This window comes from Meriones unguiculatus, chromosome 7, assembly GCF_030254825.1.
Source record: "Meriones unguiculatus strain TT.TT164.6M chromosome 7, Bangor_MerUng_6.1, whole genome shotgun sequence".
Lineage (NCBI taxonomy): Eukaryota > Metazoa > Chordata > Mammalia > Rodentia > Muridae > Meriones > Meriones unguiculatus.
This window is the reverse complement of record NC_083355.1, coordinates 21,730,285-21,789,162: the sequence shown is the minus strand read 5'-3', so window position 1 is coordinate 21,789,162 and position 58,878 is coordinate 21,730,285. Positions and strand designations below refer to the sequence as shown.

Here is a 58,878-nt window from a genome sequence, read left to right as displayed (position 1 = left end):
TTGTTTTAGAGAAAGGTAACTGTATAACCATGGGCCCTTCAATTTTTTTTTTAAATTTTATTTTTAGTAGATGAAAGAATTAAAACAGTAAGAAGAGAAAGCCTTGCTTTGTATCGTCTTTTGAGACAGTGGTGAAGGGTCCAGAGCCTGCCTGGCCACATGAAAACACACACACACACACACACATAATGTTATCTGCCCAGCCTTATTACGCAGATTCACTTCCCGGTGAGAGTCTTCCCACCTGCGCATCAGTGGCCCCTCTGTTTTGCTGATGATAAACTGTCAACCACAGCTCAGGCTTTAGGCTGTCTCTTTTCCTTTCTGTTTTTTCTTTAGCTTTGCTTTTCTGTTCCTTCAGTTTCACTTTCTTCCCTTTTTACAAAAACAAAAAAAAAATCACCTTGATCTGAGGCAGACAAGTAGAAAGGATTGTGTTCTCATTCTGTTATTAACCCACTTGAACTTCCTGGTCTCAGTGGTATCATATGGAATGGGACACTAATACAGTCATCATCATCATTTACAGGGTTGTTGGGGAAGGAGTGGATGCGTTAATGTACAGAGGTGCTTTGTAATATGTACGGTGTGTGTGTGTGTGTATGAAGCGAACACACACATGAGCTTTGTAGATTGCTGTGCACAAATTCAAACAGACGATGACGACGCTGTCGCTGCTGCTGATTTTAAACATCTCAGTCTTAGCCTGCAGTCATGATCTCACACGCCTGAACAGGACGGAAACCAATGGGTTGTTATGAAGTTATGAGGGCTAGATTAAAAATCCTAGTATAGAGGCATAGGCCCATCTCCAAGTGAATTCGAAGGGAAGGATTACACTTCAGGTTTACACTTTATAAACAGAGGCATGTGAGGATCCACCCAGATGGGGATGGTTGCCCTGGTGACCAGCCTTTCCTGACCCCTCTATTCCAGCCCCTTCTCAGCTTTGAACACCAGTTCCCACAGCTTTGAACTGAACTGAGATGATAACCTTGATGTGGGAAATCAAACTGGATGACATACACAACACTGGACAAAAGTGTGCACAGTAGTACTATTAAAACACATAAATGGCCAGGCTTGGTGATACACACCTTTAATCCCAGCTTTTGGGAGGCAGAGGCAGGCGGATCTCTGTGAGTTCGAGGCCAGCCTGGCCTGCATATCGAGCTCCAGACAAACTAAGGCCGCACAGTAAGATACTGGTCAAGTAGGGTAGTATATATCCGAGGAAAGTGAAAAGACAATGGCTTGAAGCCTCCATAAAGAAGCAGCAGTGAGGCAGGCATTCTGGCAGCTCTGTTTGGCCATCACGCGTGACACACAAGATGCTGAAATGTTGCACAGTATCCCAAAACACGCACTGTGATTGTGTGATGATTAGGAAGAAAAGGTCTATTTTTTCCATTCTGCTTTCTTTCTTTTTGTATGTGTGATGTATGCATGTCACACGTTCCACGTTCGTGTGTGTGTGTGTGTGTGTGTGTGTGTGTGTGTGTGTGTAAGTCAGAAGCTGATGTTGGATGCCTTTGTCAGTAACTCTCCACCTTAGTTTCTTGAGACAAAGACAGTCCCCGGATCTGGACCTCCCACTCCAGTAGGCTGGTCGGCAAGATAGTTTCAGGGGTCTGTCTACCTGTCTCCTCACTGACCCCCACCACACTGGGAGTGCAGACGTGTGTCTGACTTTTTCACGGGTGCCTGTGATCCAGAATCACTAGCGTCCCCTCCCCAGCCTCCCCTGTTCTGCTTTGAATATTGTTTACTGGGAAAAAATATTTTTCATCGTATGCTTTAAAGAGAATTCATCTCAAGGACCTTGGTGCCTTTTGGGTTCTCTCTCTCTCTCTCTCTCTCTCTCTCTCTCTCTCTCTCTCTCTCATGTAGGTATCTTAAATTCAGCCCCCAATTTCGTTATTTTGATGTGTTTTATTCTCACCTTTACTATGCTACCTGTTGAGAACTATTTATATTTCGGGATCAGCATATCTTGCCTCTCTGAGAAGGTCACCAGAACATTCTCTGTGCTATGTTATTACAACATTTAGGGCTTGGGGCAGGGAGGTGCATGATAAACCTGCCTTACAGCTCTTCCTTAGGAACCTGGATTTTCCATATGTCTTTTGAGCAAGAGACAGACATTCCCGCATGGCTTTGTTTGATCAACACTTTCCCTCTCACCTCCCGTCTTTGCTCTTCCTAAATGGCCATGGCATTTTCCTTGCTTTCTCTCTAAGAATTGTAAGGGAGGTCAGAGGATAGCAGCTAAACCTGATCATGGGATATGCTCCTAGCAGCTAGCGGAAGTTCTTCTTTTGCCCCAAGAGTATAACCAGTCCACTAGAGAATCAACTATCTCAAAGTATACATTGTGACCTAAAAGGAAGAGGCAGTTTATTCACAATGCTTGAAAGTGAGAACCTGGGAGTCCCACAGTCCTGGGATTGGATCTTAGCTCTGCTTCTGTCTGAATGACTCTGATGAGTTATGAGCCTCTGCTATCTCATGCTCTTTGTAAGTCAAAGGAGTAGTTGTTAGAAAAAAAAGCACACAGAAAACACCTGACCTTTTGGCACATTGTAAATGCTCAATAAATGTTAATTGTTGTTGTTGTATAAATGCTATAAAAAGGTGACCTCTGAAGACTATGGAAGATGTTTACACCTGCAAACTATTAGTTATGATGTAGCCTTAAACATGTTTTACCCTTGTATTAGCCGTGTTCCCTGAGGCTTGAGGGACTGCACGGAAATTTGATTGGTCAGAGGGTTTAATCACACATGTCTTTATCACTGTACATATTAGTATTCAGTTTGTGTGCTGGTGTTTTAGAGATATAACAGCAGGGTCTGAGCTTCCCTTCTCTTTTCTTCCCTTCCCCTCTCTCCCCTCCCTTCTCCTCCCCTTCCCTCCTATTCTCTCTCCCCCTCCTTTCCCTTCCTTTCCCTTTCCTTCCCAACACTCCCCTCCCCTCCCCTCTCCTTCCTTTCCCTCTCTCCTCTTTTTCCCTCCTTTCTTCTACTCTCTTCCTCTTTCCCTTCCCCTCACTTGGTTTATTATAGTGTGAGTACCCTAATACTATCCACTCCAGATATCTCCATTATGATGCCCAGAACCTGTGAATAGGATGCATTATGTAGCAAAGGGGAGATAGTGTTTTAGATAGAATTAAGGTTCTTAATCAACTGGCCTTAGAGTCCGGACATTATCCTCAGTTGTTTAGGTGGGCCCAATGCCATCTCTAAGGTTGAAGCAGGAAAGGAAGTGTTGGAGAAGGAGATGAGCAGAAGGCAGTGTTCAGAGTGAAGCATTCCCTCACTTCCACAGCAGAAGGAGATCACCAGCCAAAGATGGCACACAACACCTAGAAGATGGAAAAGGTAAGAAACCCGATTCTCCTTTGGGTCCTTCAAGAAGGAACATAGCTCTGCTGATACCTTGTCTTAGCGCCTGGAGGTCCATGCTGGGCTTAAAGCAGACAGCGGTAAGATAACAAGTCCGTGTGGATTTGAACCACTTAAATCCATGGTAACTTGTTACAGTCTCAGCAGAGAATATGGTAAGTGTGTGTGTGTGTGTGTTCATGAACACATATAAAAGGAACTCTAGTGATTATTTTTTCTGAAGATTCAACTAAAACGATTAGAATATTTTCAGTGTTATTTATAAAAGCTTCAACACGCGTCTTTAGCATGAAGCCTTATTGGCGCAACATCCCAGATGATCCTAATCGCCTTACCTTCCAAATCCCAAGTTATCCAAATTATAGGCATTTAAAAAATTAGAACAAGCATTTCTATAAGCCCCCACACAGCTGGAGAATTTCAAATCACATTCAAGTAATTCTTACAAGAAACATTGAAACTACACAGAATCGGGCCTCACAATTAGAATTTAAGTGACTACGTTATCTCTCCATTATGGCTCATTTTAATAGATTTCATAAGACTAGAACTTTACATCACATTTTTTAATATATTAATTACAGTTTATTCATTTTGTATCCCAGATGTAGCTCCCTTCTTCATTCCCTCCCCATCCCATTCTCCCTCCCTCATCTCCTTCCATGCCCTTCTCCAAGTCAACTGATAGGGACTCCCCTTCCATCTGACCCTAGCTTATCAGGTCTGATCAGGACTGGGTGCATTGTCTTCCTCTGTGGCCTGGGAAGGCTGCTCCCTGCTCAGGAGGAGATGATCAAAGAGCCAGCCACAGAGTTCATGTCAGAGACAGTCTCTGTTCCCCTTACTAGGACACCCACTTGCCACTTGGATACTGAGCTGCCATGGGCTACATCTGAACAGGGGTTCTAGGTAATATCCACGAATGGTCCTTGGTTGGAGTATGAGTCTCAGAAAAGACCCCTGTGTCCAGATTTCTTGGTTCTGTTGCTCTCCTTGTGGAGCTCCTGTCCTCTCCAGGTCTTACTATCTCCCACTTCCTTCATAAGATTCCCTGTGCTCTGCCCAAAGTTTGGTTATGAGTCTCAGCATCTATATTGATAATGGATACATTGCTGGGTAGAGTCTTTCAGAGGCCTTCTGTGGTAGGCTCCTGTCCTGTTTCCTGTTTTCTCCTTCTTCCAATGTCCACCCTGTTTGTATTTGAGTGAGGATTGATCATCTTACCCAGGGTCCTCCTTCTTGCTTAGCTTCTTTAGGTGTACAGATTTTAGTATGTTTATCCTGTACCTTTCTTAAAGAGATCCTGGGAATAGATGTTGAATATGCCATCCTATTGCCCTGTCTTCTGTCACTTGTAAAGTAGGTTAGAACCAGCAAGGCCTCTGTAGTTCTGACAACCCACAGTTGCTGCTGAAAACACAGGTTGAGTGTTGGAAATAGGATGTCTGGAAGCTACCGTTTTAACACTGCGCTTTTCCTGAACGAGATTGGAAACGAGGCTTCCCTTTCCTTCTTGTTTCACCAATTAAGATCTCTCAGCTTTGCAGCTAGTGGGGCAGAACCAGTATCCAAGCAATAAACTTAGGTGAGCCCAGCAATCTGGCCTCTATATTGAGAATGAGGCGGAGCACTAGTCTCCAGGGCACAGCCCTTTGTTTGGTTTACAGTACCTGTATCTGTTTTCAGATTGATGAGGTTGGAGTACTATTTATACTAGAGCCCAAGGACCAAAGGGATTCTCAAGTACCAACTCACAATAGCATCCTTTAAATGCCACAGAATCGAGAATGGAACTTACCAACACCCAGAGGCAAAGCGTCTGCCACTAATAGTTTCCGTCAGAAGCTCGGAGCACCTCCACTGAGAGTAGGTACGTTAATTGGCAGAGATGAAACCATAAAAGCGGTCCCAGATCTTAAGGGATGAGCTCTGAAGCACCTGGCTCAACTCTGTGTGTTTCAGCATTCTTGCTCAGCCCCACCCCTTTCTGGACTGAACCATAGACCACTAATGTTGAGCTGTGTCTGTACAGCTCACTGTTTTTTTTTTTTTTTTTTTTAATTTTTAGAATTTCATGGAAAACATTTCTGGGACCTTCATGTCTTTGGTTAATCTGCAGATATTACAGTTGCAAGCTTGACTAGTCATGGAAGCTATTTGATGCTATGGACTGTGCAGCTTTGAGACCGACCTGACTAATGCAATGGGGAAATGAAGATAAGACAGACACAGATATAGAAAAGCTGGGGTCGAGTTGGCTGTGCGCTCTGATTCAGGACTTCATTCACTCCCTACAACTGGATATTTGGATCATAGAAGGCGTGAATTTCTTTACATTTTGCCTTTACGATGTATTAATTGCAAGACATTAAGAAGGCCAGTGGCCTTCTCTAAGCCTTTGTTCAGTTGGTAATTGTGCAAATAATGATAGCATTACAGGGTAATTATGAGAATTAAGTAAGATAGTTCATGGAAAGTTTTGCACAATTCTTCCTTCTGATTTTCCTATAACCCTATAACCCATTTTCAGGGAACACCGAGAGCATGAAGAACAAGGACGTGAGATACTGTGCTGGGCGAAAGACAGGCTGACAGACCCATATGAACTGCTCTGCTATTTCTCATTTTCATGATACTGGTCATGTATGTACAGGGTTAACTTCAAGCTTGTCTCCCTCTTTTGGGCGGCATCTTCCTGTTGATTGACAGGAAGCATGAAGGTTCGTTATTATGGAGGAAGACCTTTCCAATTGAATTCCATAACATTCTGGAAGAGTGGGACCTGTGCTCCATTTTTCTTTGGGCCATTCCATGGTTCCACTTCCTAGCGGAAGGAAGTTGTTAGGATGGCTTTGGACGATTGTTCTGTTGTCAATTAGCTTTAGTGAAATAACTTGTTAGTACTAGTGTGTTTTTCTTACCGATGGAATGTAAGTTCCTCAAATTACCATAAGGACACCTTACTAACAATGTTATGGGGTGTCTGACATGCTCTAAGGGCTTTTCATACACCAATTAATGTCATCCTCCTGACACTATGAAGCACAGGCTATTAATAGCCCCATTATACAGACAAGGAAGTGGAGATGTTAAGTTGCTCCCACAGGCTCTCCCAGCTGGGGAATGAGACCCAACTTGTCTGGATTCAAGTATTGCTTCTGTTTGTTGTTTGGGTTTTGAGACAGGGTCTCACTATATCTACCAGACTGGTCTTGAATTCACAGAGATCCATCTGCCTCTTCCTCCTGAGTGTTGGGCTCAAAGGCGTACGCCACCATGAAGACAGGACTCTTGGACTTTTGCATACAGTTGGAGAGAGATAGTTCTCTATGCCCAAGCACACAGCTTCAGAGAAATGCAGTCTCTTCCCGAAGTTTCTGGGCCAATTCATTAAGTGGCTTCTCCAAAGGCCTCAGATACCAAATATAGTAAAGCCATCTCCAGGGTGACTCAGACACCTACTGGTCCCCTGGAGTCACCATAAGAAGCTATGATATTAGACTTTTGGCCTCTGGTTTAGGAGGAAGGTCTTCATAGTTTGTTTTTTCTTCTGAGAAGGACACAGGGGAAGGAGCTTAGATGATTTCTTCAGGTAATACCAGTATATCTCCTCTGCTGTTGCATCATGTCAGACAGAGAAGGAGGAGAAGGTCAGGGATCTGAGAAGATGGAGAGGGAAAAGGAAAGGGAACAGAGTCAGAGAAAGGACAATAGAGAAAACTTGCTTAGAAGTCTTAGTTCTGTGACACCATTACTGAGATGTTTAGAAAGCTGGCATTTTTTCTATGTTCTTATGTGCCTGGGAATGGTAACCTATAGCTTAAAGGCATTGCCTAAGAAAAACCCTCCAAACATGATGCTTAGCCTGAAAGGATCATTCCAATTAAAACAAACCTTCTCAATGCTGCCAAACCGGGTTGCTCCCCTTTGACTGCATGCGTGGGCTGTTCCCACGAAGCTGTGAATTCTGCATGAAGACACTGACCAGGTATTTCCAGCCAGCCAAATAGGTGAAGGATTCATTTCCTATAAAAGTGACTTGATTACAGTGTTGAGACAGGGAGCACATTCCGGACTTGCCTGTGCTGATGCTGACCCAGGGCTCTGTGTGGTGGGTGCCGATTGTCCCTAGCCTATGGATTATGCCCAAAATGAGTGTGTGTTGTGTGTGTGGCACACTTTCCTTTGTTTCTGAGGTTTATTCTCCCTTTCGTTCCCTCTCATCGGAAGAGGACATTTGCTTTCAAAATGCTTCTATATTAGAAACAAAAAAATCTTTATCTTTAAACAAAGTGGGCAGATCAGGATAAACTTATCCAAGAAATGGGCTCATTTCTGCCTTGAGTGAGATGCGTTTCCCATTGTTAGCTACATGGGAATCGTCGGAGTTAATACTAAGACACTGCAGTGTCTAGTTGGCTGAAATAGAGGTCACCGACACCATTTATAACCTGTAAAAGATATTTGGAGGAGGGGCTTGAGGATGTTATTTGTGGCACCATGTCCCTTTTATAGATATAAACGACTAGACACAACAGTGTGAGTCACATGACATCAGTGTTTATAAGAGAAGCCAATGACGTAAGATTTGAGGAGTCTGTGATGAGCACTCAAGAACAAACAGAGAGAAGGCAAATGGTGCCTCTGGGACTGAACGAGAGGTCAATGTCTTGTACTTGGCTCACGGTTGAGTCGCTGTTTGTCTTTTACTGCTGGCCAATGCAGATGTGTTGGGATGTGAAATGGAAGAAAGAGTTGGATATTTTTCATTGTCCAATCGCCTTTCCTCCTGGGCCCTGGATTCTCTTTCTGTGATATGAAGAAGGCAGCTGACTGCCATCAATACACCTTTCTAATGTTAAAGCTCACCCAGCCCACGAGTTTGGATAAACTAGGACGGTTGATGCTAATGACACAAGGGTCCTAAATAGCTTCTCATTAGAGACAGCAAATGGGACTGGAACTCTGAAGAACTGTAAACAAACAAACAAACAAACAAACAAAAAAACACAACAACAACAAAAACCATCAATGCTATTATGGGTTTCTGCTAGGGGAGACTACACAATAAATCACACAACAGGGGAATTTAAAATCTCATCGTTGTGGGGTGCTGAGTGCTAATGTGTATAGCCAGTGGTTTCCTCAAGGATTACACGAGATTATTGGTAGTAACTGCTTGGTGGTGGCTGAGTGAGCATCAAAGGAGCTCAAAAAATGAGTTCAAAAGCTTGCTAACATATTGATTATTGATGGTTCACCCCATTTTAGAGTCAGGTAGACTGACTCTGTTACCAAATGGTTTTCCAGTTTTTGTTGACAGTATCTGCCTGGCCCAGCGCTGAGTCAGGCCAAAAGGAAACCACCACGGAAATGACATGTCCAGTGTCTACAAAGAGGAGCTGTCAGTGAGTGGTCATGCATATGGCCAATGTCAGAGTCTAAAAGAGAGGGCCACGAAGGGGGTGAGGTGGATGGAGATGATCCCCGCATGCCGCCTGTGTGTGTAGCTAGGTCACATCGGATCCTCGTTAATGCACGATTCCTGCTGTTAACTTAAAATGATGAAGAGAAGTCATAGAGTTCGTGTGTGTGTGTGTGTGTGTGTGTGTGTAAGTGTGTGTTCTTGTATGTGCGCTAGGGCAAGGAAAGAGCAGTGGTTGATATCAGATGTCTTCTTTTATTGCTCTATTTCATTTCTTAAAGACAGACAGTGTCCCTTACTGAACCTATAGCTCACTGATTGGCTAGACTGGGTACCCAGCAAGCTCCAGCGACCCTCCTCTCTGCCTCTCCAGCATCTGCACTAGCTTTGTATGTTGGTTCTGTGGATCCAAACTCAGGTTGTCATACTGTTGACCAGTTGCTGAAGTGTGTAAAAAACAAACAACGGACAAACAAACAAGTCCTCTCCCTCTCCCCTGTGGCTGCATAGGATACTTCTTCAGCCTTCTAGAAAAATCTAGACTTCATACTGCTTTTAATTATTTTATTGTTTTGGACCTAAGTAAACAAACTCATCAAGATGGTTTTATGTGCTTTTATGCAAAGGAGACAATTAAGGATTATAGGTCTTTGAGGTGCCAGATCCTCTCTTTATGATGCAGGTCATCATATTTTATTTTTAGCATGGGTGGCATGGCGGATATCTTGCTTGGAGCAGGAGAAAGATGTCTTCTTTTGGGGCATGAACAGAGAATGGCATTGTTGCATCAGCCCAAGGTTAGAGGTTCCTAAGCCCTAGATTCAGAAGGAATCAAAACAGCAAGGTGCACAGTTCTCACCTGTTATCAAATGGTTTTCCAGTTAGGATCTCCCTGGCTTAGTACTGAGTCAAACCAAAACCCTGGATGGAAAGGACATGTCCAGTGTCTAATTTAGGGACTAAGAACTTACTTCTGCCCAGCACTATGCATCATTTACCAAGCCTGCTCACCATCATTAGCCTGTTGAACCCTTCTATTATCTGCCAGGCAGGGCCAATGCTGTTAAATCACTTTTACTCAAGGTCACACACAGACTGGGGTGGAGGCTGTTCATGGTTTCTGAGCACCAGTTTTCTATGCTTTCTACACTTCCATCTTGCAGGCTGAGATAATGCCAAGCGGGATGCTGACAGGTGCAACTCTGCAGATCTTGCTGAGGAATTAATGACAGAAGAGGTTCTTCTGAGAGTTCTGCTTTCCGCCTGCTTTGTGGGAGCCGCTGCTCTTCTTCAGGAAGTACGTGGCCGAGCCGTGAGTTCAGCACAGCAGGTGTCTTTGATGTGAGCATCAACGTGCACCTGACACACACGCTAAGAATTTAAATATGCTTTATTTAGTGTAATTGTGGGTATGATCAGAGGACATGTTCGTTTTTTTTGTAGGCCCGTCCAACACTGAACATTGTTCAGACTCCCAAATCATGACTGGATAAGCTAAATTCACAGAGAAAGAATTTTAAAATGAGGGAACACAATGAAAGAAAATTAGGCCCAGGCTGTAGCTAATTGCAAAAAAAAAAAAAAAAAAAAACCATGCACAGTGATCAGGTGCAGAATGGGGCTCATGGTATCTTCACAACAGCCCTGTGAAGCAGGCATAATCCTCAGTGAACAAATCAGGGAATCGGTTTGAGGAACGCTGGGTGTTTTGTGCAGGATTGTGGCAGGAAATTGGCGCATATAGGACATCAGGTCTTTGGAGTCTACAGCTTGTGTTTCATTCAGTTTTTTTTTTTTGTTTGTTTGCTTTTGTTTTTTCGTTTTTTGCTAACACCTCTAACAAGGTCTAATAGTTTTTTTTTTCCCCCCAAAGAATGACTTCCCTACTTCTGTGGGCCTGCTTTAAAAGTTGTGATAATGGCTGGTATAGAATGGTAGCATCTGGCATTTGGAGTGGCCTCTTGCTTGAAAGCAGAAATTACTCACTAATGCTCTTTTGGAACATTTGGGGATTTTAATTCCATCTCTCTCCTGATGGATAGACTGAAGCAGGAATCTAAGCTATTTTGTCATTGTCACCCATCGAGTCTTATGTCTTGAGAAATCCAGCTCTATGCCCCTTGTCAAACAAGCAGATCAAACTCCCATACCCTAAGGGATAGAAACAGAAACAGCCAACATTTAATGAAAGGATTCAGGCTACTGCTTCAATATGACTCCAAAGAGAGAGCCCTAAATGCATCCCACACAACTAATCCTGATTCTTAAAGGAAACATTTGGAGAAGAACCTTGCGGTTCCCCAAATTTCAGAGACTGTGGATATCTGCCATATGTAATGGGATAGGCCTATAATCCCAAATACTCAGGAGGCTGAGGCAGGAGGATAACAAATTTAAGACTCAGCTGAGATACAGAATGAGTTCAGGGTAAGCCTTGGAAATTCAGTAAGACCCAGCCTGAAAATAAAACATGAAAATAAGGGTAGATGGGGGGGGGGGGGAGAATACAGAGCATGGAGAAAGTTCCCACAATTGTTTTTTGATGAAGGGAAAATATACTGGTATAGATATATAATTGGTTGAGGTAGCAAAGGTCAGGAGGATCCAGGCTTGTCATTGCTTCATCCCTGGGAACTAGGCATCTGAGTCTTCCTTATTTATTTTGTTCCCGTGCTGGCTTTATTCTATATCCAAAGAAGGCATTCAGAAGGCAAGGCTGTGGCTTTTTGCCTTCACGTGCCGATTGCCAAAATCAATCCCAGAACTTGTCTGACTGGCTCTATGGAGGAGATAAACAAGGCTTGAGCAAACACGAGGGAAACCTGCTTGTCCTTCATCTGGCTTAGCAAGCAACGTAGGCACTCGCTAATCAGCACCCATCCTTGTGACAATACAGAATGTCCTTCCAGAGAAATGTGACATTATTGTGTTGGTAGCAGTAACTAAGGGGAGGAGAAGAATAAAAGATGGGGCCCCACTGTAGTAGTAAGAAACTGGGTACCTTAAGGGACTGGGGGGTTCCTTAAACCTTTCTGGCTGGAGCATACACTGGCCTCTCTTTCATGAATGTGGGTCATTCTCATCACCTTGGGAGGCTAGACTCTGGCAGGTCTGGTGATGTAGCAAGGCTGCACATGCTCATAAGAAGAAATGACCTTCCCGTCCTTGATCTCCTTGGTGATGGTGCATATTTTAACCAGTATCCAGGATGGGGGTTCAGAGGCACGGCAGGGCTTGGGAACCCCAGGCAGTGATGTAGATGTACAAACCGGGGCCAAACACTCCACAGCTCTGGCCTGGCAGGATGACTCCCGTTTGGTGGCACACGGGTTACAGGGAAGTCTAGGTAGAAACAACAGCAGCAACAACACAGCAGCAACAACAACAACAGAATTTTAGCTGTGATTGAGGAAGGGCAATGAACTCTATGGAGAAGACAGGAGTGGCTAGGTTTTTGCTCCTTGTCACTCAAAGTAAGCATCCCTCAGTGCTTATTCATCTATTTTTGTGCTCTGGTTAGGAGAAGAACGAGAGTTAGAGCAGGTCCATTGGAAGACAGCCTCCTGGCTTGAGAAGGATTGCCAGCGTTAAACTTCGGCTCTAGCTCTATGGAAACCACACTGCAGCAGCAGTCATGGCCAGGGCCCAGCTCTCTTGTCTGCTGGTGGGCGACCACCAGCCCTCCTGAGCTTTAGTTTTGCGTGAGCAGACGGGACACGATTGGGGCTAACCTCACACACCAACAAGGGGATGCAGCAAATGGAGGGGCTTTCCCTCTAGAGAATGAAGACGAGTTACGTCGTTTCCTTGTGTGTGCAGGGTTCCTCATACAATTAGAGATGGTCTGAACTGCACTTATGGAGGCGTCTTTAGCTTTGGGTGTTTTCTGTTTGTTTGTTTGTGTTTTATTTTAGAAAACTGGAGTAGTCGATAGTTTGCAGTAAGTGTTCTTTTCTGCAACACATGATTTTTATTGGGCAAATGCTGGCCCCTGGTACACTGTAGTTCTTTAAAGAAACAGCACCTGTTAACGCCGCACTTGTGCTGTGCGCACAGGCCAGTAAAGAGAATGCAGTGAATGGAGGGGACTGATAACTTTGGGGAAGTTGATGTCCTTCGCCATATTAACGGAGCTTTTGCAGGGGATAGTTTGGCCTGAGTTGCTTTAAAGAACTCATGCTTGGCTGAGTTCTTTATGGTTTGCTTGGCTTATTATCAGTTAAAAAAAAAAAAAAACAAACCTTATTTGTAAAAGAAAGGATCTAGAAACACAACATGTCAGCATGCTGCTGTTGGGTCAAGTATAATATCTAGACAGGGTTGGGGGTTTCAGCCTGAGCACTGTGTTTCTCTACGGAACCAGGGTGGTCCTTTCTCATTTTGAAAACAGGCCCATGCTTGTCTTAGGCCAGTGGCTCTCAACCTTCCTAATGCTGTGACCCTTTTGTACAGTCCCTCATGTTGTGCTGATCCCACCCCCAGCAAGAAAATTCTTTTTTCGTTGCTGCTTCATAGCTGTAGTTTTGATGGCTATGAGTTGTAAGGTAAATATTTGATGTTCCCAATGGTCTTTGGTAACCCCTGTGGAAGGATCGCTTGAGTTCAAAGGGGTCACTACCCACAGGTTGAGAACCTACAAGGTTGCAACCTACAAGGGACTAATTTGACATGTGGCCTTTCAAAGCAATTCAGTTCCACCTGCTAGCCAAACCTCGAACTGGCACTACATTACAATTGTAGGCCTTTAGAGAATGTTTGATCACTGCCAAGAAGATCAAAGCATTGGTCTCTGATGCCCCTTCCTCCCACCCCATGTGTGTGTGAGTGTGTGTGTATCTCTGTGTGTGTGTCTGTGTGTCTATATCTTTCTCTTGTACGTTGTTTTAATTTTACATACCTGCCATCCAAGCTCTCCAAAAGGCTGCGGTAGGTGACAATCTCAGACTCCAGGCGGGACTTGATGTCCAGCAGCACTTCATATTCCTGGTTCTGTCTTTCCAGGGCAGCCCGGATGTCTGCCACCTGAGCCTCCAGGTTATGGATCAGATTCTGGATCTGGGCCAGCAGGGTGCTGTAGCGGGCCCCCGTCTCTGCTAGGATGCACTCCTGGGAGTCTCTCTGTGGAAGATCAGGAAAACAGATTCTAATGATGACTCCCTCAAAGTCCCCTAAAGGTCACTGTTAAAGCCATTTTAAGCTATAGTTTCTTTGCACTAATGGCTCTCCAACACCTTTATTACTTCCTAACAAATAAATCCAAAACAAAAATTATAAATTTGCTTTCCTTTGTGCCCTCTCTCTCTCTCTCTCTTTTAATCTTTCTGGCTTATTTCCCTTTGTTCTTTTTTGTTTCCCACTTAATCTCTTACCCTCTGGCTCATGAGAGAAAGAGAGAGAGAGAGAGAGAGAGAGAGAGAGAGAGAGAGAGAGAATTCTACCTTATTTTATTGAAGGCTGAGGCATTAGAATCGTACCAGAATACCTCATTCAGCCAGCGTTTGAGCCTTTCAAGGGAAGTGAGCAATGTTTAACTAGAGGCATTCCCCCTCAGCGGGTCAACTCCTTTATAAGTAAAACACGAGTGTTGAAATGTGAATGTGTCAAGTTCTTTCTTGTTCTATCATTTTGTAGGTCTACGGGATTTTAGGTTTTAATAACCCTGGTTATTCACATGGCCATCTCCACTTTTATAGAGGAGAAAAATGAGGTTCGGTGAGTTGCCCAATATTCCATGACTAGCAGGTGATGAAACCCGGGGCGAGGTTTTCCTAATGTCCTTTTCCTTGCAGGACATTTGAGTACTGTCTTATTTCTGAGACTCAGTCTCAGGAAGCAGAGGTGGTACTGGCTCTGGGAGCCGATCCTGGCACATTTCTTTGGTGACTCGTGGCTTTGGGACCTCAGTGTCTCCATCTGTGAACTAGCTGTGATGGCTGTTAGTGTGCATCTGGCTTGGAAAAACCATCCTGGTTTTCAGAACCTCACCAGTCAAGTCAGTTAATGGTTTCCATCACCGCCTTCAGAACCTTGTTTCATAATCCCAATTTGGTAGTTTACAATAATGCTTTGCATAAGAGAGCCCGAATGCTCTCCTGGCGTTTCTAAAAGTGTTTTCCATGGGTCACAGTTGCTGTAGGGGGCAGAAAGAATGTCCATAATCAAAGAAGTTTTGGAATCTTGAGTGCTGCACCCCTCCTTGGAGATCCATGGCATTTATCAATTTGTACACTAGCTTGCAGAAAGGCTAACTCTTGTGCAATCCAACATTTCCAAGACTTAACTTGACCATGAAGTTCCTTTCTCATCACAGACCCTTTAGACAGAGACACAGTCTTGGAAACAGTGTAACGCCTGGACATCAGGGACTGTTGACACCAGCAAGTGTCCCATATCAGAGTTTCAGAAATTTTAAGATCATTTACAGGGATTAAAAAAATGGAGGCAGTCTCATGGAGGTGGGTTTTTTCTGGAAAGACCACCATTTCTATGACGGTGGTAAGTAAATAAGGAAGGAAGGAAAGAAGGAAGGAAAAAAGGAAAGGAGGAAGGAAGGATACCATTCGGTGCTGAGCCTGCAGCTCAATCTTGAGGGTACTCATGGTGCGCCTCAGTTCTACGATGTCCTTCTGGCAGCATTGCTGCTGTTGAGAGCTGCTTATTACTTGTTGATTCAGTTCCTCCATCTGAAACACAGTGATTCCAGGTCTTTTGCTAGGAAGCATGACACAAAAGGGGTCCTAGAAATATGTAGCTTATTGCTTTTTTTTTTTTTTTAATTTGTCTGCTCTCCCTACCTGTGTATTGAACCATTGTTCTACATCTTTACGGTTTGTCTCCATGATAGACTCATACTGACATCTCATTTCTTGTAGAATTTGATTTAGGTCAACAGAAGGGGCAGCCGTTACTTCAATGTTGATTCTGTCCCCGAGTTGGCACTGTAAGGAATTGATTTCCTGTGGAAAGAAAAGGAATGTGAAGTTATTTAGTGAAGAGATGACCATTCCCTGCTGTGTTCTTGTTTCAGTTAAAAGAAATGATTTAGTTTAATTGGGTCTGTAATAAATAATTGTGAGACCAGCCCATAAAAAGGGGTACATGACTTATAGGCGTAATTGATATGATCTTACAGTAATTGAAGGTGAGTTCAGGTATGACTGTGCTTGAACATGTGCAAAAGAAGGAGGAGGAGGAGATGAAGAAGAAGAAGAAGAAGAAGAAGAAGAAGAAGAAGAAGAAGAAGAAGAAGAAGAAGAAGAAGAAACTGACTAACAATATCTGAGTTCCAGAAAATTTAAGGTCATTTGTAGGGATAAAAAGGAAGTATTTTGGAGGTGGTTTTTTTCTGGAAAGACCACCATCTCTGTGATGCTCATATGAGCTTGTGCCAGAATTGGCTTTTTCCATTAGGATGTGGTAGAATTCTGTTCAAGGATGTCTGCAAAAACCAGTGAAGATGAGAAAATTGGGGCAATGGAGAATCCTACCCACATGGCATTAGATGTAATAAATAGTAAGCTTTTTAGCCGGTGGCATGGGTGGCAGCAGTATGATGGGGCTGGCAAATGGAGATATGTCTAGGGGATACACTTTGCTATGTACAACTCAAAGGAATGGATGCTAACTTTAAGGGTTCAGTTTGTACTGACTCTTGGTCCTTTCCTCACCTCCTCATGGTTCTTCTTGAGGCACAGAAGTTCCTCCGTCAGAGATCGGACTTGCACCTCCAGGTCAGCCTTGCTCAGAGTCAGCCCATCCAGGATCTGCTTCAGGCCATTGGTGTCGGCTTCCACGAGCTGGCGTAGGGATAGCTCAGCTTCATAGCTTTAAAATCCAGAAAGGGGGGAAAAGGCATTAGAACGTAGACGCACGAGGCAAGCTCAGCAGAACTTCCTGCTTCATTCTCCTCTGAGCCTCTCCCTGAGTGTGTTTCTGGGGAAGAACTTTATTCTTTGCAGCGGTGAAACCATTTGATCCGTGTCATGACTTAGCTGTGATGCTTAAGTTCGTCTGCCAGAGTGACACCACCTTGCTGTCTGTCGAGGTGAGGCAGTTCATTTTCCGTCCCTTGCTCTTACAGGCAACACAGTGTAAGAAAACCATTGAGTTTGGGCTCAGGAGGCTTTGGGTCTATCTTTCGTCTCTGTCTGTGTATAAATGTACACACTTTTATGTAAGTTCCTTTCTCATTATACCAAGGTTTTCTTGCCAGGAGCCAGGTTATGAGCGATCGGCCCTATCCACCTCACTGTGTATCTGTATCTCATCACCACAGGTGCTGCGTGCATGTGAGGGTGTTTAATTTTAATCACACTGAGTCTTTTCTGGGGTAGTGCTGGCAGGCTATGACGTGGGAGGCTCAGTGGGTGTGGAGACAGTCTCGCTGGGAATGTTTAAGGCTGAATCCTATCACCAGTGGCAGCGCTGGGCAGGCTTACTTGGCTCTCAAGTCATCTGCGGCCAGTTTGGTGTTGTCAATTTGTGAGACCAGTCTGGAATTCTCAGCCTTGGTACACAAGATCTAGAATTAAGAGATTGCACACACGCATGAGACAAACACCAGTATTCCCTACTTTAAGAACTAAAGGGCCGTATGTTCCAGGTTCCCTAGTTAAAAGACTAGTTAGAATTTTCCTGACTCTTCAGCACGATGCCTAAGAAACAGGGGCAACATTGGAGAATCAGAGTTCTTATTTTACTAAGAGGGTAGCAAAAAGCATTTAAATAAAATCCTCTGTGCACGTTTTTCTATTAAAATATAGTATATGTTTTTTTTTAATCTCTCCCCAATTTACCGTGACATAATAGAATGCAAATCCTGAGGCCAGCTTATTTTCTCAGAGTCTAGAATGGTGGCTTGAACGTTTTTGTTGGTGCTCAGTAAATATTTGTTGAAAAAAATATTAAGTAAACCCAGATGTGTACCAGTAGATCTCTGAACAGGAAACTGAGGTTTGGTATAGAGTATACTACTTCAATACTGTCAAGATGACAACAGGGTCATTAAAGGTATGAGCGATTGTAACATGGATGAAAACTAAAACTATTTAGAGATTAAAAAAAAAAAAACAAAAACAAAATATAGTTTCTCAGGGCCCTGTTCTCTTATTTTTATTTAAGATGTGGTAGCACCAGATTAGGTTTCAGACCTGATTTGCTTGGTTATAAAAAGGCAGAACACACTCCCAATAAATAAAGAGAAATATAAAATTTTGTGTATTGTCTCAAGATGAATTTCACCCCAGAATTTCTTATTCAGCATAGAAGGTTCTAGAGAGAATAAAATTGAACCAATAACCATGGTTTAGAGACCATTGATTTGCGGTTTGATTCAGCTCTTGGCTGAGTTCTTACCTTCTGCTGCAGCTCCTCAATGGTGGTGTAGTAGGACAGGTAGTCTGCACACAGGACAGGGAGGGCCTTGTTGTGCTCCTCCTGGATTTTACCCTCCAGCTCCGCGTTCTCTCTTTCCAGCCTCTGCACCTTTTCCAGGTAGTTCGCAAGGCGTTGGTTCAGAATCTGCATGGTCTCTTTCTCATGGCTGTTGATGCCTTCACTGCACCAGCTGCAGTCATCCAGACAGGGATGGAAGTTGTAGGTTCTTAACACGTAGTGAGGGGTGCGATAAAGGCAAGGGCTGGGTCGACAGCCCTGGCCCTGGGGAGTTCGTAGAGCGTGGCCAGTTGATTGACCATCATGACAACAGCTAATGTTAGAAGTGTTGGCCTTCATATTTGTATTCCCAGAGCAGTTTTGGGGTGGGGTTGAAGAAGACATAGTCACTGTAGAGCCCTTGGTATCCACTGTGTATGTCCAGCTTCAGAGTCTGTGGTCACCACCCGAAGCACCCTCAACTGAGCGTCAATGCCAAGCCAGTGGCTTTTCTTCTTTGAAGTGCTTATATAGCCTTCCTTCCAGGTGGTGACACAAGAGGCGGGGTGTTTTCCTTTCTAATGTTTATATCGAATCCCACAGGAACATCTCATTAATCTGCTCTTTACTTGCTGGAGAGGAGTTACTTGTCCCATAAAAATCTGCATTTAGGTGGTTACTAAGTTATTACCCATCGCAACTACTACTTGTCATCGGGTCCACAGCTTCACACTGGGCCTTCAAAAGGAGCACCCGTCACCCTCTTAACAGCATCCATCATTATGCAGGTGTGAGTGTGCTACGACCTTTAAATCCTTGCTGGCCTTTCCGGCTGACATTCAGCTTGACCCGGCATGAGTCCAACCTTCTTTTCCTTTCTTCTCTAAAAAAAAAAAAAAAAAAGGGAAACTATTAATACCTGATAATTGTCAGCGAACTTAGAAACCAGCATTTCATTTTGGCTTTGATCTGACCAACTCATTTCCCCACTCTTCATCCCTCAGACACAGTGAATATGGATGAGAAAGCTTAAACAGGGCCTTTACAAATCCAATTGCTGGGATCATGTTTCAGCTTTCCTGCTAACCAAGACGATTCTTAGGAAAGAAACTGATTACTTTTTGATTGCCCAAAGGCTCTTTTTATAGCATTCTTATCGCCCAGTGTTTGTGTTACACGATCCTGCTGGGCTTGTTGTGATGTTGAAAGGCAGGCGTGTTATTTCTGAGGAAAAGAGCATTTCACCTTTTTTTTTTTTTTTAAGTTACTTGAGTCTGATTCCTCATGGAGGCCCCAAGAGAGAATGATTTCCCCACATTTCTCAGCTTCTAAAGGTGACCCACACTTGCTATGCTTGCATAAATGTCACTTAAAGCTCCGTGTGTCATTGGAGGTCAGCAGGAAGTTAGAAGAACATGTCTGTGAAGGGGATATTGGGACCCCAGTGCCTTCCTCTCCATCCTAGTTTTCTTCCTATTGCTGTGGTAAACACCTCAGCCTTAAGCAAGTTGAAGGAGAAAAGGTTCATCTCATATCTTGTAGTCCATCATGAGGCGAAGTCATGGCAGTCACTCAAGAGGCAGGAACCGAAACAGAGGCCACAGAGAAACACTGCTTACTTAGGTTTGTTCTCTGGGCTCACATTCAGCTACTTTTCTTATATCTCCCAGAACTCCCTGCCCAGAAAGAGGCACTGCCCATAGAAGGGTGGACCCTCCCCTATTAATCACTAATCAAGAAAGTGCTTCACAGACACACCTACAGGCCAATCTGAGAGAGGTACTTTCCCAGTTGAGGTTCTCTCTTTCTGGATGACAATAGCTTTTAGGTTGGTACAAGCTCACCAGCACGCTCTGTGCTTCCTGGCTGCTGTGGAGTAAGCAATTTCCTCCACCACACACTTCCACCATGGTGTGCTGTCATGGCGAAGACAATGGAGACCACTCACCATGGATGACGGCCTCTGCAAGGATGAGCCAAAATAAACGGTTCCTCCTTCTAAGTGGTCCATGGAGGTATCTTCCCCCCACAGTGATGGAAACCTGATGAATATAACATCATTGGTTTGTGATCCTTTTACATCTTCAAAACCATAAAAGACCCCTTGTTTTGCTAATATCATACCACTCATACACAACTTCTGCCTCTCTGGCCCATTTAAGGACCTCTGCGCTGACCCTGAGACCACACAAATAATTCAGCATATTCAGAAAATTAGTAACTAGAATAAACAGAAAGGTATGCTGTGTTCTTGATTGGGAACACAGTTTACGTCATTAAATAAAAATCTCAATTGAATCTGTGTTAATTTGATTTACGACTCAATGATGTATTGAGATCCTTCCAAAAATCAATGTTCTACTTCAGCTGGGTAAGATATTTTGACGTTTTATGGGAGAAATCAGTCAGGAAAACAGAAACAGCCCTTTCAAAATATTATAGCAAAAATGCAAATCTTTAGTGATTAGAATGGTATGCTAGTGGGTTGTGTGGACAGTCACACCGATACAATAGACTGAGTTTCTCACAGAGAGAGTCCTAAACAGATCTGGATGTTATGTACGATAAACAGGATGCTTAAAACCGATGGGGAAAATGTAGAGTGCCAGCTGCCCTCTGGGACAATTCTGCATCACCGTGTGGAGGTGAAGAGAACAGTCTCCCTCAGAGCAGATGCACGGATGAGGGAAGATGGCGACAGCTCCAAACAATAAAATTGTTCATTCAGTGGATGCCAGGAGGTGGTGGCGCACGCCTTCAATCCCAGCACTCGAGAGGCAGAGGCAGGCAGATCTCTGGGTTCAAGGCCAGCCTGATCTGAAGAGTTCCAGGACAGCTAGGGCTACATGGAGAAGCCCTGTCTTGAACAACAACAACAACAACAACAAAGAAAAAAAAAACACCCAACCAAACAAAAAAGTGCAGTGGAGGGGCCAGGCACAGGGCAGGGCTCAGGGTATAGCTTGGGTACAATGAAGAGGAGTTACAGGACAAAGCTGGCCAGGTCCAGGCTGCGCAGAATCACTGCCAGGCAACTAAGAACTTCAACTTGTTCCATAGGGTTCATGAAACAGTTTTGCACACTAAACTAATATATTCAGTGGCTCTCTCAAGGTTCCTATACATTTTATGTTTGTTGACTATCTCGAGACGGCTAAAGAAACACGTCAAGATAGGCTATGCAGAACAGCCATGGCGTAGCCAGCATGCTGAAAGCGAGCTGCTGGTGGGAAAACGGCAGTGACAGATCACCACTGTCCTATCACAATGGAAAGAGGGCAGACGTCATAAAGGAAGAGCCTCACAGCTACAGGGAAGAGGGATTTTATGGACGGGAAGCAAACACGCTTACGGGGAAAGGAAAATTGACCACATAGTAAATAAGAAGACATGGGAGAGGCCAGAACAAGAAGTTAATGGATGGACCATGGCTTTGCAGGAATCAAAGGGGAGTCAGTTCAATAGTACAAAATAAGGAAGTGAGTCATGGGTAAAGCATCTGACAAAGAGGGAAGCAGAAAGATGAAGAGAAACGCTGATTTCCAGGCTTGCCATTCTTGGCCCTGAAAGCAATACAATCAATTTGTGAACTGTATATATATATAAAAAAAAACACTGCAAAAAGATAGTTATCAGGGAGAGCCACAAATCACAAGAGAACGCTATTGTCAGCACAGTTATCTGTCTCCTTCCCGCCTTCTCTATACAGCTTTGAGATTAGGAATGGTCTCAAATGTTATAGTCAAGCTTATCAGGAGTTTATAGATTCTTAAGTTTTGAGCGGCTGTTGCAAAGACGCTCCACATTCTGGGGTTTTAAGTGAATCCTGCATTTTTGTTTCAGCATGTCTGTGATTTACGTTTTACACGTGAAAGCTTGGTCTATTTGGAATATGTGACGAAAGTGAAGGTTCATGGGTACAGTTGCAGCCCATCTTAATTTCTAAGTTTAACTGTGTTTTCTTAGAGTTTAATTTACACTGAGATGCATCAATGGAAAAATATACAGCCTGCAGAGATTTGAAAACCACACACACACACACACACACACACACACACACACACACACACCACCCAGATCAAGAGAATAGAACATCAAACACCAGCCTTGTACATTTTTTCATGTTCTTTTCAGCTGGATTCCCCACCCTGTTCCACCCCTCGTAGTGGCCGCCACTACAGATACACAACACTGTCAAGCCTTGCTTGTTCCAGAAGCTTACATAAATATAAATCATATTGTTTATGTTCCTTGTTCCTGACTCCTTCATCTCATCACATATCTGAGATTCATCCATGCGCAGATAACTACTATCTCATTATTGCCACCCTGTACTATTCCATTACACATTATGGCTCATCTTACTGATATATGCACACATGTGTGTATGCCTAGTGCCCACAGAGGACAGAAGAGGGCATCAGATCCCCTGGAACCAGAGCCATCCTGTGGGTCCCGGGAGCCAAGCCCCACCCCCAGCCCTGTCCTTGGCAAGAGCCGAGTGTTCCTAACTACTGAGGCATCTCTCCAGACTTGAAGACTTTGATTTCTGACTCAAGATTAGGCGGATAAGGAATGCATCTGAGGTGCTGAAGTTCCAAGTGTTGGGCTTGTATCTACTCTCTCTTCTTTTGGTGGTGAAAATTTGGGATTACCGAGTGGCAAAAGTTTAACTTCAACTTCTCTCCTATAAGAGCAAATCTGAGACAGGCATTATTCTCGCAGCAGAGACTTCTGGGCATGGGGCTGTGCAGGACAGTGGAAGGTGGGTTAGCAGCCAGTCTGGGGTGAGTAGCTGAGGGCGAGGCAGGGCCTACTTCCCCTCTGTAGCTCCAGGAAAGGGTTCATAACATATCGGAACTTAAAAACCCCCATTACTCAGGGACACCGAGGCCACTGTGATGTTCTGCGAAGCATTTGTGCAGATGCTGGTGCAAACTCATGGTGCTACCAGCCCCATACACTCAGCACACGCCATCATGCGTAGGATATGGTAACAAACTATTCACTGGTTCATAGACTCGCTGGGCTGCACCTTTAATGATCATCTTCGAGCACATTCTTTCTATTCATAAAGCAGCTTGCTGTAAGACATTATGCTCACCAGGAATGATGCGCATGTTTGTAATTCCGTCTCGTGGGTGGCTAAGGTGGGAGGATTGTGAGTCTGAGGAGTGGCTGGGCTACCCAGCTATACCCTGTTTCGAAGGCAAAACAAATGCAAAACTCCAACAAAGTACTATGTTGTGTTTTACCAGAGGAACCACATGAAGCTTGTGTTTTCCATAATTCTTTATTGCATCAAGGGGTCTGAATGGTCACTATCACCTAAGGTTGCATAACTACACCCTGACATTCACAAAATGAAAGATATTGCCTGCAACATATTATTCCAACATACTTGTGTTATGAAGTAAGACCCAACTGTTCTAAATATGTACCGTGAGGAGCAGGAGGCCCACAGGTCATGAATACTTCTTGCAGGTGAGGTTCAAGGCCACTGTTGTTTTTATTTTTTCTTCCCAGAGTTCTTCTGGAGTGCTGTCTACAGACCGTGGAATGCTAGTCTCTCTCTCTCTCTCTCTCTCTCTCTCTCTCTCTCTGCTTTCTCTCACTCACTCTCTCTTCTCTCCCTCCCTCTGTGTGTGCTAGCGCTTATAAAGAGAGGTCACTGTAATTTTTATGTAACATCAAGTGTTAAAATTACAGACATTCTGTTAAGCGAATTCCTAATGCAATGACAACATCATATTCTTAAACCCCAAGTCAGGACCCTTCTACATTTGACTGGGTGAATTTTACTATTCAGTCCAGAAGCAGATTGCCGTTTAAATGCTCGACGATCCAGAAGAATACCTGCTGTAGGTGTGCTCGGGCCCAGCGTTGAGGCGAATGTGGAGAATGGCCTATCAGCACTGTTTTTGAGATGCCAAGCGTCCCTTGGCTGACGCCCCTACCCTGTGTATATAATTTGCTCTTGGTTTATCATTGTCATTATCATCATCATCATCATCATCATCAGTAGCAGCAACATCAGCATCGCTGGCATCAATTTGTTGCGGGGTGTTGGGTGAACTGTAGGGCACATAGTGATCTAGATTCCTGTCAGTCATAACGTTGGCTTGTAATTTTCCAGTCTTAAAAAAGAAAAGCGTATTTGAGTCTCTATACAAACGTGACCACACTGCTGTGAGGTAAGAAAAGGAAATCTACCTGGTGGCCTTACAGTTTTAGAGCTTTTAAATTATTGTTGGAAGATAGGAAGGAATGGTTATTTGGTCCATGAAAGTGGACTATAGTAAAAAAAAGAAAAATCTTGATTTTCTAACCTTAGCACCATTGAGAGCAGGGTGGGTAATTGAAGAGCAGGTTAGATCTGGGTTTAGCCTGTACCATCAGAATAATGTCAGTTCAATACTATGCAAAGAGCTGTGTGGGGCTATAGGGGTCCCCCAAGTGGCCTCCAATGATGAAGATTTTCCTTCTTTGATTTTACAGGAGCCCAGGCTGCAAACAGCCCCTAATTTTCCAAAGACAAGCAGATTTGCTGACAATACACATTTTTCTGCATGGTGGAAAGTAGCCATGACCCTCTTTCTGTTGGGAAACTTGGATACAGTTCACAGAGAAGTGCTTACAGGTCCTGAGAAAATTGTTGAGCAAGAATATATGGATATATATATGTATATATACACATATAATATATAAATAAATAAAATTATATTAGATATTATAACTATATACAAATGATATAATCATATATTATAATCTTTTTATCGTTCATGTGTTTTATTAAGACCAAACAGGCGATGCAGAGACAGGCAATAAATTGTGGAGCTAGAAACGTGCATTTGAAAGAGTAAGGCTAGAAAGCAGTGCGCGCCCACTGGCTATCAGAGATTTCCATTAGTTTCTCCGTTTGCCTGGGTGGACAAGTTCTGTGTCCAAACCAGAGGCTGCCATTCCGTGGCATGGGTGCTTGAAGAAGTGTGGACCTGATTACACACACTTCTCATGTTCTGAGCCCGTGCTGTGCTCCTGGAGTTGGAAATGGGACCAGAGTTTCCAGATAACTGCTTGCAGGGTTGCTTTTGGATTTGGAAGTCTCTGGTGCTCCTTCTGGGCTGCTGGCCTAATTAGCCACATTTTGTGGGAAAGAGGTCTGTGTCACGTACGTGGCGCTGGAGTTCACGTTCTACAGCTGTAACAAAACCCAGGGCCGTGTACTCTGTAAAGAAAAATGCTTATTGGGTTCACAGTTAAGTTTTAAGAGATAGTAACATCACCTGCTTAGCTTTAATGAAGCAGGTTTTTTTTTTTTTTTTTGGCAGGTGTCATGAGAAAGGTGACAGTGAGCATAAGGGAATTTCATGATGTGGATAGAAAAAGATCCAGAGGAGTTGACCAGCCTGCTTATAACTGACAGAAAGTAATTTCATGTGACTTCCTACATTGCCCCCGGGACAATGCTAATTTGTTCACAAAGCTGGATTTAGCCATGACCCCATTCCATGAGGTCCCAACCCTTATTGTTCCTGTCAGCTCAGGCAAGGCGTGGTGGCAGAAGTCTACGGTACCAGCTACTTGGAAGCTTTTGTGAGAAGATGGAGATTTCAAAGCCATTGTGTGGAGTATAGTGAGACCTTGTCTCAAAAACAAAAGCTAAAGTGGGGCTCCAGTGGCATAGTCAGTCAGCACAGTGTGTGAGCGTGTATAAAATTAATATATATGTGTATTATATATTAATCTTACAGCTGAAACAAAACTGCCATGAAGACAGAGGACAAGTGGGTGATAGCCAGACAGCTGCCAGGAAGATTCATCGGCTGAAACATTCCAGACGGTTTGGATTTGGGATTTTCTTGCAGTTTGTTCTTCTGTTTCTTGCCAGTTTTGTCATCAGCACAATACTAGAGCTGGAACAACACCCCAAGAGTTAATTTATCTGGAAAACATTTTAAGGATTTTCACAACTTTTTATTGTTAGAGGAAGGGCTATGCTGTGTAAACACATTTGATATAAAGTTTTAGGTCTGAAATGTATTTATTTTCTATTCCTTAAACCTACATTAACTACTATTAGTATAATTTGTATGAGTGCTCAAAAAAGGAATAGGAAAAACCGAGGAACTGTCCTCTAATTGTCTGTTGTGTTTCTTACAAGTTTTAGGTTTTGAAATGATCACACGTGCACAGGAAACTATAAGCAAGACACACCAAGGACCCGAGAGTCACGCTTTCCAAAGCACTTATTTAGTTAGGCAACAGATGCAAAATGATGACATTAATATCAAGATGGAGTCATTTTAGTTCTGTATAATCTTCCTTCGTGTAGTATGGCATTTGCAGGGAAATGGGTAGAATTGGAAATCATCATGTTAAGCAAAATAACCCAACTCGGGTTGGGGAATTCATGTTTCTCTCGTGTGTGTACGGAACCGAGAAGCAAACACACATGAAAGTAGAAGAAGAGCTATCAGGGAAGAGGAAAGAGATTTGGGAGGAGGGATGTAAGGGTGAGTAAGGGTATTGAATGTGATCAAAGCACCCATATGCGTGTGTGTGACGATGCCAAAATGAGACCCATTAATTTGTACACTGAATGCAAATTAACAAAGTAGTTAGGTTTTGTTTGTTTGTTTGTTTGAGATGGGGCTGGATATATCACGGGCTGACCTCATTCCTGCTATGTAGTTACGGTTGATGTGAGCTACTGATCCTTCTCTGTCCACCTCCAGAGTGCCAGGATTATAGGCTTGCACCGCCACGCCCAGCGCTGCATCAAAAACAGAGCTTTGAACACTCAAGGCAAGTACTTCATCAACTGCGTTACATGAGCAGCCTCCAAAGTGGTCGTCTTGTGAGTGAATCAATACGCACAAAAACGTAAGAAATGCTTAGGTGTTGATGATTAATCTCCTTTTAGTATTTGACAAAATTGGTACTACTTCCTACTGGTTTCAGTGGTGGTAGTGGTTTGGGTATGCTGTGTCCCACAGAGGCTTGGGGGGGTTGAAGGCTTGGCCCCCACGTGGCGGAAGTTTGAAGAGGTAGGTAGGGTCTGGTTATAGAAAGTACCTGGAGGTGGTGTGCCTTTGAAAGGTGTCTTGTTTCTGGCATCTTCCTGTTTGTCTCTCCACTTCCTGGTCACTCTGAGTGGACCAGCGTCTGGGGCACACTCATTTTGCAGTGGCATCCTGCCACACTGGACCTGGGCAATGAGCCCAGCTGGCCATGGGCTGTAAACTCTGACACCATGATTAGAAACAAATCTTTCCTCTCAGCTATTTGCTTCTGCGACAAAAACACAGTGGTGTATGGTGTCAAACCTGTGGTTGTTTAAATCTCTCTCACCTGGCCCATTCTTATTTTAATGTTTGTTCTTTGGTTTTTCAGAAGTCTCTCTCATCTTGTTTCTAAATTTATCCCTTTGGATGTTGGCTTGTCTTCTTGAATGTCTATTAGTTTGATCTTTGTAAGATGTAGAAAATTTTCAACTCGTATTTCTCTAAATGCATGTTGCCACCCACCTTCCTTCCCCTTCATCAGATGGATGAGGTGAAGCTTAGCCTTTCTCCTATGGCCCCAGAGTTTCCCAGGATGCTCCAGGGCTTCTGGGTTATTTTTCTCTCTGTTGTTCAGACAGGGTGACATGTTCCTGTTGTGTGATCAGATTTTCTGCTCTTTCTCTTTTTGGCACACCACGTTCTGTGACTGAGCCTATCCACTGAGATTCACATGTTGGGTTTGTGGTATTTCTCAGATCTAAAAAAATTTCACTTGGCTCTTCCTGACATCTTCTTTGTGGAGACATTCCTGTGCTCTTCGTTTGCTGAAGGAGCTAATCAGAGCACAGTCATGGAGCTTTCCTATGGCAACTTTTTTTTTTTTTTGGATCTCTCCCCAGGTTATTCTAGTATCCCCATTGGGCACCTTGGAAATCTGTTGTTTGCAGTTGTTTTTTTTTTTTTTTTTTAATTTGACTTAATATTTTCCTGGCTTCTGAAAGAATGAGTGAATTCTGATAGACACCTGAATACTGGGATATTGTACTCTGAGACTCTGACTGTCATTTCAAACAGGTTTCCCTGACATTTGGGAAGGGAAGGGAGATGCTGCCTCATGCTGCCAAGGAGGAATGGGAAGGCTTAGCTTTTCCACTTCTTTTTTTTAAAACAAACAAACAAACAAACAAACAAACAAACAAACAAACACCTGGAGGGAGGTCTCTTCCTTAGTGAGGGAAGGCTGAGATTTGGCTTCTTCCCTGCGAGCTACCTGGCTGGGCGGGATAGTGTCTTATTACTACTGTTTCCTGTGTGCCCTTGTTATTGTTTATCTCCAGGCTTCCTTAGATACTGCCCCTGGGGAGGTTTTCTCACAGACAGAATGAGGTATTAAGTCCAAGCTCACCCCACAGTCTTCATTGCATTAGGGGCAGGTCTCAGTATCACCCAGTGGAAATGGAAGTCCTGGTACCCTCCTTAGCCTTCTCTGTCTTGACCCCAGTGGAAAGTTCAGTGGCCTTTATGGCCTAGAAAAGATAGGAAGGCCTGTCCTGGTGGGCATGGGGACAGACAAAATGATCTTTTGTCTCTCTGGCATTTGTTTGGATTGAGTGTCTAGTGTCTACTTTCTAGTTCTTTATCCACAGAGGCAAAGTTCTCCTTGAGACATCATTTTCAGGCTTGCACTTGTTGATGATACAGGAATGTTGGCTCTTCAGCTCCTGCTCTGGGATACAAGAGGTGAAAAGGAAATCCGAGGATCCCACCACAACATCGTTCTTTGAACCTCTAATCTCCAGATGGTTGGCTTCCTCCCCTTTTCAGCATATTAGATATGTGTCTTGTAGAATCCCAGGGTTTCTCCAGAACTTGATAATAACATTCTCTGCTGAAGACACGAGACACTTTGCTCACAGGTCATAGAGAAATCATGCTGGTCCTGACCAGAAGCTCCACCCCTGTCGGCTCATTTGCATATCTACTGCCACCATTTTGTTAAATGGGTTTGGTATCAAATCATCCTCTAAATTCATATCTGTATACCCATCGACAAGCGATGCTATCAGACTTCATCAGAGAAGTTTCTTTGTACAGTGAATAGTGGCAACACAGAGACTCTTGACTAGTCAAAGTGCAGAGAAAACATGTTAGAGCGATGTTCAGCCACCAGCGAGATGCTACAGCACACCCTTGCCCCTGAGACTGTTGTGAAAGGGGGCAGGGGGCAGAAAGATTGTAAGAGACAGCGGCCCCGGAGCGAACAGTGTCTTCTGAATGTGACAGGACCACTGCGCTTGTGAACTCGGAGCAGCTGTGGGTGCCACGCAAGATGAAGCCAGCCAACATTTCATCACGAAGTGAGGAGGGACTCACAGGCCCCCACGCCTAGCTGAGGGGCTAAGGACAGTCGATGGGTTCTTCAGGAGGGAAGGTCGGTTTTTTTAAGGGTGTGATCCTTGGTAGGTAGGCAGGCTTTGCTCCAGCAGGTGGTCACATACACGTGGATATGCAGACAACACAAACTGGATTACATGGGTTAAAAAAAAAAATAGAGAACACCAGGGTGGGAAGGGTCTGTGTGGAGTTAAGGAGGATCAAGACACACATGTGAAAATTTCCAAGAATTAATGAAATATATTAACAGAATTCTGGGGGCTTCTGTTAGGAGGAAGAATAAAGACATATACATGAATTTAATCTTCCTGGAAGTTTCTTTCTCTTCTTCCCTCTCCTTATTGAAGCACAGCCATTCTCTAAAGCCTTGAAGCTCATGAGGGACACCAGGTTCAGGTTCTTGATATGCAAACCTGGTCTTGAACTTGACCTAATCTTGCTACTTTTTTTTTGTCTGCATGCTAAAATTATAGATGTGAATGATGGCAGCTGGCTCCTACTTTTTTCTTTTTAAATGTATGAGAATAAATATTTTTATAACCTAGTTATACCTTATGATACATTAAGTAACCCAACCACTAAAATTATGAATAGAGAAGATGTTTTCTTTTAAGTTAGGATTAAAATGTGTGGGTACCATAAGTGAAAAAGATTATATGACTGTGGAAATTGTTAAGTGGAAGAACAATTATAAGAATGAAAACTCCTAAATATTCCATGACCATTCATTGGATGGAATTGTATGTTTTTCTTTAATATGCAAAAGTTAAAATAGGAACACCTTGTTCATTTAGGATTAAAAATAAAATAAATGTTATTTTATTTCTGAAAAAAATATATACAAACATCTTTCTAGATACGCAACATTTCCTATGGATTGTTTAATCTATTTGAGTAGTGATGCTCTTTTCAGCCTGGATTTATGCAAATCCAAACCACAGTCATGAGTTTAGGCGAGTTCTCTTCTGTTAAATGGTCATTATAACCAAGGGCAATTAGCCACTAAACTATATTTACCATCCTAAAGAAATGAAACAAGTTTTATTTGGAGATTAGCAAGAATGGTTTATTGGGCTTCCAGAATACCAAAGCCAGCTTAAGGCAGAAGCCATGATCAACAGACCCAGAATGCTTAGTGCGGCTTTTCAAGACCTGAAAGCCCGGTGGATCCCTGTTTCTGCACTGGGTGTGCCTAGCTGAGGTCTGGACTTCTTTCTTGAGCAGCAACAGTTTTGACTTTCTTCCACCGTCCCGGAGATTTAATACTTATGCACAGCAGTTTTCCACTGTGCAGATCACGTAGGCTGAACACGGCTCACACACGCTGTTTGATGCGGATGCTGCAGAGCACGGGTTGCAGGGGAGTCTGGGGAAAAGCAATTCCAAACCAAGTTTAGCGAGGATTCTGGGAGCGGGTCGTCTCAGAAACATTAGAAATGGCCTTACAAGTTGTCCTCAGTGGAGGACTTGCATTTGACTCTAGCCCGTTTCACCGCTGGACCCGGAACAGCCATTACTTCCACCTCCATGTCTGCTTCAGCTCACCGCAGCAGGCACTGGTGCACAACTCCTTATCTTTAGTTTAATATCACGCATGCTCCCGGTTTCCCTCTTGTGGAGCTGTGATCTATGAAAATCATTCTGTTTCACAGCTTGAGGGTACTTCAGAACATCTGTCATTGACTTAGCCTTAGCTGTCCTTCACTCAAAAATCTTTCTCTTTACACTTATTTGGTGGTGTGTGTGTGTGTGTGTGTGTGTGTGTGTGTGTGTGTCAGAGGACAGCCTAAAAGTCCCTCAGTTTTCTTCTCCCACCGTTTAGGTTCCAGGGCTTGACTACAGGTCGTCAGGCTCGGCAGTATCTCTACCCTTTGTGGGAGATTAAAGGAGAAACGTCTCCTCTAGGTTCAGTCATTTGACTGCTTGGTTCCCAGGGGGCAGGACTGTCTGGGGGTGGTGGCATCTCTGGAGGAAGTCACTGGGGGTGGGCTTTGAGAGGCCGAGAGTTTGTGAAACACCACACTTTCGGCTCGCCACCCCTGCTTTCCGCTTGCAGTTGAGGATGTCATCTCTAAACTCCCAGTGATCTCTAAACTTGCTGTCAGGCCTGCTGCCTGCTGCCATGCCGCCCAGCCGTGACAGATTCTCACCAACCTGCAACTAGACGCTGAAATAAGCTCTCTTCCTTAGGTTGCCTTAGGTCATGGTCACAGAAACGGAGAAGTAACTAAAACACCCACCGAACCAGCGAGCCAGGTCTTTCCTTCACTTTTCTAAAAGGAAGACCCACAAACATGCTGGCAGGGATCGGTCTTGGCCGGGCTTGGAGAAAACAGGATTCTCCTCTGGGACGCTTGTGTAACGGTGCAACTTGCCTGCTGTCCTCGCTCTCCAGCAGGCTCCTGTACGTGTCGATCTCGCACTCCAGCCGGGCCTTGGTGTCCAGCAGCACCTGGTACTCCTGGTTCTGACGCTCCAGGTCACAGCGGATCTCGGCCAGCTGGTGCTCCACGCTGTCAATTAGGCACTGCATCTGGGCCAGCTGTGCGCTGTACTGGGCCTCGGTTTCTGCCGCAGTGCATTCCAGAGACTCCATCTGCAAGAGGAAGACCTTCTCAGAAGGAGCCTACGACAGGGCCTTGCTGGCCCCCTTTCTGGCCCTGAGACCTCTGTCTTATTCTCTGGCCAATGGAGAATGCAAAATGCTTATGTCACGGAAAGGTTGCGAGGGTGAGATGAGCTGATCTGTGGGAACACTTGGAACAGTGCCTGGAAAAAAATCCAAGGCCTTTAAGATGTCACCTTGATCATTATGACAACTGTCACCCAGGACCTCTGGGTATCTTGACGAGGGTTGACAGCGTATGGGAAGGAACTCTGAGTCTGAGTACCTGGCGGGGAGGAGCAGTATAGTGTCAGCACAACGGAAGAAGACGGGGGTGGGGCGTGTTGGGGGAGGGACCACCTGGATTCCATTTCCACTGAGGACTGCAGGGCATGACTCTAGCCTGCTCACCGAGGTCGGTGACGTTGTCTGCTATAGATTACAATTGTGCCTCTTCTAGACGAATGCTCAGGTGAGGTTCATCTGGGCACACTCCTTGGACTCTACCCAACACGAACTGCAATGCCTGCTGGGACCTGGTATGTGCCACGTTCACTGCATGGCGTTCTTGTTGTTTGGGTGGGGAGGTGCGTGGGGATGTGCAGATCTCAGCTTTAGTATGAACACTTGAAAACTGACTTTTTCCCTTGTTTGTTTTAGACACGATGAAATTGGAAAGTCGTTCACGGGTAACAAGGAATTAAAATCTGTTGTTAAGCTTAAGCGCCTTTGGCTCAGCTGTCTCTGACCCACTGTGCTCTGAGCCTCTTCCTGTCTCTAGTGGGCGGTATTGGGGGGATACGCTCAGGCCCAGGAGGACCCGGGAGCCACCCTGGTGAGACCTGAGAAGACTGTTGATCTGTCGCTCCGCTTCCAATATGGTCTAGTAACGTATGTGGAGAAAGGCAGGGAGAGGCCACCCTGGCTAATTGGATGCCCAGACCTGCCGTGTGAAATGGGAACACCTCCTTGGATTTTTGTCAAAGATCATAGCCTCTCTGGGCACGTTGCCGGCCAAGGCTCGCCACCGTTCGTCCCACACACCAGGGTTTGCTGTGCCTGGAGCTCAATCTCCAGAGTGTTGGCCGTGCGCTTCAACTCCAGCATTTCCGTCTGGCAGCCCTGCAGCTGCTCGGCACTGGACGTCTGCTGCTGGTTTAGTTCTTCCGTCTGAAACACAGGTCCCCGTTAGAGAGTTCCGGTTGGCCCCCTCCCCTCCGGGAAGCCTGCCCTTTCCCCGAGGGCACTGACCTGAGCAGCGAACCACTCCTCCACATCCCTGCGGTTGTTGGCCAGCACCCTCTCATACTGGCAGCGCATCTCATCCAGGACTTTGTTGAGGTCCACGGTGGGGGCGGTGTCCAGCTCCACGCTGAGCCGATCTCCGAGCTGCTCCCGAAGGAGGCCGACCTCCTGAGAGTGACAATGGAGTAAGGAATAAAAGACTGTCAGAGTGGTGCGCGCTTGCATGCGCCTCCTGACTGCTGAGCCATTTTCCCATCCCCTCTTTTTATTAAGTCTCAATGCCTCGGTTTCTTCATCCGCAAAGCAGGTGTCACATTGTATCCTTTCCCAGAGGGTTATTGTGAGACAGGGAAGACTGACTCCACAAAGTAAGGTTACAGAATTCCTGACGCATGCTAAGGCACTCATCATTGTTAGCTATTGTTGCCATTAAAATATTCAGAGAAAATTTTGTTTTACTTTGTTACATAACTCTGCATTTTTCATTATTAACAGTTTATGATAGAAACAAGATTCTAGATGTACAATATCTAAAGACATGACTCCAAATATTGTGTGACTATTTATCTCCTGGTTTTTTTTTTTTTTTTTTTTTTTTTTTTTTTGGAGGCTAGTAAACACAGCTTGTTTACTGACTCGGTTTTCTTGTTGTACAATAGAGTTGTGGAAGAAGCCATGAGTGTAAAGTCACTTCTCCATCCATGCAATAGCAGGGGAGAGAGAATGGTCTTCCCCTCCTTCCCCCCTTCTGCTCCCCCTCCTCCCCGCCTCCCGTGCTGCTGAGGGTTTTGTTACGCACGTCACATCTTCCTTGAGAGACACTGGGGTGATGAGGCTTCACAGTAGGCATGCCTCTGGTTTCACTCCGGTTTAGGAAATGTCTGCCCTGGCTGTTTATACCCATGAGAGCCCTCGGTAGACCTGTCCTATAGGCATTGGCCCAGCAGCCCCGTCACTCACCTCTTCATGGTCTTTCTTGAGGCAAAGGAGATCGTCTTTCAGAGATTCCACATGGGCCTCCAGATCTGATTTGCACAGGTTCAGTTCACCCAGGATCCCACGAAGGCCACTGATGTCATTCTCCACCAGCTGGTGAAGCGACAGCTCATTCTCATACCTTTCACAGCAGGAGAAAGAAAGGAGAGCAGCTCACTGGCTAAAAGTGCTTGGGGTGCAAGGGTGAGTGACACGGGGCCTCCAGGGAGCCACGTGCCACAGTTTCCTGTGAGTTCCAAATGAGGGTGAGTTCAAGTTTCAAACATTCTCAGCTTTAAAAAAAAATACGCAAAGAATATCTTCTCTCTCACTGGAAGCCATCAATTTTCGAATTACATTTAAAATTTAACATGTAAGTTGTACATGTAAACTACAGAGTGGTTTAAATAAAGAAATAAAGAAATGCGATTGGACTTACTTTGACCTGAAGTCATCGGCAGCCAGTTTGCAGTTGTCCACCTGTACGGCAAGTCTAGAATTCTCTGCCTTCGTGCACAGTATCTAAGAGGTAAGTCAACATGTAACCAACCGACAGCTCTTTGGAAGAACCCCATGTATCTGTTCTAACAGCCACGGCAGTCAGCCTGACACCTTCCTCTTGGAGAGTCAGCACAACATCGCTTTCAACCCCTGTTTGCTATTAACTACGCCTCTTTATGAAGAGAGAAACAAAAAGCCATGCAGTGCCAATTTAGAAACAAAATACAGAAATGCACGGGAGTTTGGACCTGTGCAATGCCTAAGGAGGTGAGAGTAGAGTGTCGGGTCCTCAGGAGATGAAGTTGTAGATGGCTGTGAGCTGCTGTACATGGGTATGGGGAACTGAACTCAGGTCCTCATGAGAGGTACAATGCTGCTCACCACAGCCGAGCCCTCGCTGCAGCTCAAGGTTTCCTTTATAGACGGTGTAAGGCATTTTGCAGCCATCATGGGCCGTTGAGCTTTGTCAACACTTCCTCCACTTCCAGTGTTCACTAGAAGTGCATCTCTGTCTGTGGCCACAGAAATCCATCAGTGAAAAGAGAAGAGATGGCTTTGTTGGCCAATCCTTCGCCACGCAAGTGGGAGGACCTGGGTTCAATCCCACAGAACTCACATCAAAAAGCTAAGTATAGGGGTTGGTGCCTGTTAAGCCCCTTACTGGAGAGGTGGAGACAAAAGGCTCCCCCGGGGCCTCTGAGGCTCCCTGGGGCTCCCTGGCCAGCCAGTCAGGCAAATCAGTCAGCTGCAGCCTCAAGGAGAGACTCTGTGTCTCAAAAAACAAGGTGGGGAGTGGAAGATGCCATTGTTCACCTCAGGCCTCCTCACGCACATGCGTTCACTCCGCACATACACATAAGTCACTCCCAACCCACAGAGAGATGACATTTCCATAGCCACTCAATAACTGGCTGAGACTGAGACAGATTTTTTGACTCGTCATCCATCACCTCATTCTGGGAATCCCTCATTCCTTTGTTTTATATCCACAAAGCATCGTGCTCTAGTGTAACCACGAGGAAAATCAGGAATGAAACGGTAAACGGAGAACATTAGGGCAACTGAGACACACAACCTTTTGTTGGAGTTCCTCAATGGTGTCGAAGTAACGCTGATAATCGGGGCACACCAGCGGGGCATCGGGCTCGCATTGCTCTCGGATCCTGCATTCCAGCTCCGCGTTGTCCTCCTCCAGGCTCCTCACCCTCTCCAGGTAGCTGGCCAGTCTGTCATTCAGGAACTGCATGGTCTCCTTCTCATTGCTGTTGAACGTCCCTTCCTCACACCAGGCACAGCTCCCAGCCAGGCACGGGCTGCTGCAACCACTGGCAAAGTAACACGGTGACAGACCGCAACCGGCGGGGAGGTGAGCCCTGCAGAGGAAGCTAGGGCTTTGACACCTGGACGGGGCGCAAGTGCTGGGGAGGCAGCTTGTGTCGGTGGGACACAGTGAGGCGGTTGCACAGCCCAGCGCCCCCGTGCAGGGCTCAGAAGAGCAGCGCCCAGGGGAGCCACCAGAAGCCATCTTCTCTTAGGAGCAGGCTAGGTGCAGTATTATCGACGTCTCTCGTAGTCACCAACCGGCCCCGTCCCTCCTGAGACTTTTATATCAACCTTCAAATAGGTGTTTACAGGACACTTGGATGTTTTCTCTAGCACCACAGGTGCCAGTTTTCCTCCAAACATCTCATTAGCGTTGCTTATTTACCGAGGAAGTTTTATGCCTTGTAAAAGGAGGATAACTTCGGGTTACTAAATCAGGACTAACGCCATTTTCCACAAGCTGCTCTCGGTTAAAATCTTTATTTCAGCCAATGGCCATAGGGAGCATTATTCTTTTGAAAGAATAAGGAGGCGAAGAGTAAAACTGAGCTATCAGTGACTATAGGTAGAGCCCATTAGGGATACAAAAGGTAATATTTCCACAGGTTTTGATTTTGAAAGTTGATTGCTCTTGTGTACTCTTTTTTTTTTTCTTTTTCTTTTCTTTTTTTTTTTTTTTCAATGTTGTGCGTATAGGCCAGAAGGTGCCAGATCTCATTTTAGATGGTTGTGAACCACCATGTGGTTGCTGGGAATTGAACTCAGGACCTCTGGAAGAACAGCCAGTTTTCTTAACCTCTGAGCCATTTCTCCAGCCCCCATTTTTTTTTCTTGTGTACTCTTAAAAACGGACACCACGGCTCATTGTATTTGTTGGTGCTACCGACCACTGTGAAAACGGTCACTGTGGTAGCGATCTTGAAAAGCTATTTTTTTTTTTTAAAACTGAGCCTGAAGCATGTGCTTACGTGGTAAAGGAAAAGGTTTGTCCTGAGTATAAGGGGTGTGCATCCCCAAGCACTAACCATGGCCAATCCTGCTGAGTTTCTGAGATTGGCCGTGCTCGGGTGGACAGTCATACCCTTCAGTTTACCTTCTATTTCTGTTTGAGATGAGTCATGCTGTTGTTAAAAGCAGCCTTTGTTTGTTTCTTTCCTCTGGCTTTGGGAATCAATTATAAGGTATTGTTCATGCTACATGAATGATATTCCCCGACCTACAACCCCAGTCCTTACCTGGATTTATAAGGAGGTATACATTGCAGTGAGGGTCTGGCTGTAATCTCTCAGTCCCTTGGGAAACCTCACTGATTATACTTAGGAGTAGAGTCAAAGAAGCCGCAAAAGTCATACTTTCTGTTACATAGAGCCTGCTTCCTATTGGTTACTTAGGAAAGTCTCAGTTTTATGAAAATTAAAAATATTGGGATTTATATGTGATCCTGTGATGTCTGCTTCCACTGAGTATAAAGCTTTGGTACAGAGCCAGATGGATGAGGATTCAAGACAGAACTTCTTTGCATCTGTTCTAGGATTTCGCCTCTAATTATAAAGTGTAATTTCATGTTGTTTGACTTTAAATGTGGTTTTCATTTCACTTTCAAAGATTACGCAGAGAAAATTCCTTCCAGCATCAATAAAGAGCCCACCCCCTGTGTACAGCAGGATGATCCCAGACCCACCAGGGGTGTAAATAATGACACAGAGGCTTGCTAATATTTGAAAGCTTAGGCGTTTTAGCTGGCCATGCTCTCAGCTACTCTAACCTTATCCTGGTTCACCCTGGCACTGCATCCTGCCACGTGGTCAGCTCTATCTCTCTGTTCCTGTCCACCTCTGTCCATGGCCATCCATCTCCGTGTCCCGCTAGCAATCTCCTGGATCTGAATCTTCTCCCAGAGTCCTTCTCTGCTTCTGCAGAGCCCAGAAGATCTACTTTCTGCTTCCTGCCCTGCCTTTGGCTGTCAGCTCTTTACTAAAGCCAACCGGATACAATTCTGGATTGCCTTAGGCAGGTAAGAAAGGAAGAAATATTTACAAAACACGAGGCTAGTGATGGGCCATACCTTTCTTCTGGTACTGAATTAACAACTGAATATACAAAGACACGCCTTCACAGAATACACTCCCAAATGTGTGTGTGTGTGTGTGTGTACCTGGATGTGTGTGTACAGTGTACAAAACTGTGTTTGTGGAAGCCAGAAATTAATTTTGGGTTAATTGCTCTTAAATTGCTCTTTACCTTATTATTTTAGAGACAGGGTCTTGCTATATAGCTCTGACTGACCTGATAGACTCTGTAGACCAGGCTGGCCTCTGACTCACACTGGTCCAGCTGAATCTGCCTCCTGAATGGTCTGACAAAAGGCACCTGTCACCTTACCTTTTGAGACAAAGTCTCTCGCAGAACCTGGAGTTCACCTGTTTGGGTAGGCTGGCCGGCCAGTGAGTTCTGGAGGTTCTCTTGACTCCCCACTCTCACCCCCAAACATTGGGATTATGGGTGTGCTGCCACGCCCAGATTTTGTGCTGGGAATCTGAACTCAAGTTCAAAGCCTCACACTTGATCAGTCATCTCCCCTTTAAGACTCTTTATAGGAAAAGCAAAATCCATTAATCTGATAAAGTGAAAAAAAAAATTTCATGATCCCAAAACACAGTTATTCACCCCCACCCCTTTTGAGCATCACTTCCTAGGTAGCTGCCAATGGAAATAAAAATAATAAAAATGAAAGTATGTTGTTAGCGAGTAAGATAATGTCCTGGTATTTATTCACAAGTTATTTGAAATCTCGTGCTTTGTTGTTCATGGTGTATGGATACTTTACTGTGAAGGATGTGGGGCTGAGGGTTTCAAAAACACATTGAAAAGACACATACGCCAAATAAAACCACAACCCAGGAGCAAACTGATAAATAGCGCACAAAGTAACTCTGAAGAGAAGCTCTGTTCTGAACTGGATATTCATCATGGTAGTAGGCAGTTTAAATATGATACTATGAAGCAGGTGCCGTGAAGCATGGCTGGAATCCCAGCATCCGGGAGGCCGAGGCAGGACAATAAGGGGCACGAGGATGGTCTGAGCTACATATCAGGACCCTGTCTCAAAACCACCTCCCCGAAAGTGTTACAATGTAGTATGTTATTATTTTAAATTAACTGCAGGTAAAATAAGGGATATCTCCTTGTGCGTTGAACTAAGTTCTGGTTAGGGAGCTCTGACTGCTGGTTGTTGTATCCAAGGGGCGTGGATGATCACATGGGTCTTGGTTAAGTAGACGGTTTTGTACAATGATGAGCAGCTGTGCTCTCAGAACATGGGAGGGGACGGGGTACACAGCTGCAGCTTTCCATCCCCAGAAGAAGAGGCCACTGGGAAGAGAAGGAAACAAATAGACGTCATGATTTATTTCTTTATTCTCCACGGACGCAATCCAAACTATCCCCTTTGGCAAGCATGATCCCTGGTTGATAGATATCTTATTGCTTGGTAGTCATCTCACAAACCCAAGCTCCAGCCACCCTACAAGCTCACAGATATTGTTTCTTCTGACCTTCCTTTTGTGGCTCAGTTTTCATGTCAAAGCCCAGAGGAAACGCCATCCAGCTGCCTCTGGTTGGGATGTCCAGATCAGACTCCTCACACCAAAGCTGTGCAAGAGGAGGTGGCAAAAACAATGATAGGAACCAGAGGTGGCAAATAACTGCAAGAAAATGGTGTTTACAGCACGCAGCAGGGTAGTTACACAGGGGAGGTCACAGTGGTTGTGACAGCATGCACAGGACTCATGCAAACTCAAGCTGGACCAGATCTAAACACACAGAGGAGAGGTGAGCACAAGGTCCCAGCTACAGGTGAGGAGCTATTGGCAGTTGGTGGCTGCTGGGAGAGGGAGAGTCAGTTTTGTTTCAGAGTGTTGTCCATGATGGGTTGTCCATACCCAAGGGTGTATGGACAGCACAATCTGGACTTGATGATTTTTTTTTAATAGGACACAAAATTGGGTGAAATGGAAAGTGAGGGTAGATCTGCGTGGAGTTGGGGGTTGGGCATGTGATCAAGAAACCTCAAAGGGGGAAAAAATCACACACCAGAAGTGGTGGAAGAGAGGAAACCGGATGGGAGCCTACAATAAAGGGTCTTCTGAAATGGTTCACCCAATAGGGGATTGAAGCAGATGATGAGACTCAGGACCAATTCTTTGAGAATCTTATGGAGGAAGAAAGCGTGGGAATAGAGGGACATGGAAGGGACAGGAGCCCCACAAGGAGACCAGAAAAACTAAAAGATCTGAGCCCAGGAGGTCCTGCAGAGACTGATGCACCAACAGAGGAAGGACCATGCATGGAAGGCACCTAGACCCCCTGCTCAGATATGGCCGATTGGCAGCTCAGTCCTAAAGTGGATCTCTGAGGGAGGGGATCAGGGGCTGCCTCTGTCATGAACTCAGCTGACTGCTCTTTGACCACTCACTCCTGATGATGCAGCCTTGCTAGGCCAGGGAGGAAGAGAATCCAGGCAGTCCTGATGAGAATTAGCAGGCTGTGGGCAGATGGCAATAGTGGAGAACTCCCCCTTTCAGTGGACTAGGGAAAGGGGATAGGGAAAGAGAGAGGGAGGATGGGACTAGGAGGAGCTGAGGAAGGAGGCTTCAGTCAGGATACATAATGAGTTAATTGTGAAGAAAAAAAATCACACATTCATATGTGATTTTCTTTTGTAGGTTTATTAGTCTTTTTTTTTTTTTTTGGACAGAGTCTCTTAAGGTATATGTCTTCTCCCTGGTCCTTAGCATATAACAGCCCATTAATAAATGTTTCCTAAGGCTAAATCCATTTACTTTAATAGGGACTTTTGTTTTGATACACAATTCTTCACACAAATTAATATTGAAGACAAAGAAAATTGGTAGGGGATGAAGAATTTTGTCCTGGTGGCCATATTTCCACATAACTAAATTAGATGTGTATTTAGGTATAAAATTCACTAGCTGTATTTCCCTTCTCTAGGTATGGAATCCCTTTGGGTCTTGCTTGTCTTTACCATAAAATGAGAAAATAGTATCTGTGTTACTGTGTGGTTGACATACAATAAACAACAAAAGGCATCTTACTTTAAAAAAGTTAATGGGGCTGGAGAGATGGCTCAGAGCTTAAGAGCACTGGCTGTTCTTCCAGAGGTCCTGAGTTCAATTCCCAGCACCCACATGGTGGCTCATAACCATCTATAGTGAGATCTGGCGCCCTCTTCTGGCCTGCAGGTCTACATGCAGACAGAACATTATATGCATAAATAAACAAATCAATCTTAAAAAAAATTAATGCTGCTAAATGATTCATCTTGGCCCTCAATGACTGCATAGTTATTAACATGTGCACTTTCTTTCTTCAAATCAATTTGTTTATTTAATTTAAAAATACATACATACATACATACACACAGACATACACACACACACATACATACATACATACATACACACATACATACACACACATACATACATACATACACACATACATACACACACATACATACATACATACACACATACATACACATACACACATACATACATGTCACACATATATACATACATACATACATAGATCAGAAGTCAGTGAATACTCCATCTGTTCCTCAGGGGGAGGAAGGAAAGAGGAGAAAGAAGAAGAGAGGAGAGAGAGAGAGAGAGAAAGAGACACAGAGAGAGAACAGGAAGTTGAAGCCATGGTATCAAACCTCCTAAAGGTTCTATAACTGCTCAATCAATGGTACCATCTGGGCTCCAGTATGTAAATACATGAGCCCATGAGAAGCATTTCACATTCAAATCAGAATACCAGGTGTCCTGGTTGGTGTGTGTGTGTATGTATGTGTGTGTGTTTGTTTGTTGTTGTTTTTGTCCACTCGACACACAAGCTAGAGGCGTCCGAGAAGAGGCCATCTTAATTGAGAAAATGCCTCCATAAGGCTCGCCTGTGACAAGTCTGTAAGGTGCTGTTTGGATTAAGGATTGATATCTGGGAGACCAGCTTTGGGGGTTTGGTACCACCAGGGGAGGTGAGTCCTGAATTGTCTAGGAAAACAGGATGAGAAGCAAGCAATAGTGTCCTTCTATGGCTTTTGCTTCAGTTTCTGCCTCCAGGTTCCTGCCCTGATTCCTTCAATGATGGACTATGACAAGGGAATGTGAGCCAAATAAACCCTTTCCTCCCCAAGTTGCTTTTGATCATGGCATTTTAGCACAGAAACCCTAACGATGACAGCAGACCATATAGTTTCCCCAGAATATCAAAAGCAACAAAGCCAGCAAGTCTTGCTTTACTGCCACTGGGTTTTCAGTTTTACCTATGTTCCCGGGTTTTGTTTTGTTTTTTTAAAACAATGACATCAGGAATTAAGGGACACATTTAACCAAGTCACAGACATAAACAAAAAGCAATTGTAGACACTGGTGCTATGCCACAGACACAGAATTTATTAGGAAGGTCATGAAGAAATTCCCTGATTTGCAGAGAGATACCACCCAAGACTGAAAGCAGAGGCCCGCAAACACCCAAGGAAAGGCAAACATTGCGATGAAGGAGTCGACCTCGTCAGAAGCCTCGAAGCATCAACCGTCCAAACTGCGCATGGTTTACAGATAGAAGCTGCTGCGTTACCAAAGACTGGCTTCTTTTTTGTTGAGGCAGGCAGGAGAGGGTGTTGTCTGACAACGTCACTCAACTCCAACTTCTAAATCAGGGTACGGTAATTGCAGGTTCTGCCAGGTATGAGCCAGGGCTCCCGGGTTGACTCTTTCTTTCCAAGACGGGCTCCAAATGAGGGCGCCCCAGGTCAGCAGCACCTCGGGATGCAGGGCTCCTCACAGCCAGGCTGCACATAGGTGGTGAGGTTGACAGTGAGCAGGTCTGGGGTCGGGTGGCGGGAGCCGAGCAGGAAGCAGGTGGGCACGCAGGGCTGAGGGATGTGGCAGGGTGGGGGACAGTTGTCACAGCAGGTGGGCTCCAGCTGCCAAATGGTGTGTGGGCAGGTGCTGGGCAGGCAGACGCCGCAGCGGCAGGACTTGTCTGAGGAGCAGATGGTGGTGGCAGGGCCGGTGGGGACGCTGCAGCAGCGAGCGACACAGCAAGCCATGGTGATGGAGTCTGCTTGGCTTTGGTCTCTTGCAAAGTTTCTGAGGTTCAAATGTCTCCTCTCGCTCCGGGGTTCTTATATACCCTCCCTAGTGGGCGTTGGACCTACCAATGGGCTTCTTTCCTGGTTCTTGTTTATGTTCATGTTCCCATTAGACTTTAATTGTCCGGCCATTTAGATGCCTGTAAAGAGTCCCTATTTCCCTAATTGCCTTTTATTTGAATTCATTGCTAAATCTTAACTGATTACTCTTGCTATTTGTCACTAGGACACAAGCTTGATGAGGTACCACAAAAAGGCTTCTACTATTACCATGTCACCACCAGGCTATCTGGGGACCACAGTGGCATGACAGTAATCTGCAGAATGTCGCTCACTCTTCTGCTGTTTCCCCTTTGTTCTCTCTGCCCCTTTCTGTTTTAGCTTGATGAGCCTTATTTTTGGAAGAGATGAAGTTTATTTTAGTTACTGTCCATGGGCTTTGAGGTTTGTGAAACTCAGAATTACATTAAAGGTAAGAAAACAGCTTGATGACAAATTTGGACAAACTTTACAAATACTTATTACTTTATATAAAATATTAAATTTTTCGTTAAAAAATTGAAAATGTGGAAAAGCATAAAGATATCATCTGGAGACATCATCTATTAATATCTATTAATATTACATGCACACATATATACACATGATAGAATTATTTTTGATTATAAGCAATCATCCATTTTTACTTTTCTGGAATTATTTTTTTGTAATTTCTATAATGTGTTTTTTCATAAGCACATATATTTCAATTATCTTGCATCCTCAGTATATTTAAGAATGATGTTCTTAATGTTTCCTAGTATTTGTCATGTAATTGGACTTCTGGGTTACTTTGAGATGTCATTTGAAGCTGGGCACAGTGGCGCATGCCTGTAATCTCAGCGCTCAGGGAGGCAGAGGCAGGTGGATCTCTGTGAGTTCAAGGCCAGCCTGGTCTACAAAGAGAGTCCAGGGCAGGGAAGGCTATACAGAGAAACCCTGTTTCAAAAAACCAAAAAAAATTTTTTTTCATTTTATTGATCATTTGCTTTTTATTAATCCCAACCTCTTTCTTTGACAACTGTGGCGACAGAGACTCTCCAGGTGAATGCTTGTTTCTGATTATTCTGAAGTAGAAATAATCACCAGATAGAGTTATAGGGACAAATGTCAACGTCTACTGTTTCCAAAGCCTTTGATATTCATCACACTACTGCCCTCATGTACTTTTTTCAGTTGTGTTTGATTGAGGATTCCTGCTTTCCTGTACATTTTGTAAATATTTCCAAAGTCTTTTTCAATTTGCAAGGAGAAAGATAACATTTCTTTTTCTTTTTAATTTTTATCAATTATAGATTATTCACTTTGTATCCCAGCTGTAGCCCCCTCTCCCATCCCCTCCCAAACCCGTCCTCCCTCCCTCTTCTTCTCCTATGCCCCTCCCCCAGTCCAATGATAGGGGAGGTCCTGCTCCCCTTCCATCTGACTTTATTCTATCAGATCTCATCAGGACTGGCTTCATTGTCTTCCTCTGTGAACTGGTAAGGCTGTTCCCCCCGCAGGTGAAGGTGATCAAAGAGCTAGCCCATGAGTTCATGTCAGAGACAGTCCCTGTTCCTATTATTGGAGAACCCTCTTGGACACTGAGCTGCCATGGGCTACATCTATGCAGGGGTTCTAAGTTATCTCCATGCATGGTCCTTGTTTGGAGTATCAGTCTCAGAAAAGACTCCTGGGCCCAGATTTTTTTGGTCCTGTTGCTCTCCTTGTGTAGCTCCTATTCTCTCCAGGTCTTTCTATCTCCCCCTTCTTTCATAAGATTCCCTGCACTCTGCAAAAACTTTGACTATGAATATCTACCTGCTGGGTAGAGTCTTTCAGAGGCCCTCTGTGGTAGGCTCCTGTCCTGTTCCCTGTTTTCTTCCTCTTCTGATATCCATCTTGTTTGTCTTTCTGAGTGAGGATTGATCATCTTACCCAGGGTCCTCCTTCTTGATTAACTTCCTTAGGTGTACAGATTTTAGTATGATTATCCTATATTATATGTCTAGTATCCACTTATAAGTGAATATATACCAAGTGTGTCTTTCTGCTGCTGGGATACTTCTCTCAGGATGATCTTCTCTAGATCCCACCATTTGCCTGCAAATTTCATGATTTCTTTGGTTTTAATTGCTGAGTAGTATTCCATTGTGTAAATGAACCACAATTTCTGTATCCATTCTTCAGCTGTTGCATTTATCCCATGACAAGTTAGGCTGACACATGCTTGCATCATACATGTCCTAGGCATTTGCTTGCCATCGAGAATTAGCTCTGTTTCCGTAACTGCTGCTCTGTTTCCTTGTCTGTTAAAGGCTGAATTCTTAATTCAGTTAAGTTAATTAAATACCAACGTGAACAGCTGAATCCTTAATATTTATGTAGAATAAAAATGAAACGCTAAATGAAAGAATGACTTGAGAGTACAGTGCTAGGACCCAAGTAAAACCAACCACAACAGAGACCAAGCGTGTGGGCCCGAAGCCGATTGATTTGAATTCTTTGTTCTCCTGTGCGCTGAGAGACCCCGAGTCTCCTTCCAGCGCACCATTTGGCCTTCAGATACACTTCAGCGTGTAAGAGCAAGCACTAGGTGTGTCCCTGGGTGGGATTATACTCATAGCTCAGAACATTTCGGCTCAGCCTAGACTCAAACACCCTGTGAGCCAGGGCTCCCATACTCTTCTCACCAAATACTGTAAGGTGACCTGTCCATCAGTGCATGGTGGTAGGTGTGTTTCAATATTTGGGAAACAGGCCCACGTCCATTAGATAAGTAAGTAAACACAATAAAAATAAGTGTGAATTTCTGAGAGTAGAGAAAATGGTTGACATATAGACTGAGTTAAAAACTTTAAAAAGTTCGTGGTTTTCTTAAAAAAAAAAAAAGAGGCCTTGACTGTCTCTGATACTCTAGAACCTTCCTGAGATTTATCACAGGATAAATAGCTGCTAAATTGCACACAATATTGCTTAGGGAAAATGAGTATTTCACTTGTGTGTGTGTGTGTGTGTGCGTGTGCACACGTGTGTGCGCGTGTGTATATGTTTGCGTGTAGTTAGGTTTATCTGTGCACATACATGTGGAGACTGGAGGACAAACCTCACCATTGTTCCTTACCCACCCTTTACCCTTTCTTTTCTTTTTTATATTTTTTTTAAGATTTTTTTTTGTTTTTATTTTTTATGTTCACGGGTGCTTTGCCCACATGTAGTCGTGTACATCATGTGCATGTCTGGTGCCCACAGAGTCTAGAAGAGGGCGTCAGACCTCTGGAACCTGAAGTGCAGCTGATCATGTGGGTGAGCTATCACGTGGGTGCTGGGAACTGAACCCAGGCCCTCTGTAAGAGCAACAAGTTCTCTTCTGAGTCATTTCTCCACGCCTCCACCTTTTCTTTTTGAGACAGGGTATCTCCCTGGCCTGAGACTGCTCAAGTAGGACCTTTGGCTGGTTAGTGAGCTCCAGGACCCTCCTGTCTCAGCCTCTCCAGCACGAGGATAACAAGCATGTGCCACAATACCCATTAATTAATTAATTAATTAATTAATTAGCAAGTGTGAATTCTAGCAATCAGAGTCAAATCTTTGCATTTGCAAGGTAAACTCTTTTACTTCAACTAAGTTACCTCCTCAGCTCTATCATTATTTAAAAAAAAATAATCACATAGTTAATCATTTATTGAGGAATAATGCCAGGCGCTGTGATAATTGTTGGCAGTGGACAAAATAAACTTTTATCTCTGTCCTTGTGGAATTTACAGTCCGTTCGAAAGGCTTATCACATATATACTGTAAATTGCTGATATTATACACCATAAAGTGGGAGGAAAGATTGGGTTCCAAGAGCAAATAAAAAAGGGAAGGATGTTACTTTGGCATTTTTCCGGAGACGTAAAAGTGGTGCTCTGATCATTCTGAGTGAGGTATCCCAGAAGCAGAAAGACACACATGGTATATACTTACTTTTAAGTGGATACTAGACCTACAAGATAAGATATCATAAATATACTAAAATCTGTAAACCTAAAGAAGCTAAACAAGAAGGAGGACCCAGGGTAAGAAGATCAATCCTTACTTAAAAAGACAAATAGGATGGACATTGGAAGTAGGAGAAAACGAGAAGCAGAATAGGAGCCTACCATAGAGGGCCTCTATATAGCAGTGTATCAAAGCAGATGCTGAGATGCATAACCAAACTTTGGGTAGAGTGCAGGGAATCATATGAAAGAAGAGAGAGTTAGTAAGACCTGGAGAGAACAGGAGCTCCACAAGGACCAAATATATCTGGGCACAGGAGCTTGTCTGAGACTGATTCTCCACCCAGAGACCATGGATATAACCTAGAACCCCTGCTCAGACAAAGCCCTTGGCAGCTCAGTATCCAAGTGGCTTCCTTAGTAAGAGGAACACGGACTGTCTCTGGATGAACTCTATGGCTAGCTCTTTGACCTCCCTAGCCCCCCGTAGGAGGAGCAGCCTAGCTAAGCCACAGAGGAGGAATTGCAACCGGCCCTGGTGAGGCCTGATAAGCTAGAGTCAGATGGAAGGGAAGGAGGACCTCCCCTATAAGTGGACTTAGAGAGGGGCAAGGAGGAGATGAGGGAGGGTGGGATTGGAAGGGAATGAAGGAGGGGGCTACAGCTGGGACACAAAGTAAATAAACTGTAAGTAATACAAAAAATAAAAAAAAATTATATAAAAAATGGTGCTCTGATCATCAGATTTTCGTGGCTGAAAGATGGCAGTCTCTTATTCAGAGTACAATAAAAAGACTTACTATTGTGTATGTAGGAAATCATGCTTCTCTAGTCATAAATAATATTTAAGCTTATATGCATAAAATAAAACAGTTATTAAATAATGAATACACGATGGTAATCATTTCTATTGAGAAGACCTGCAGTACTGTCTGAACGTATTTTCTCCCTGGTGGCCTAAGAGGCCTGGACATTGCTCAGCTTTGCTTATTAATGAAGATAGTGAGGCCTAGAAACGTGACACAATAGTCCTTAGATATGGTGACACACTTGCTAAAGACTCGATACAGGATCCCGAGGCGATGAGCTACCTACCTTCTCTGTAAGATGGAAGCTCCATGCCTCAGAGGTAGGCAACACATTTTATTTATTAAAATAGAGGATTGAAAAAAAAAGCGTGTGATTCTTGGTTAAATGGCCCATTTTCAGTGGCTCTGGGGATCTGGCTGTTCAAACCAGGAGCATCAAGAAGCCTGTGGGGATGCGCTGGGAAATTTTTCTCCTATAACACTAGTGGGCCTCTGAAGATACTTTAAAATAGAGTTACTTAGGTATGTTCTTCTCTGCTTTCTTGACCTACCCGTTTTTGTTTGTTTGTTTGTTTGTTTCCACACAAGCATTCTTTTGGCTTTGCCTCTGGGCCTTTTCCGGTTTCGACTTGTGTCTTTCTATGTGTGTTGTTTGTCTGTGAATATGTCTGTGTATATGCGTTTTATAGTATGAGTTTGTATATGCAATACGTGTATAATACACACCATATACACATTCTTCGTAGGCCCGGAAAAGAGTATTCTCTAACATATAAATTTATGTGAAGTTCATAAAATCAGCTAATACGTTCAATTAGCCATTTTTCTTACTCTTTCTCTCTTTTCTTTCTTCTTTCATTCATTCTTTTTCCTTCCTTTCTTTCTTTCTTTCTTTCTTTCTTTCTTTCTTTCTTTCTTTCTTTCTTTCTTTCTTTCTTTCTTTCCTTTTTTCTTTTTTGAACTACCTGGCCTTGAGCCCTCCTGTCTCAGCCTCCTGATCATTGGAGTAAGAAGTATAACTGTACCCAGTTTTGATGCATGTTTTAGCTCTAGTTCTCAGTCTGTCACCTTAAAGCAGCTGGCATTCTGCTGGCTACTGGACTAGAATCCTTGACATAACAGGTGGCAAACAGAGTGTGTTTGTGTCCTGACGCTAGAGTTGACCACTCCAAGTTCTCCAAGGGAAAATGAGATTGAAGCCACCTGGCTCTTACAGCTGAATATTTGCCAGTTTCGATTAGAGCTGACTTACCCCCTTTTTGTCAAATTTGGATGTCATGATTTTGTTGAGGAATCTTACATTTTTTTTCTTTACATTTCTCAGGCATGTTTTGAATCTGTGTCATGGCTGCTGATTAAATTTCTTCATCTGTTTGTATTGGAGGCTTTATGATGTGGGAAGAGTTGGATTTTTGAGTCAGACATACCAGAGGTAAAATTCTGGTTGCCTTAGTAACTAAGTTTATAGTTTTGAGAACGTTTAATAATGTAAACAAGTTATATCTTAAACTCATAACTTAAACATTGCTCATAACATTATGTAGTGTCATTTTGAGGATTCAGTGAGTTTAAGGAAAAGGGGAGAAGATGGACATTAAAGACAGACAAGCCAGGAAGGCATGCCAGCAAGCTAGCTGCAGTGGTGCCTTCATTCAGAATGCTCTCCAATTAAGAAAATGATCATCAGTTTGAGATGCAAAAAATATTCCAAAACACTAACATAAATAAGAAACACATATAGCCAGGAAAATACAGTTTATTAGAAAACCTGTCAGGAAATTATTTTGCCTCTGAAAATGCTCGCTGCAGAAAATAAGATCCCAGAAGCAACAAGACCAAACCCCCGCATCATTTGAAATCTTAAAAATTTCAGTACCATTTTTACGATGGAAGACCTTCACCTGTTCAAATGAATCAAAAGACTTATTTATCCAGTCTGCATAAGCAAATTCTTGATTTCTTGCCCTTAAAAACAAAGGTAGGGTTCTCATAGCCTAAACCATCTGCCATCTTTAACGCTGCGGTAAGTACTGAGACAAATGGACAGTATTTAGGTAGTTCCCGGGGTCTTCAGTATTGGGGCGTGGAGCAGGGGAGCCCCAGGTCAGCAGCACCTCGGGATGCAGGGCTCCTCACAGCCAGGCTGCACATAGGTGGTGAGGTTGACAGTGAGCAGGTCTGGGGTCGGGTGGCGGGAGCCGAGCAGGAAGCAGGTGGGCACGCAGGGCTGAGGGATGTGGCAGGGTGGGGGACAGTTGTCACAGCAGGTGGGCTCCAGTTGCCAAATGGTGTGTGGGCAGGTGCTGGGCAGGCAGACGCCGCAGCGGCAGGACTTGTCTGAAGAGCAGATGGTGGTGGCAGGGCCGGTGGGGACGCTGCAGCAGCGGGCGACACAGCAAGCCATGGTGATGGAGTCTGCTTGGCTTTGGTCCCTTGGAAAAGATGAAGTTCCTGAGGTTCAAATGTCTCCTCTCAGTCTGGACTCTTTTATATCCTCCCCAGTGGGTGTGAGTCCAATCAGAAGACTTCCCTCCTATCCTGTTTTTGTTTATGACACCCTTTTCCATTGAGATGACCTAATCAGTCTGGTATTTTCATGTGTATGAAGAATTCCTGTCATTTTTGTCATAAGATCACCACATTTCATCTTTACAGCATTCTGGCCTGCCCAAACTGGTATGAGTTACAAGTAAATTGCCCAAGTGAGGACTCATCTACATTTTTAATTTTAATTACCTATTACCTATAAACATAAATATTTCAACTGACAATGTACACTTCAGACAGTTCCTTTATTTATTGATATTGAAATTCAGGCTCTCCTGAGCAAAAAGTAGGACAGTCAGAATGGTATGGGTTTAGATTCCTTTTCACTGTTTGAAATAGATTTATAGTGTATTCTTTCTTATCTGGCGTAGTGGCCTTTCAAAGGTAGGTGTTACATCTTATTTTTCCACAGACTCTCTGTTCTTAAAGGTGAGCTAGTGTGCAAAAATCATTGAAAAGAGTAAACAAGAAAAATTTTCATTGCTCTCCTTGATCAGGTGAAGATCAAGGAGAAGTTTTATCCATGAAGATAAAACTGACCTGATCATCATTTGTTCTCACATGAGTGACATACTGGCTTTAAAACAAGACAAAATGGAATTCAAATAGAAAATCACTCATTCGATTCACAGGATTTACAGTAGGCTTTACATGGCAACTGACCACATGCAATGCAGAAGAAGGACTTCACTAAAAATCATTGGTTAGGGAGTTAGGGGCTCCCATCTGTATATTTGTTTTTCCCTCTTGGATCTTCAACTGGATAGGGAATTCCTTTGAAGTGCCTTCTTCGACATTCTTCACCTGAGCTGGCCCTGATTTGCCTGCCTGGAGGCTGGAGATGGGACACAACAAAGTCTAATGTGCAATTTTTGAGGGCGCTGGCATTTTCACACATTTCTTCAGCACAAAACCCTCAGCCAGTAGAATCCAAATCGCAGGATTTATTGGATGGCAATGATTTTTGATTAAGCACAGAGTATAGAGTCCTTGGTGAGTTGTCTCAACCAACATGGCATGTCTGAAGGGAGGAAGACAGCCGAGAAAGCGTTAGAATATGCTGCCACTGTGAGCAGTCATGCATTACATATAAGAAGAGCAGGGAGTTGCTAGGCCACAGAGGAGGACATTGCAGCCAGTCCTGATGAGAGCTGATAAGCTAGGGTCAGATGGAAGGGGAGGAGGACCTCCCCTATCAGTGGACTTGGAAAGGGGCATGGGAGGAGAGGAGGGAGAGTGGGATTGGGTGGGAATGAGGGAGGGGGCTACATGTAGCTGGGATACAAAGTAAAACAAAACAAAACAAACAACTGTAATTAATATAAAAAATAAAAATTTAATAAAAAAATAAGAGCAGGCAGTTGGCCTTTTGTTTGAACATTGTGCTCATCACGAAGGAAAATGAAACACCTGCCATCCCTCTCAGATTGCTGCTTTAGCTTAAAATGTTCTGCCCTGGTTCTCTGCTTCTCAAACCCTACTCATTCTTGAGGCCCTGGCCCACATATATCCATTATAAATGACTCCTTCTAGATGTTTCCACAATTTTCTGTGCTGTCCAGCAAGTTGACCTTGCTTTGTTCTGCCACGTTTTACAGTTTCCCTTCTATCTCTTTCTCATGGCCCTTGCAAACGGGGACTGTCTCCTTAGTCCTGCTTATCTCCTTCGAGAACTTGAGAAAATGTCTGGGACATCAGAGACATCTGAGAAATCCTTGGAATGTGACCGTGTTCATGTCTAATGACAAGCTTGTCTGTGCCTTTAAGGACACAGTCGAGTTTGTTTAAATATTCAAGAAAAAACAAAAATTAGAGGTAGGTGCTGGTCCTGGAACTTTGAACAATTCTAAGCTTATTGTGAATGTGTTTTGTGATTCAGGCAGTCTTCCAAGTGTGTCTACATATCCTAGGGTGACTTCCTCTCAGCTCTGAGATTTGTGTTGATGTCATCAGAAAGCATAATTCTGCTGTACACATTTACAGCTTCATGAAGCATGTGTCAAGAGTCTGTGTATAATTAGAGCATTAAACACTGAGACAGCGCAGGATTTCTGGAGTCGTGGTGTTTATTTACTTGTATAATATGGAGGTCTACGACAGCAACTTTTCCATTTCTCTGAAATCACTGTTCAAAACATAGAAACAACGCTTCTGAGAAAAAAGAAGTCCCAGGGTCAAGGCATTTACCAGGATGCCTTGATTAAAGGCATCAGCTAAGCAGCCTTCTGTGGCAACCACTGCGGAACCTTAGGGCAGGGTGGGCGGCCTCTTTAAATGTCTCCGTTTAGCAGCAAGAGGGCTCACAGTCACAAGATTGGACACAGGTGGACACTGAGATCCCTTTCAGGTTCGGGGCAGGGTAGCCCTTGTCGAGCAGCCAACATGAGGACACATAGGAGTCAGGCACGCAACAGGGTGGGGGGCAGGCGTCACAGCAGGTGGGCTGAAGGAGGCTGATCTTGTGTGGACAGATGCTGGGCAGGCAGAGTCCGCATGGACAGTACAAGTCAGAGGAGCAGAGGGTGGTGGCCGGGCCGATGGGGACACTGCAGCATCTTTGGAGACGGCAACTGCAGCCAGTCATGGTGACAGCGGATCAGGTTTTGTTGCTGAGGAAGGCGTTCTTCCCCAAGTTGCCCTCAGATGGCTTTTTATACCCACCTTTTCAGGGAACATGGCCTCTGCCTTCAGCATGCTTCCTTATTGGTGTTTGCACAACCCCAGACAAATAACGCAGTACCTCCTTTATCGGCCACGGGACACGCACTCCTGAAGTTTTATTTGGTTGTGTTGCTTCACTCAAACCTTCTTCCTGCTACAGCTTCAAAATGGTGTCAGTGTAGTTCTCCATTTACTCAATAGTTAAATGTTAACATGTTTGGGTTTACTCTGAGTTTCTTCTTTTCACTCACCCCCCCCCCCCCCCGAATTTCTGCTAATAAGTGGTCTGTACTGACTGTGAAGTATCAAGAGCGATGATTCCGAAAACTAAGAAAACCTCCTTCTTAAACTATGCACCCTAGATACGTTTGGGAGGCTCAGACCTGTAGGACTTTTCTTCTTCCTACCAGACACATGGTGGTGTCATTGCATGGATTTGAGGGGATAGATGAATATTGAACATGATTGTGCTAGGAAATGACAGAGCTTGATAGATGGTTTCCCATTTTACCGCTGCCCCGTTTAGACATGCAAGTACATAGGAATCTGAATAACCATTTACAAGAGACTAGATAATTTAACTGCAAATTGAAAAGGGTTAAAATGCAGGTTCTTGGCATGATATGCAGTCTGAAAAAGACGAGCTCGCATTTCTTTGCAGACCAGCATGAGACGCTTTTGCTTTTCACAAGAACTAAACCACCGACTCTGCCTCTTCCATTGTCCAAAGCCCTGCTCAGTGCTGACAATGATCAGCCAGCCAGGCAGATACCTTTTCTCAGTTCCTTCCACTGGAATTCTGTTAGGGTGCTGACACTTCACGGTTAACAGTGTGTGAGCACAGGAGAGGTCATTGGTTAGCTAATCCGTTCATTGGAGGTCAGGTGCTCACTGAATATCTAGTGTGCTAACGGAGGAGGTAGGGACAGAACAATAAAAGATACAGGTGACCCCTGTCCTTGCCGGGAGCGTGATCTGATGGAAGCCACTTGCAATATTTTGGTGTAAGATTCTAAAGACACTTAATCAAAAACTTGGGAAGACTATGGAGTTTCAGAGCAAGTGGTGAGGGAGTTTCAGGGCTCAGTTGCATTGTCAGGCCTAGATACGTTATTCAATCTACATGGACTTCAATTTTTCAACTGCAAGTCTAGGACAAAGTGGTAACTCCCCAGATAGTCTTATTGCTATGGTATAATACATACTGAATGAGAACTGTTCATGCAAAGCCTCCGGTGTTGTGTGTGACAAGAAAAGGTGATTCAAAGAATGGCAGGTGCTCCTCAGGCTGCTCTGAGAAGTCCCATAAGTGAGAACACCATCCTAGAGATTTCAGGAGCAAGGCTTTCATGAAGAGTTGTGTAGAGGCATATTTAATTGACAAGACCAGGTTACATATAGAGCTATCTGTTTTATTATTGGTTGGAGGCATCTGTAGGTTACTGGATGTCTCAGGGCCTGCAAATCTAAAGAACACTCAGTTGTTAGAAATTCTCATGCCTGGGGTTGGGGAGATGGCTCAGTCAGTAACATGCAGGTAAGATTCGATGAGGATGATCACACTGGTCAGTTGGGACACTATGGCAGAGCAGGCTCTAGATTAGTCTTGAATCAGTAAAGATGAAGAAAAGACTTGGGTACCAGAAGAGGAAATAAGAAGAAATGAAATTCCTTGGCTCTTTATTCTGTCCTCATCACTACATAATTACTTAATTTAAGCATGGTTTGTTTTTGTCTTGGTGTGGGTCCTTGAAGCTCACTAAGAAAATTGCTGTCACATTTGCCAAATAGTCTGCATTTCAACCGCTGCTGAGTGACGTCGACTGTAGGACAGTGCTGATATTGCCAATCGGTCCTTACAGTCTGACTGTGAGAAACATTTTTCCTTGTGTTTTCTATATACTCTTGTTTCACACTATTCTCACCCATGGGGAGAGTGGAACAGCTTTATTGCTATAAAGCCAAGCCTACCTACAATTTCAAGGGATTGTAGAGACATGTGTCAAGTGATCTTCTGAATAAGGAGCCATCTGCACGCAAATTTCATTCCTGTCTGGGAAGGCAGTGGGTAGATTTAGTGTAGTAGAAAGAGAAGAAATTTGGGGTTCCAGTGGTTTTTTGGGTTTAAGTATGTCTTCGTCACTACTGCTTTTTGCAACTTTTGGAAGTGGCTTAGTCTTTTTCAGCTTCATTTCTTTTTCCACCTATAAACTGAAGGAAAGAAACCACTGTTATCTCTTAGAGATTTTTTTCTTTTTAAAGACAAATGAGATCTGGCCCAGAAGGTACCTATCTATTAGAGTGTTCAACAGAGTCGCCGAACATTAGTTAGTCCAGGTGAAAGCAGCAAAGGCAGTCAGGTGGAGTGGAGGTGATGAGGGGTGTAGAGACTGTGCTGCCTTTGTTCTTGCTGTGATAAAACGCTCGACAAGAGCAACTGAAGGAAGGAAGGGAAGGCTTTACCTTGCCTCACAGTCCATCATGGTGAGGACAGTGTGGCGGCAGAAGTGGGAGGTCACAGTGTGTCCAGAGTCAGGAAGCAGAGAGAGAGACACAGAGAGAGACAGAGAGAGACAGAGAGAGAGACAGAGAGAGAGAGAGACAGAGAGAGAGAGAGAGACAGAGAGACAGAGAGACAGAGAGGCCAGGAGAGAGAGAGAGAGAGACATAGAGAGGCCAGGAGAGAGAGAGAGAGAGAGAGAGAGAGAGAGAGAGAGAGAGAGAAAGAAAGAAAGAAAGAAAGAGACACAGAGAGAGACAGAGAGATGGGGGAGAGAGACAGACAGACAGACAGACAGACAGAGATTCAGTCCAGGGCCTCAGTCCATGGAGCAATGCCGTCTATTTAGGACAGGACTTTTCAACTCTGTTAACCCGGTCTAGAAAGTTTACTTATGACTTGCTCAGAAAACTGTCTCCTAGGTGACACTGACAATCGACATTTACCATCACAGAGTATTTGCTGCCTGAAATACTCCTGGAAAAATCTACAATGCATCACTTTAGATGTGATCTGGTTAGAGAAACCATTTTACTGGCTTAAGGCCAGAGACCAAAAACTCTTAAGAAACTTGTTCAGGGTTGCAGAAGCAGCCTGAAGCAGTGGGGCTTTTTAACAACGTAAGGGCCTTTGCATGCTAAAACCTGTGCTGGTTGTAGTCAGCATTTAGAGCAGTTTCATGCTAATTGTCTTGATCTACAGCATTATTGATTTCATTATCTTAGGCCTCTGATTCTTCTACGGTTTAGGCTATGTAATTGCTACTGATTTACACAGTTTGACCCATTTTTTTCTAGCATAGGTTACATGAACACACACACACACACACACACAAATTTTAAACTTTTCCAAGCAAGCTAGTTTAAACTCTAAAGCTTTTACACATTCACTTATTCTCCCACTGCAAAGGGGAATTTTTTTTTAAACAATGCAAAGTTTTAAGCTCCTATCTGCTTAAAAAATCATTTTCAAAGTTTCAGTAGCTTAGATATAATTTAGAAAGGTCTCCTTTCTCTCTGGACACCAGAGCCAGGAAGGCACGGCTAACTCTCCTCAAATGTTCTCAAGAAAACGCCTGACTGTGAAGCTGAGTTTTGAAAATAAACAAAGTAGAAAAGAGAAAGCCATGGTCAAGTTGGTTTGGGGAAAGTCCACAGTCTACTGTCTGGTTGTGAAGGCACAGCACAGTCTAGCATAATGATACCTCCAGGAAGTCCTTCCACGGTGAGCAAAGCTCTCCCCAGACTCATCTGTGGTCACACTGAGTTGTACAGTTTGAAATTCCAAAATTACTGGTGTTGTGAACCTAAAAATTTTACTGACTATGAGTAAGGGAGCAGAAATAATTTTTACATGTCAGCACAATGATCTGTTTTTTTTTTTTAGCTAACCAAGAAGTAAAAGAAAAAAGAATTGCATAAAAATTTTAAGCATTATATTTATTTCCAAATCCTACACGGCACAGCAGATAGTTAAAAAAAATATCCATTACATGGAAAAGTCCTATAAAAGGATCTGCTGGAGCTTTCACTGTTCAAATGATCAGAAATACTAATGTGTGACTTTGAGATGACTTTCAGTATGACTTCTCACCACGGTGGGATGGGTCTTACGTTCGTTTAAGAACCTGCTCTCAGGTAGAGACAGGCATTCCACCTTCCGTAAGAGGAAACACAAAAATGAAGAGCCAAGAGGCCACGAATGCTAAGCCAGAATGAAGTTTATTAACGAGTAGTCCAAATGGTTATCTCTCAAAAAGCAGGGAGAGAGCCTAAATGAGAGAAGCGCCCAAAGGAATGAAGGAACAAAGCATTAGCAATTTAAACATGTCCGTGGGCCCCTTATTCCTGGGCCTTGGGGTTGCTTAAGCTTTGGTGCAGGCAGAAGCAGTTGATGACCGATGGTGATGGGGGGAGGATGCTGAGCAGCCGGGCTACCGAACCTGGGAAAAAGACTCAACAGCAGGGCTCACAGGGACTCTCACAGCCAGGCTGGACATAGGTGGTCAGGTTGATGCCACTCATGCCGGGAGTTGGGTGGCTAGAGCTGAGCAGCCAGCAGGTTGGCACGTAGACTTCAGGCTGGCAGCACGGTGGGGGGCAGGGGTCACAGCAGGTGGGCTGCAGGAGGCTGATCTCATGTGGGCAGGTGCTGGGCAGGCAGACGCCGCAGCGGCAGGACTTGTCAGAGGAGCAGATGGTGGTGGCAGGGCCGGTGGGGACGCTGCAGCAGCGGGCGACACAGCAAGCCATGGCTTCGGGAGATGGGTTGTGTTTGGGTGGAGAGGAGATGTCGGTTGATGTCTGAATGCTCCAGCCTTCTGCCCTGGCTCTTATATACTCTCCTCCCTGGGCGTCAACCTATTGTCAAGATATTTTCTCCATGTTTCAGTTTATGGCTGCTTCCATAAAAATCCATCTAATTACTTAAATGTTTATTACCTAAGACACATTCCTTAGGTCATAAAAGGGATTCAGGTTGTTTTGTTGTCAAATAGGGACACGTTGGCCAGTTGTCATGGCCACAGACGGCTTCATCATTTTAGTCTTCAAAGGCAAAGGCATGGGCCATTATCTTCCAATCATTACACACGTGGCTTGGAATGGCAGGTATCTGCAGCTCTTCCCTGGGCTCCGTGTCTATTTTACAGACGGTGTCTGGATTACATAGGCCTTTGGGTTTCTCTTCTCCCACCGACCGTGTCTTTGTTTCCATGAGATAGTTTAGGCTTTCTGACTGAAAAAGAGAGGGGAAAAAAAAATTAGATTTATGTCTTGTGGTGGCAAGAAGTTGAGTTGAAAGAAGTGGATGGAGTCTACAGAGGGTGGGTTAGGGAATGTGCAAAGAAGGAGTTTTCTACAGAGTTCTACAAAATCGCTTGTTTCCTATCCCTTCCTACGTGCTTTGGATAGTGACTTGGGA

At 44.2% G+C, this 58,878-nt stretch overlaps 6 protein-coding genes and 1 long non-coding RNA gene across 10 annotated transcripts; 1 reads left to right on the top strand and 6 right to left on the bottom strand.

The window, feature by feature from the left end:
* Positions 1–9,059: 9,059 nt before the first annotated feature.
* Positions 9,060–32,934, top strand: LOC132655143 (uncharacterized). 3 transcript variants are annotated; one of them, XR_009592782.1, is made up of 5 exons: positions 9,060–10,173; positions 25,959–26,047; positions 26,943–27,090; positions 31,797–32,750; positions 32,872–32,934. It is a non-coding gene; the product is annotated as an uncharacterized LOC132655143 (long non-coding RNA). The 3 variants fall into 3 exon arrangements; XR_009592780.1 differs by having other exon boundaries at positions 31,797–32,934; XR_009592781.1 differs by lacking the exons at positions 31,797–32,750; positions 32,872–32,934 and adding an exon at positions 28,914–30,369.
* Positions 10,584–18,818, bottom strand: Krt39 (keratin 39). Its single transcript, XM_060386765.1, has 7 exons — positions 18,187–18,818; positions 17,271–17,353; positions 16,500–16,656; positions 15,627–15,788; positions 15,390–15,515; positions 13,730–13,950; positions 10,584–12,174 (listed from the first exon to the last, which is right to left on the bottom strand). The coding sequence occupies exons 1-7, from the start codon at positions 18,607–18,609 to the stop codon at positions 11,928–11,930; spliced, it is 1,419 nt and encodes a 472-aa protein (XP_060242748.1). The 5' UTR covers positions 18,610–18,818; the 3' UTR covers positions 10,584–11,927.
* On the bottom strand, positions 30,779–36,457 carry Krt40 (keratin 40). Of its 2 annotated transcripts, XM_021662114.2 has the most exons (7): positions 36,008–36,457; positions 34,871–34,953; positions 34,417–34,573; positions 33,463–33,624; positions 33,256–33,381; positions 31,982–32,202; positions 30,779–30,972 (listed from the first exon to the last, which is right to left on the bottom strand). In XM_021662114.2, exons 1-7 carry the CDS (start codon positions 36,455–36,457, stop codon positions 30,873–30,875), a joined length of 1,299 nt encoding a protein of 432 aa, XP_021517789.2. In that variant the 3' UTR covers positions 30,779–30,872. The 2 variants fall into 2 exon arrangements, with proteins under 2 accessions (XP_021517789.2, XP_021517790.2); XM_021662115.2 differs by lacking the exons at positions 34,417–34,573; positions 34,871–34,953.
* A 6,247-nt stretch (positions 36,458–42,704) lies between these two features.
* Positions 42,705–43,445, bottom strand: LOC110564626 (keratin-associated protein 3-2). Its single transcript, XM_060388400.1, has one exon. It carries the CDS (start codon positions 43,394–43,396, stop codon positions 43,097–43,099), a length of 300 nt encoding a protein of 99 aa, XP_060244383.1. The 5' UTR covers positions 43,397–43,445; the 3' UTR covers positions 42,705–43,096.
* A 6,907-nt stretch (positions 43,446–50,352) lies between these two features.
* Positions 50,353–50,652, bottom strand: LOC110564610 (keratin-associated protein 3-2). The gene has a single exon (XM_021662105.2). The coding sequence runs from the start codon at positions 50,650–50,652 to the stop codon at positions 50,353–50,355; it is 300 nt and encodes a 99-aa protein (XP_021517780.1).
* A 2,427-nt stretch (positions 50,653–53,079) lies between these two features.
* Positions 53,080–53,379, bottom strand: LOC110564614 (keratin-associated protein 3-1-like). Its single transcript, XM_021662109.1, has one exon. The coding sequence runs from the start codon at positions 53,377–53,379 to the stop codon at positions 53,080–53,082; it is 300 nt and encodes a 99-aa protein (XP_021517784.1).
* Positions 53,380–57,911: 4,532 nt separating this feature from the next.
* LOC110564611 (keratin-associated protein 3-1) lies at positions 57,912–58,208 on the bottom strand. Its single transcript, XM_021662106.1, has one exon. The coding sequence runs from the start codon at positions 58,206–58,208 to the stop codon at positions 57,912–57,914; it is 297 nt and encodes a 98-aa protein (XP_021517781.1).
* Between the last annotated feature and the right edge of the window lie 670 nt (positions 58,209–58,878).

Bases quoted from the DNA above. Each gene is read 5' to 3' on its own strand.
- Krt39 (XM_060386765.1), bottom strand. From the start codon at position 18,609: ATGTCTTCTTCAACCCCACCCCAAAACTGCTCTGGGAATACAAATATG. The intron at 17,354-18,186 runs GTAAGAACTCAG...TCTTAATTCTAG, and splicing joins TTGAGGAGCTGCAGCAGAAG to ATCTTGTGTACCAAGGCTGA. The intron at 13,951-15,389 runs GTATCCTTCCTT...GATCTTCCACAG, and splicing joins TGCAGGCTCAGCACCGAATG to AGAGACTCCCAGGAGTGCAT.
- Krt40 (XM_021662114.2), bottom strand. From the start codon at position 36,457: ATGGCTTCTGGTGGCTCCCCTGGGCGCTGCTCTTCTGAGCCCTGCACG. The intron at 34,954-36,007 runs GTTGTGTGTCTC...CTTACCTCTTAG, and splicing joins TTGAGGAACTCCAACAAAAG to ATACTGTGCACGAAGGCAGA. The intron at 30,973-31,981 runs GCAAGTTGCACC...GCTTTTCCCCAG, and splicing joins CTGGAGAGCGAGGACAGCAG to ACTCCCCTGCAACCCGTGCT.
- LOC110564626 (XM_060388400.1), bottom strand. From the start codon at position 43,396: ATGGCTTGCTGTGTCGCTCGCTGCTGCAGCGTCCCCACCGGCCCTGCC.
- LOC110564610 (XM_021662105.2), bottom strand. From the start codon at position 50,652: ATGGCTTGCTGTGTCGCCCGCTGCTGCAGCGTCCCCACCGGCCCTGCC.
- LOC110564614 (XM_021662109.1), bottom strand. From the start codon at position 53,379: ATGACTGGCTGCAGTTGCCGTCTCCAAAGATGCTGCAGTGTCCCCATC.
- LOC110564611 (XM_021662106.1), bottom strand. From the start codon at position 58,208: ATGGCTTGCTGTGTCGCCCGCTGCTGCAGCGTCCCCACCGGCCCTGCC.